The following is a 72089-nucleotide window of genomic DNA, read 5'->3' on the forward strand; positions in this document are numbered from 1 at the left end:
TGTTCTATAAATAACGTTCACATTTGAAATAGAAAAACCCTACAAGCTGTGTGTCTGGATCTTAAGTGTTTTACAGTGGTGGAAGGACAAACCAAATGACATTTATAGAATCGTTTGGCCTTTATAAACTACTAGTTGGTTTCTACTTTCCTTCATACCACTAGGGAAAGAAACCTAATTATGACACTAACGATCTGGTCAAAGTGGTTATAAAGTTGATCAGAAAGTTTAAAACAATGGAAGTTTATTTTGATGAAAAACTTGAGTTTACAATCATTTAGTAAATGAAGAACAAACACTTCATTTTGCTATCCCATAACTCTTCAAGGAAAATAAAAATTAGTAAATAAATACGTTAAGGATAAGGCAGACTGAATAAACCCTCTCTGAATGTTCATACTCCCTGCATGTGTACTCAAAGGGTGAAAATGGCACTGAGAAATAAGATATGGGTAGTTGAATCTTGTCATAAGCATTCAAATAAGCCCAATGACATTCACTTTTGCGCATCATGGGCAGCAAACTATACTTTTTACTGAAGGAGTACTTTGATAGCACTTTAGTTACATATTGTGCATCACAACTATAAAAATGGCTTCAACAATTCCATTTAACCACCATTCATAAAGTGCAACTAATATAATCTGCATTTTACCTGGGGTGTGACAAATACCTAGACTGAAAGTACCCCAGCTGCCAATTTCCACAATTTCTGAAAAGGTCTAGACATGTGAAAAAGGACTGTCCCCCATACAAAGACCCAATTTCACAAACCTACTGGTAAACAAATACATTTATATAATTGGAACCTCAGGATGCTAGAGTTGTACTCATTTAAAAAACCATTCAGCTACCTTTGGTCTTTAAAAAAGCCTACACTGCAACATCCTAAACATTGTTATGTGCATCTCACAATGAAAAGAGTGGCCTTGCAGTGCAGAATGAGGAGAGTGCAACGTCACCGTGAATAGTAGCATGCTATGGTTTCAAGAAACATCATCACAGCATTGGATTCTGTGCATCAGGATCAAGGTCATTGCTGCCAGAAGGGGGATGAATGGGGAGAATATCCAGCTCATCCACTTGTGGAGTCGGGTGCATGACTACCAGTTGGTCCTGGGGAATGTCTGCAGCAGCTGCTGCCAGGTTGGTGATGGATTTGCTCTTTACACACTGAAAGTCTACGTGTCGACTCTTTCCTTCTTCCTTTTCCCAGGACATTCGAATAAAAGGCCTTTGGACATAGTTGTAAATCACTTCTGGTCGGCCCCCAGGCCTTTTCTTTACTTTTTCTTTGTAGGTAGGATAACCTGAAGGAGAGAAAAGTTTTCACAACAGAATCCACACACTTTGCTCACCAATTTATATTAAAGAGGACTTTCCTGCTATAGCTCCTGAACAAAAGAAGGGAAATAGTCTACTCAATCAGTTCATCAACCACAACCTTAAATCTTACCGATGTAAGTCATATCCCCTTCCACCATCCTTTCGGCTACTTAATAATCCAACCACTAGAATAATATTAAGAGCATGCAGGGGATAGGTCCTGAATCTGGTGTACCTTGGTCTGTATCTATGAATCCTTATTATCCTTGATTATCTGGCCTCAAAGCCTGCAATTCACTGCCACAGTAGCCTACTTTCCGTAAGCCTACATCTCATCTTTATATTGCTCTGAGGTTTTTCTTTCCTTTTTATTTCAAATGCCCACTATAAAGCTCTCTAGCTTCAGTGGTTTTGCATCTAGGTCAGCAAAGCCAGTTTTAAATCCCTATCTTTTTTATCATTTTAATATTGTGACTACCAACAACCAAGCAATTCATTGAGACAATTCCACAGCAGCTTTCCCTGACTAATTATACCTACCTCCTCCTTTTGAATCAACATCACTGAAAAGTAACAACTAGTAAAGACAACTTAGTTTTAAAAATTTTTCATTCACCAGTAAGGTGATTTCTTTAGATTCCTAAGTCATGTTAGAAACTATTACAAGGCCTTTTCTCCTTCCTACTAGCAAGAATTGGCAATCATCTTGCTGTAAACTGCCATATAATAGATACTTCAAGGTTGCAGGCCCTATGATTTTTGCCACAACTATTCAATTATGCCATTGTAAAGAGAAACCAGCAACAGACAATATATAAATATATAAATGAGTATGTCTTTGTTCCAATAAACTTTATAAAAAGCAGGTATGGGCTTGATTTGGCCCATGGATCACAGACCACAGCAAAGATCAGAAAAATAGAAAGACCTCACATAGTAGGGACTCAGGTAATGATTATTGCATAAGAGGATGAATGTGGACATGGATAGCTAGTAAATTTTGCCATGGGTAGAGTACATGTATATGGTGGGGGCGGGGGGGCTGAGGTTCAGGGTAGCATAGGGCAAGCAGGATAAAAACTTTTTGAAAACCTTCTGCAGAATGTCTTCTTTGTTTCACACTTCCAGTCAATTACAACTAAAAGGACAATACTAGAGGTTAGACAGGTCTCCATTCTTAACCCCTTGTCACTGATTCCTCTTGGACAATTAGGAAGTCTAAAATTCCCATTGCATCATATTCTAATCTGTCCTCTATACAAAGTCACCACTGTATAAGTGTAGTCATACTACTGGGTTGTCGGAAAAGTCTGCATTTTTGCAAAGAAAAATATATGATGGCTTTTCTGACAACCCAGTACATCCTTGCTTAAACATTACCTATGGTTTCCTCATGCTTAAAAGAGGTCAGTACTCCTTAGCATAATACATAAGGCTTTCTTTTTTACAACTGGTTCCACCCTACATACGTCCCTCTAATCTATTAGAGCTTGCAATTGTATTGGCCATATTAAACTTTTCACTTCTATTCTGCTTCACCAAAGCACTAATAATCTGTTTTGGTGCTTTTACATACACAGTCCTGCTGCCTGTTTCCCATTCCCTCCTTTCATCCCTGTAGCTCTTTTCTCCCTAGCAAAATCACTGAGTCTCTCCCCATCCCCCTCTGCCCTGAGTTAATCACTTCCTAAGCTCCACTGAATTCCTATTTTAACAATATTTACAGCACTAAGTTGCAATTCTCTGTATCTAATTTTTGGTACCTCTAACTCTCACCTAAATAGTGCATTCTTACATGGTCAGTGTCTTTATCTCTGCAACCCCAGTGCCTAGCATATGCCTGTACATTATAGGCATAAGTAAGTACTTAGACAAAGCGTGACCGAACTATGAGAATATATCAGTTACAAGTGATAACTTCCTGGATATCCACCTACCTGAAGAGAATGATTATTCCTTTAAAAAAATGATAAAGTAAATGAAGTCTATCTCTGGCTTCCAAATTTACCAGTTTATTCTTTCAACAAGTAATAATTTAGCAGCTATTGTATCAAACAATTATAATATCCAGATACTGCCTTAAAGGGGTTTCTGGTCACCTAAAGATGATGAAATTGTTTATAAAATCAAAGACCAACTAAAACAAAGTATACAACATAAAAGCATGAGGACAATGGTGAAGGTGTAAAGAATTCAGAAGAGGAATGAGATCTATTGGGCTAAAATAGAAAAAAGTTTCCTGAAGGCCTCCTTTGTGCTGGATCTTAATGGATGAGCAAGGTTGAGATAGGCAGAAACAAGGGGCGGGCAATGCCCCTTGAGAGAATATCATTCACAGACAAAATGGCATAAGCTAAGCTATAGAGGCTGGAACATATGGCTGGTTAGGAGACCCTGAGATGTGTCTGGTTAAAGCAGAGGGTATGTACTGGGAAACAGTGGGAAGTAACATTAGAAATAGGTTTGGATCAACAGGGAGAACCTCAAGTAAATTATACCTTAAAAAAAAAAATGGAGCGGGTCAGAAAGCAAACTAGGCACTTACTCAAAGGAGACATACAGGTGACCAATAGGCAGATAAAAAATTGTTCATCATCGCTTATCATTAGGAAAATGCAAATCAAAGCCACAATGACATATCACTTCACAGCAGTGGAAATAACCCATATCAAAATGACCAGATATAACAAGTGCTGGAGAAAAAAGGGACCCTTTCACATGGTTGGTGGGAATGTAGACTGGTCCAGTCCCTATGGAAAGCCGGGTGGAGGTTTCTCAAAACACTAAAAATGGATTGGCCAAACAACCCAGCAATTCCATTCCTACGTATCTACACAAAAAAATACAAAAACACTAATCCAAAAGGAAATCTGCACTCCTTTGTTCATAGCAACACTATAACAGCATATGGAAACCAACCTAAGTGCCCAAAAGCTGATGAGCAGATCAAGAAGATGTGCTACACACAGTAGAATACTACTCAGCAATCAAAGACAAACTCATGCCATTTGCAGTAACATGGATAGAGCTGGAAAGGGTTATGCTACGTGAAATAAGCCAGAAGGAGAAAGACAAACACCAAACAGTGCCATTTATATGTGGAGTATAGAAAAACTAAGCATAGTTAGACAAAGGCAAACTTTAAAACCAACCAATGAAAGCAGACCATAGATCTTTTGGGGAAGGGGTGAGGAACTGGGGATGAAGAGGAGGGAAGAGCACTATGGACTACAGTGGAGGACAATGGGTGTTTCAGTGGTGGAAGTGCTACAGTAAATACACCAGAGAGGAAATCCTATATTGTCAAAACACTAGCAAGGGGGCCCCCCTGGTGGCACAAGGGGTTAAGATGCAGCCTATTAAGCTATCCACAGCCACCGCAGCATGAGTTCGATTCCTAGCCAGGGAGCTGCCCACATGATGCAGCAGACCTCTCCTGGCTTGCCTGCTGCTCCCCTCAGCAGTGTGTTTCAGTCAGTCTGCCTGCTTTGTTCCCTGATCTGTCTCTGGTGAATCCTCTCGCCCCTCACACTCCTTGCTTATACCCCATAAATAAATCTTAAAAAAAAAAAAAAAAAAGCAAAACACTAGTAAGGATGGTAAATAATGACACTTCAATAAAAATAATAAAAGTATTTTCATATGTAGTCACGATGAAATAACACTTGCAATTTGTAATTAATTTGTAAATAAGCTATTATCATACCTTAAGACACAAGCTGCCAGTATGACTTTTATATGAATCTTCAGAAAGTAGTTTTTAATTCTGTTGGGCTTTGAGGAGCTCCAACAGTCTTTAGGCAAAGACTTCTGTCAATCTCACGGGAATATACACACATGCCCACACATACTACATGAACTTTGCCAAAAATGAATTAGGGAGGGGGGCCTCCCTGGTGGCTCAAGGGGTTAAGCGTCATCCCTATGAAGCAATCTACAGCTACTGCAGCAAGAGTTTGATCCCTGGCCAGGGAGGTGACTCACATGGCACAGCAGACCTCTCCTGTCTCGCCAGTGGCTCCCCTCAGCAGTGTGTTTCAGTCAATACACCTATTCTGCTCCCCACTCTGTCTCTGGTGAGTCCTCTCACCCCCCACCACCTCTGGCCTGTACCCCAGCTCTTGCATGCATAAATAAATCTTTATAAGAATGAATTAGGGTGAACTATAGAAGAAAAGACAAATTCACATGTCTATACTACAGAGTAATCTTACAAAATAAATCATTTCTAATAACCTATTTTCTCAGATAAAGGAAACGGATTTTTATCATTTATTTGTCTACTACCTATGCATTCAGTAATCATTTGCCTGAATAGTTCTGGCAATGTACTTAAAATAAATTCTAAGTGGGATCCAATTTTTAACCTTGTTTTTTCAAAAGAAATTGAAATAATGAAAATGTCTTACCTTCTATTCCCAATCTTATCTTCTTAAGACCCCTCTCTTTCAAAACTGATTTGGCCACATCTCTGTTTTCAATGTACTTGAAAAATCTATATAACTTTGTGCTATAAATAACTGGAAACAAAAAGAAAAATATTTTATTAAAATCAGTACTTGAAGATGAACTTAAAAAAGTTATCCTGATTATCAAAGGGCACTGACAACCCTAAAAGCCCAAATAATGGATGCAGTGGATGCCAAAGGATGACTAGCCGACACGACAAATTCAGTACAGTTAATGTATAAGCAAAGATCTACTTAGATTGAAAGAAAAAAAAGCTTTAATAACCAATCATGGAACCCAATCCATACGAAAAATCTCCTTCTGATAGGTCATATACAAACTTATTAGAGAATGGGATCTGCCCCAATTTCTTCAAATAAGATAGCCAAAGGAAGCTATCAATATAACATTTTCAAGCAGGCAAGGTAGACTTTGCTATGTCGCCTACAAAGCCCTTATCTGGTGAGAAATAAACTGCATTGTTGGACAGCACAAAATGGATACATCTTGCATTTCATGGATTGAGCAACTATTAATAACTCCCCAAAAAAGGCAAAGACCCTCCCCACAAACTGTTTTCCATTCAGGCGAACAGCCCCACTTTTAATACTGATGTTAAATATGGCAGATTCGAGCATGTTCTGCCTAGGTTAGTCTGTTTAGAGCAAACTGGCTTTGCAAAGGACAGACATTCCACTGACAACATGTTGAGTCTTCCAAATATGCTGGGAACTTCAGGGAGTTAGACTGATGGACCTTCCTCGCCTTCTCTCTTTCAGGTGGAGTTATCTCCCTTAAAAGGTGAACTGCAAAGGTTTTTTCAAAAAAAGAAAAACACACTCACAAACCAAACATGCTGGTTTAAGAGCCAATAAAAGGAAAATACGTATACAGATGTTACTTGTGGGGTGAATTTGTGATTATTACTATATACTTATGATTACTAATATTTTAAAATAAAAATCTGTTAATATTTCTTAATGGTTGCTGTCATAATGTCATAAGTAGGAAAATCGGGTTGAAGAGTCTATTGCCTCAAATAAATCTTTAGGTTCGGTCATTTTGGCACAAAATCAAACATGCTTAGACGAAGTAATGTTTTCAGTCCCTACTTGAAGCTTGAAAGTTAAAATAAAAAAGACAAACTAAAAAATATTGAAATGGAAAGCTGAAAAGGAAAATCTAGGTCTAGAATAGTTCTGGTATCATGTTAAGTCATTTAGCTATACTCGAGTCAAACTTTTTAAAAACTAAAATAAAATGAAAATTATAGTTTATTCCTCTTCCTTAATGGGAAAAAAATCTGGTGCATTTCTTTTGAATTCTGCTAATCTTATTTTTCCTGAATTTCTATTCATAATATAGAAAATCATTATCAACAGTGTAGGAATGAGGAAATGGCAATAGAAATGTTTATTTCTATAATTGTCCACAAAAGTATGATGATACTCATTTAAGTGGAAACATCTCAATGTGAATCTTAAAAGGAACTACCTTAGGGCCTCCCCGTGGTGGTGCAGCGGTAGAGCACTGGGCTGCAAAGCTGCCCGCAGCATCTGCAGTGCAGGTTCGATCCCTGGCCACCAGGGAAGGTCCCACATGGCGCAGCAGACCTCTCCTGTCTCGCCTGCTGCTCCCCTCAGCGGTGTGTTTCGTCAGTCTGCCTGTTCTGTTCCCCATTCTGTCTATGGTGAATCCTCTCACCCTCCCGCACATCTGGCCTGTACCCCGGTTCTTGTATAAAATAAATAAATCTTTAAAAAAAAAAAAAAACTACCATAATTTTTTTGAAAATACTAAATACTAAAAATTATAAATCAAAAAGACTACTACATGGAGTGTGCCTTGTTATGATTTGAGGAAAGGCTAACAGAAAAATCAGAAATTAAAGAGTTTTGGTATTTTCTATAATCTTACATTTTTTACTTAAATTCTAATTCTTATCAAGTGAATAAAGACAAGTACAGAACAAGGTATCAGGCTATTTTACATGATTCTTGAAATCATTCTTATAACTCTTCTCAATCTATAAAAGTGGTCATAAGTATTATACTGGGTTCATCAAGAACAATGAGAAAAATTTCCCAACAAAAACATCAAAAGGATATTCAGAAAATGTTTTGAAGGACAATTTAAAAAAATTAGTCATTACTGCCCAAGATAAACTGTTTTGATCAGAAATACCTACAGGTCACTGTTTCTCCAGGACCATGTGATATTAAAAAGAAACACCTCCAAACTTAAAAGTCACCCTTAAAATCAATGATTTAATGCCATATAAAAAAAAAAAATCTGTTTTTCATAATCTACTTCAGGTTCTACTTCTCTAGGATGGTTCTAAAGTCAAAGAAAACAGCTATCAAGATCCATATATTCAACAAAGAGCAAACCATTTCTGTGCATGACAGGTGGGCACACTTTTTCTATCAGCGGCCAAATAGTACTTTGGGCTTTGCGAGCCATGCGGTCTTTGTTGCAAACTACTCAACTGTGCCACTGTAGCATAAAAGCAATCATAGACAATACATAAAACTTTATTTATGAAAACAGGCAATGGGCTGGATTTGGCCCACAGGCAACAGTTTGCTAACTCCTGGTAAGGTAAGAGTTCAATGTACTAAATAAAAACCGTCCTTTGCTTGGTGTAAGAGAATCTGTGATGACTTAAGAAAGAGAAAACATGCCACAATACTTACTCTGTGAATACTCTTCTCCCATCTGCGGTGGATACTCTTCATCCCAATCAACCACATCATCGTCTGTAAGCACCACTATGTGGCATTCTCGTTCCCCACTCTGGGCACTAGCTACCATAAGAGGCAGGATCATTTCTTCCAGATAAAATTCAAACTGTCTACGAGCACCATCATTTGATAACTCATGCATTAGGGCACCTGAAATGAAACCCACAAAAACATCTTGATGTTTTTGGATGACTAATAAGAGGAGCAGAAGCAACACAGAAACAAAATGCTGAATTAACTCAGCCCCTATTTGAGACTACTAGAGACAGTATTCTTGTTTATACTTTCGTTATCAAAATTTTTCCTATGAAGAGTTTGCATGGAATTGTAGAATCTTAAAGCAAGATGGGACAAGTAAAAAGCCATTTAACACTACCCCTCCCCTCCTTACACATCATGAAATAATTTGCATAAAGTTACAAAATTACTTGGCAGACTCAGAATAAAACATCCCCCCTGCTTAGCCCAGGGTATTTTTTATTGTACAAGTTGTCTTCAATCAATACATGGAATTACACCAAAGTACATTTTAAGAATACTATTCAACAGCTACCATATTCCATTTCCCACATTTTCTTTCTCAGAAAAATGTTCACAAACAGCATTAACACTTCAGTGTAGGGCCTCCCCTGGTGGCGCAGCGGTTGAGCACTGGGCCACAAACCCCAGCGACAGACCTCTCCTGTCGCTCCCGCTGCTCCCCTCAGCAGTGTACTTCATCAGTCTGCCTGTTCTGTTCCCCGCTCTGGTGAATTCTCTCACCCTCCCGCGCTTCTGACTGTACCCAGTACTTGTATAAATAAATAAATAAATTTAACAAACAAACAAACAAACAAAAACTTCAGTGTAGTGAGAAGGATGAGGTGAGATGGGTCAACTAGCTTTTGGATAGGGAATGCTAAAAGTGAAATAAAGTATGGAACAGGAACTAAACAATAGATCTATCATGAGAATTGAGAGGTGGGGGGAAAAGATATATATAAAGACATACTTCTCTTTACCCTCCTAAGTATACAACTTCAACCTCCCAAGTATAAAGCCACAAACAAACCTCCATTGACCTTTTTTTTTTCCTTTTATTCCAATTTCAATGGCAATGGCTAATATCCTACTTAAGACAAAGATATCAGGAACTACAAGGATGATCAAAATCTAGTCTCCCAAAAGAGTTCCCTCTCCTGCCTGTAATACTAATTACATAAAACATAACATAAATGATTAAATAATAATCTTTAATCATCATTTAGTAATCTCTTTCTACAGACTGGCAATTTCCCCAAATAACTGTTAGTTCCCTCTACAAACCCCTAGATGTTATCAATATACTCACTTTCCCCTAACTTCTAAACCAATTCCAATCTGGAGTCCATGCTCTTGCTGTGGTATCCAAATGACCTTTAGCAAGGACAATGAACAACTTTTGATCCTGATGGTATCTCCTTTTTCAGCTGAATCTTTCTCCCTTTGGTACTGTATTTTAACTTGTTTAGGTAACATGGTTTACAGCACTATGTATGATTCTAAGGTATTTGTTCACAACGCCTTGGATCTGTTTCCATACCCACTACCATAGCACCACTCACAGTTCTTTAGTGAAGTCCACTGGGATCCTTTCTCCCTTTGCTGCTATCACCCCCCTCCTCCTAGTCTAAATTCTGTGGTCATATTTCTAGGGTTTGTTTTGGTTTAGTTTTGTCTGTTCGGTTTAGTTTTGTTTCTTTATATTCCACATGAGTGAAATCATCCAATATTTGTCTTTCCCCTTCTGACTTATTTTACTTAGCATTATGCCCTCCAGTTCCATCCATGATGTCACAAGTGGCAAGATTTCATAGTTTTCTTTTTATATCTGAGTAGTATTCCACTGTGTGTGTGTATAGATGTGTGTGTGTATAGATGTGTGTGTGTATACTTATATTCTCTTACCTTCACACACACACTCGCGCACACACACATGTATCTTAAACCACTCATCTGTTGCTGGGCACTTAAGACTGTTTCCATAGGGCCTCCCTGGTGGCGCAGGCAGTTGAGCGCCGCACTGTGAAGCTGTCCGCAGCTTCTACAGTGCGGGTTCAATCCTGGCCGGCCAGCGAGAATCCCACATGGTGCAGCAGACCTCTCCTGTCTCGCGCACTGCTCCCCTCAGCAGTGTATTTTGTCAGTCTGCCCGTTCTGTTCCCTGCTCAGTCTCTGGTGAATCCTCTCACCCTCCCGCACCTCTGGCCTGTACCCTGGTTCTTGTATAAATAAATTTTTAAAAAAAAAGACTGCTTCCATAGATTGGCTATTGTAAAAAGTACTACAATAAACACATGAATGCATACCTTCCTTTGAATTAGGCTTTTGCTTTCCTCAGATAGATACCTATAAGTGAAACTGCTGAGTCATGTGGTAGATCTATTTTAGTATTTTGAGAAACCTCTATCATTTTCCATAGGGAGTAGACCTGTCCACATTCCCACCAACAGTGTACCATGGTTCCTTTATGCCAACATCCTCACATCCCCCAAACTGAAAAAAATTATCAGTATTTGCAGATGACATGATAATACACACAGAAAACCTTAAAGACTACACTAAAAAAGAGTCTCCCCTGATGGCTCAGCGGTTGAGCACTGGGCTGCGAGGCTGCCCACAGCCTCTGCAGCGCCGGTTCATTCCCGGGCCGCCAGCCAGGGTCCCACCAAAAAAAAAAAAAAAGACTACACTAAAAAATATTTGAAAAAATCAGTAAAGTAACAGGCTACAAAATCAATGCACAAAAACCAGTTCAGTTCAGTTCAGTTCTGATCCTATTTATAATTGCATCAAAAAGAATTAAATACCTAGGAGTAAACTTAAAGGAGGTGGAAGACCTGTACAATGAAAACTATAAGACCTTGTTAAAGAATGTCTTTAAGAAATAGAAGACACAGGGCCTCCCTGGTGGCGAAAGGGGATAAGATGCATCACTAGGAAGCTATCCGCAGCCACTGCAGCACAAGTTCAATCCCTGGCCAGGGAGGTGACCCACATGGCTCAGCAGACCTCTCCTGACTCGCCTGCTGCTCCCCTCAGCAGTGTATTTCAGTCAGTCTGCTTGTTCTGCTCCCCACTCTCTCTCTGGTGAATCATCTCACCCCCACACCTCTGGCCTGTACCCCAGTTCTTGTATGCATGAATAAATAAATCTTTAAAAAAAAAAGACACAAAGAAATGTAAAGACAGTCCCTGCTCATGAATTGTTAAAATGGCCATCTTATCCAAAGCAAAATACAGATTCAGTACAATCGCTATCAAAGTTTCAATGACATTCTCATAGAACAAACATTATTAAAACTTATATGAAACCACGAAAAAGCCCATATAGCCAAAGCAATTCTGACAAACAAGACCACACTCCCAGATGTCAAAACTATTAGTAATAAAAACAATATGGTCTTGGAATAAAAAGACACAAAGACCAATGGAATAGAGAGAGAACCCAGAAATAAACCCACACTTACATGAATAGTTAATCTATGCCAAAGGAACCAAAAGTATACAGTGGTGAAAGGAAAGTCACTTTAACAAACAATGCTGGGGAAACTGGACAGCCATTTGTAGAAAAATGAAACTAGATCACTGACTTGCACACTGCAAAAAAATTTAAAAAATGGATTACTTAGAGAAGTAGGGCCTCCCCGGTGGCGCAGCGGTTGAGCGCTGGGCTGCGAAGCTGCCTGCAGCCTCTGCAGCGCCGGTTCGATCCCTGACTGCCGGCGAGGGTCCCACATGGTGTGCAGACCTCTCCTGCCGCGCCCACTGCTCCCCCCAGCAGTGTACTTAAGTCCTTCTGCCTGTTCGGCTCCCTGCTCTGGCTCCGGTGAATTCTCTCACCCTCCCACTCTTCTGACTGTACCCAGTGCTTGTATAAATAAATAAATTAAAAAAAAAAAAAAAAAGACGACGACGACTTAGAGATGTAAAACCATAAAATACTTAATAAGAAAACACAGGCAAAATACCCTGCAAAATTGACTTCAGGATGTCTTTGGAACCTCAACTCCAACCGCAAGGGAAACAAAAGCAAAAGAGAACAAATGTAACTACATCAAACTAAAGGCTTCTGCACACTGATAAAAATTATTAAAATGAAAAAACACCACACTGAATGGGAAAAATATTTGCACATCACACATCAAACAGCATTAATATCTAAGATCTATAAAGAACTCATACTACTCAACAAGAAAATAACCCAATCAAAAAATAGGCAAAGTAGCTAGACAGACATTTCTCCAAAGAGGTACAGATGGCACACAGGCACATGAAAAAATGTTCATCATCACTTCTTATCAGTATCTCTGATACCATTATCCTTGTTTTTTCTTTCACCTCTCTAAATATTCTACTTCAGTCACCTTTGCCAATTCTCTTCTACCTAGTAAATATTGGTATTTCTCAGGACAATTTGAAATTCATCTCTTAAGCTGACAGTTTCCAAATTCATTGTACTTAAATTTGCCTTCTATTATACTAAATTATTATACTAAACTACCTTCTGAAAATCTCTATTTGACTGCCACCTCACACTCAATAAATCCAAAATTGTACTTAATCATCTCTCTCTCTCTCTGCTGTATTTCCCAATCTGAAAAGGACATCACCATTCACTCAAGTTCTCAGAACCACCATCCTAGAAGAGTAACGGGCACTTAAACATTTGTTGAATAAATTAATGAATCCTTGATTTTCTCCTACATCTCCTAATTCAATCATTCCCCAATTCCTATCAAGGTCTTATCTTAAACAGATCTTAAACAAGTGAGTCATTTCCTTCTGTGGAAGATGCTTTTTTCCCAAAGTTAGCTACAAAAATTTTTAAGTCACATGCTTCTCTGTAATGTGACTTCCACATCTCCTCCTAAGAGGTGCAGTCTAATTCCCATCCCCCTTTTTTTTCTTTCTTTCTTTTTTTTTTTTTTTTTAATAGAGGCATGTTTTTCTTTATTTGTTTGCTTGTTTGTTTTTGTTTTGTTTATACATGCACTGGGTACAGTCAGAGGCGCGGGAGGGTGAGAGAATTCACCAGAGCCAGAGCGGGGAGCAGAGCAGGCAGAAGGACCGAAGGACACTGCTGAGGGGAGCAGCGGGCGGCAGGAGAGGTCTGCGCACCATGTGGGACCCTCCTCCGGTGGCCGGGGAGCAGCCGGGGATTGAACCGGCGCCGCAGAGGCCGCGGGCAGCTTCGCAACCCAGCGCTCTACCGCTGCGCCACCGGGGAGGCCCCCCATCCCCTTTTATCTTGAGTGCTCATCCTAACTTGCTTGTAACCAGATTTCCAGAATTATGACAGAGATTCATGATTTGGGAGGCTAAGTCAGGAAAAACCTTGTGCATTGGTATTAAGGAATGCTTGCTCTACAAATGCTTCCTCTTTGAAACCAACTTCCAGACTTGAAGAAGCCCAAGCCACATGAAGAAGTCACGTGTACTTCTTCATGTGGCTTGGGCCACATGGTACTCTGTTTGACTGTACAAACAGGTACTCTGTTTGACTGTCCATGTTGAATCCAGCCTTTTGAGTCACCGAATCTAGACAGCAGATAGTGAGTGATGAAACTTTGAGTCTTCAGTCACCTGAACCTTTCAATTCTTCATGAGACCTTAGACATTGCAAAGCAGACAAAAGCCACTCATGTTGTACCCTGTCTGAATTTTTGACTCGTAGAATAAAAATGATTATAGTTTATGCCAATAAACCTGGAATGTCTTGTTAAAAAATGCAATAACCAGAAATGCTCCATCCTCATTGCCCCCACTATTGTGTAATTAAATCTCACTCAAACTACTACAATACTTTCTAATTATATTCCCCTAGCATTTGTTTTTGTGCCTCTATAATTCATTTTCCCCACAACAGCCAAATCTAATTACTTATTTCCTCCGGCTTAAACTTTTCATGGCTTATACTATGCTAAAAAAAAAAAAAAAAAATCCCACATCCTCAACTTAGTCTATAAAGTTCTGTTATATGAAAAAAGGAGGTTTTAAGGCCTCTCCGGTGGTGAAGCGGGTTGAGTACAGCGCTGTGAAGCTCTCCATCAGCCTCTGCAGTGCTGGTTCTATCCCGGCCGGCCGACAAGAATCCCATATGGTGCAGCAGACCTCTCCTGTTGCGCCCACTGCTCCCTTCAGCAGTGTATTTCCATCCTTCTGGCTGTTCTGCTCCCTGCTCTGTCTCTGGTAAATCCTCTCACTCTCCCGCGCCTCTGGCCTATACCCCAGCTCTTGTATAAAAATAAATCTTTTTTTTTTTTTAAAGGAGGTTTTAGATCAGTGTGTACAGTCCTTTAAAATATTTTTTCTTAATACTGGATGGTCTCACTCATAGCAGGAATTTAGAAAACTTAAATAAGAGACCAGGAAAAAAGACTAATCAATACAAAATCAAAATCAACAAGCAACTATAAACCAGAGACACTCTAACGGGGGTCGGGAGGTGGGGGGGAGGAATAGAGTCAAAATAAGGAGGGGGTGCAATTGTATGGGGAATATAACCATAATGAAATGCATACATTGTGCAAAGATGAAAAATTATGTAATAATTATATAAAATATTTTTTAAAAAAATAAATATTTTTTCTTTAAATATTATTCATAGATTGATTCTCTTTCTCTCTCTCTCTCTCACACACACATGCGTCACATTTCTTTCCTGAACTTTAGATATGTATACCCAATGTTCCACTCAACATTTCTGCTTGATGCCAAAATGGAATTTCAAACATTACATATCCAAAATCAAGCTTCTAAATTTCAGCTCCCCATGAAGTCTCCCCCATCACGTCAATTAATGCAACTCTATACTTCCAGCTAACTAAAGTTCTCTTCTCTTTTCCACCCCAGATTCAGGTATTAAGCAAATACCAACTTATCTACCACCCAATAAAGCCAGAATCTGACCACTTATCACTGATTCCACCCTGATTTAAGCCATTACCATCTTTTATGTGAATTATGGCAACATCTTCCTTATTACCTGTTTCTAACCTTAATTCCCCTTCCAGTCCATTTCTAACACAAGAGTCAAGAATGAATTGTTTAAAGCTTAAGTCAGATCAGGCCTATAGTACTATACAACTCTATACTGAATTCTATGTGAACAGAATCCCCATGAAATAGTAAAACCTGGTAAATATCATATGACCAACTCTGTTCAAAACCCTCCAATGGATTCCTCTCTCAGGGGAAAAGTCAAAAGAAAAAGGTCCTATGTGACCCCAGCTCCCCTCGTGATCTCATCTCTAACTAGTGACACTCTCTATTCTAGCATCTTTTCTGCTCATAAACATGTTAGGCAAGCTGTTTCAACAACTGTAGTCATGCTTAATCTCTGCTTGGAAGGATCTTCCTCTCCAATGAAGGCTTCTCTCACTACTCTAGGTCCCTTACTTCCCTTTTTTCCCTTCTTAGCTCTAACATATCCTATGTTGTTTGTTTACCTTACTTATTGTCTGTCTTTCCCTCTAAAAGAGTAAATTCATTGGAACAGGATATTTGTTCATGCTACAACCCAGAACTTTGAATAGTGCTCAATACAGAATGGACAGTCACTGAAAATTAATAAATTTTGTTTTTTCCCACTTCTCCCAACTTATACCTTACTATTCACACTATTTCCTTCTATTCTAACCACACTTCCCTTCTTTCAGTTCCATAAGTAAATCACATTCGTTCCAACAAGAGTTTCTGCAAATAACCACTTTTGCTGCCTGGTCTAATCAACTTCTTAGTCTTTGCCATTCCTTTAGCTCGCAGTCATATCTCTACCAAACACAGATAATGATTTTCCACAGCCCCTTTATCAAAGACTTCTCATAACATCTCATTTCTTCACTGCATCTTTCATAGCTTTTAATTACTTCTTTTAATATCTGTCTTTCCCACTAGACTGTGAACTCCATAAAGGTAGGGACAATGTCTTATTCATTAAGACATCAAGTTGCATGAAATTCATAAAAAGTCTGATAACAAAGAGAAAAAAAAAGAAATTGCAAGTAAAATGATAAACTAAAACTATAAAGATGGTACTTAGGAATTAAGGGTAAAAAGTTAAAAATCCACAGTGTTTGGTAATTTCTGAAGCTACAGTAGAGACTACCATCACTTAGAATAAGTGAATAGATTCTGAAAGACAAAAGGTAGCTAAGACAGCATAAGCAGGCAATGAATGCAATCAAGGGATGAAGGATTAGGGAGCAAATGAGAGAACAATAAGCAGAAGACCTAGAAGAAGGGTATGAAAAAGCCAACAGAAGTGACAATCAAGAATAAATGGGTAACTTAAATCTAAAAGGAAATGCTTTTTTTAAAAAAAAATTATTTTTGCATAGAAGAACTGAGGAGTAGGCCAGTGATGTGGGGGCGGGAGGCCAGGAGGATTCACTAGAGACAAAGTGGGGAGCAGAACAGACTACTGAAATACACTGCTAAGGGGGGCAAAAGGCGAGACAGGAGAGGCCTGCTGTGCCATGTGGTTTAGCTCCCTAGCTGGGACTTGAACTCAGGCTGTGGCGGTGGGCCACTGCAGTTGTAGCACTGAGACTTAACCCCTAGGTCACCAAGGCGGCCCTATTTTTTTTCTTTATAACAAAACAGGCAGATTTATTGGAATGGCAGACAAAAGAAGTATGCCGCCAAAGGAAGTGCTTTTAAAGACAAATGACAGAATTACCACTAAAATTAATATCATTCAAAATATTCTAGTAAATTCAATAATAAATAAGATCTAAAACATATTTACAACAGTCAAATATCCACTAAAAATATGAGAACCATCTAAAAAACTAATAGAAAAAAAATTGCTAGGTAGCTAAGTACAAATGTACAAAATTCACTAATTTTCTTATGTATTAACAGAAAATTTAAACATATTCTATACAGAACAACAACAAAATGTCAAAGAATAAACTTAACCAGACTAGGACAGAAAAAAATGAAAACATAAAAGAAACATGAATAAGCCTAAAGATGTAGCATTTGGAGGAGTTGGTATAGTAAAAACGCTAATTCTTCTAAAAAAGTAACCTCAAAGAATTTCAATGAACAGCTCAAAATAGCATGTACACTATGATCATTTTCTCTTGTAATTTATCTTTATTCTGTAATTTTGTTAACTTCTTAAAGCAAATCTTTATTTAATACCATGTGTCAAGCACTATATTTAACCAGCACTACAACCACTCACTAGAGATGAGTGATACTGTCTTCATTTTAAAGATGAAGGCACTAAAACAGGTTTTAAGTAACTTGCCAAAAAACACAGAATTACTCTCTACTCTAATCATGTATTACTTGTATAGTTCCTTTCAAAGTTAAGAGACAAACTTAAGAAACTGTAGTGTAAAATGCCATTCTAATACTAAATAAAATCATATTTGTAGAAAAATATTCATCGTTAGATTTAAATCTACACTTATGTATCCTTTCATATTTTTTACAAGACCAGTTCAATCTCTTCCAATTCTATAGTTTTAATAAAGTCTATGAGAATTTCAAATATTTAGTAACACATAAATAATCCACAAACAAAAGTATTATTTAAAAGCAAAAGCCTAGGGGCCTCCCGGGTGGCGCAGTGGTTGAGCGCTGGGTTCCGAAGCTGCCCGCAGCCTCTGCAGCGCCGGTTCGATACTCAGCTGCTCCCCGGCCACCAGAGGAGGTCCCACATGGCGCGCAGACCTCTCCTGCCACCCGCTGCTCCCCTCAGCAGTATACTTTGGTCCTTCTGCCTGTTCTGCTCTGTGCTCTGGCTGTGGTGAGTTCTCTCACCCTCCCGCGCTTCTGACCGTACCCAGTGCTTGTATAAATAAATAAATCTTAAAAAAAAAAAAATCAAAAGCCTAAGAGAACAATATTTACGTGTATTTTACATAAATCTTACCTTGAATTCCATAATAAATAAATGATACTTAACAGTGATGACAAGGTAAACTATGTTCAAAGGATTGCTAAACTAAAATCCATACCATCATTAAGAAACTAGTATTTTTTTAATCTGACAGTCATCAAAATTCAACATATAAATTACATGAAGTTAAACTAATTCATGATCCCATGAATTAAAAAAAAACTTGAAGGATCTATAATTATAATAATTAATGTTCAAGGTTTTAACTAAAGAAATATTTAAGATATAAAAAAATAGCGACTTCTTTCAAATATTCTTTTGTTTGCTCCGGGTGTCCAACTATTTGAATTTAAAATTTTAAATACCATTTAGAGAAAAGTGGATTCAGAGATAGACCATCCACTTCTTTTGTTTTGCCTTGATATTTTATGGGGACTTTAAGAATGCTCAGCAAAAATAAACTGGGTACTTAAGGACAGACTTACTAAGGCCACTCATTTTCAAGGAGGTAAGTCATAACTAAGTCTGATGGATAGCCATATTTAAGTACATACTAGGTGCCTTTAAATTTTAGTAATATTTCCCATTCAGTTTCTAACACACCAATCTTTGAGAAGATACAATTCTGCCAAGCTAGTGTTGAACTTAGGTAATGAAATAAAATTAACAGTATACCTGCAGCTAAGGTATACCTGGGGCTAAGTTTCATGTGTCAGAAACTTAAAATGGCTCCCCACTACATTAGGATAAAATGTAGAAATATTAGTTTTGATTGAAGACCAATCATAATCTGGTCCACCTACTTATTCCCATTTCCTCTTGGTCATGGTACAAAGTCTCAACTCCAACTAAGTTATTTTCAAAGTATATCTTTTGCATCTTTACTCCACATACCTCAGCTTGTTAGAATGACTTCACTACTCTACTCTTTCTAAATCATTTCTATTCATTCTCTAGCTCACATTACCTCTCCCTTCTGAACTTCTCCAACCACTTAATAGTCCAAAACAACACTTAATTCTTATATGCTATTTTTGCTTTTCTGTGTATAATTACCTTTTTTTTTTCAGGCTTGGCAAAACAGTGCTGGGAAGTGGTTAAGAGGAGGATATCAACCAAAGAGTTAAGATTCCAAAGTTCTAGACCCTATTTGGAGACTGTTTGGAAGTTGTTAGATGAAGTCACTTAACCTTTTGCACAAAATGATAGCTAGATATTCACTTCAAGATCTTTAATACCAAGTATTATTTTTGAAAATTATCTGATTCCCCTATATCAGCTTAAGATATTATCTTACATGATAAAAAACAAAAAAATTATACTTTTTTTATTTATAATTGATGCTGATGTGATATGAGGAATGAAGCTAATACCACATTTGACCAAAACCAGAGCTTCTAAACTAGAGATGTATGGACTGCAACCAATGATAAAGATCATAGCTAAGGAGGAAATCTGGGAGGGTTTATCAAAATAAAAATAAAAAATGTTGCAGTTATTAAAGTAAAAAAAAAAAATGTGCACAAGTTGTTTATGAACATCTCTGTAGTCTTCCATAAATAATCTTCACAGTAACTAAAATGCATTATGATTCAAGAAAATATTTGAAGTCTAGGTAAGCAGCACTATTTCAGGCTTTTTCTTCCAAGAAACTATAACTCTACAAACCACTCACATACAAAACTCATAGATTATACTTACTGAGATCTCTACATTTAATAGTACTATATTCAAAGGAGATACAAAGATAGTCACATGCTTCTCTCAATTCAGGAATAGATATTCCATCAGGACAACGAATTATTCCTGTCTTATAGTAATCCTGGAGGAAAAAAAATACAGAATGCAGAAAACATCTGGAGCATGAGGTAGTCAATAATTAAGGCTGAGCTGCTAGCATTTGTAATAGTAGAGCTCTGACATTTTTCAGTTGTAGAATTTTAAATTAGATGGGACCTTTGTTCACCCAACCACCTTTTCATTTTACCAAAAAGAAAAATTTAGGCACAAGTAGCTTCACTGACTTAAACAAGTCATACAATTACTTAACAGCAGAGTTAAAATTAGAATTCAGGTTTCCCCATTAACTTTTTAATTTCTTCTCTCTCTTCATGCTAATTCATATGTATTCCCCTCTAAAGTTATTTTTCTACATAACTAAAATGTTTAAAACTTTTTTTAAAAAGAAGTTGAGTGACATATTTTAAGTTACCTTAAGGAACACCTATAGAAAACTTAAAAATTTTAAGGATTTTAGTAAAACATAAACCAAAAAATTCAAAGGCACGTGCAGGCGCTAAAAAAAATATACAACAGAATGCACAGATATTCTTCTTCCAAACACCATCCTTTGGCATTTCCTATATTACTACAAACAATAAATAGTAATTATCCTCAAAATCTACTTAAAAAAAAAAAAACTGTTAGGGGCCTCCCCGGTGGTGCAGCGGGTTGAGTCATGCACTGTGAAGCTGTCACACAGCCTCTGCAGCATGAGTTCGATTCCCGGCCGGCCAGGGAGAAACCCACATGGCACGGCAGACCTCTCCTGCCTTGCCCACTGCTCCCCTCAGCAGTGTCTTTGGTCCATCTGCCTGTTCTGCTCCCTGCTCTATCTCTAGTGAATTCTCTCACCCTCCCGCGCCTCTGACTGTACCCCAGTTCTTAAATAAATCTTTTTTTTAAAAATTAAGTAAATAAACTGTTAGGCCTAGAACTACAGATAAGTTACTCAATAGATGAGTCATAAAATTTTTTCTTGTGGGGGGTGTGGAAGGAGTAGGAGCAAAACAAGAGGGGGTGGGAATTGTATGGGGACTACAACCAAGATGAAAATGCATACATTGTGCAAAAGTGAAAAATTTAAAAAATATAATAAAATTAAAAAAATAAAATATATATATATGAAAGATTCAAAGGTGAATAGAAAGAAAAATTTTTTTCTTGTCAACTCCTTTGGTGATCATATGAAAGTATGGGCAGCTGAAAAAGTACTTCCAAAAAATTAAAGCCTGAGTCAAGTTTCTTGAGGTTCAGAGCCACAGTAATATAACAAATACTAAAGCTGATGCATTAATGGGAGTAAAACATCTTTTGATATTTGTCTATATACTAACAACTTGATCAACTACTTTTCCTGTCTTATGTGTAAGGATCCTCCCTTCCCTCTCTCCCCAAAACATTTGAAGAAACTATATTTTCATGATGTGGAATGAACTGTCCTACACTATAATCTTTATCACTAATTTGAATTGCAAGTACAGACTCTACAATACTGATTCAAATATTCCTCAATACAAAAGATAAAATCTCAAATAAAAAGGCTTACCCAAATACAGTAACAAATACATTTTAGGGATGACCTTAAAATGTTCTAAGTGTCTATATTGCTGATTATTTGCCAAAATACATTACAATTCAAGTAGCCATATTCATTTTAAGGTAGCAAAATATGATCAATTATATTTAGGAAAATTAAAGAATGGGGTGTAATGTGACTACAGAAATGTTACTGCCAATGCAGACCTAAGAGATGAATTACACCTATATCTATCTTTGCAAAGGTCATAAAATTCATTTATGTATATATTATCTTTATGTACTAAAATAAGGATGAATTAAAATGGTATTTTCTTTATCTTGCATACCTCCCCACAGAAGTATTAAAATAGAGAACTGCCTCCAATACAAGTACCTACCAAGAAGGTGTGATATAATTATGTCAATACATATATGAAAAAAGTACTCACCAGAATAGCTCGAAATACAGTGGAACCAATTCCTTCTGCCACCTCATATTCTCCCTTCTCATTAGGACGTGTGAAGTTATGTTCTCTGCCAGATCCAAACATCCTATGAAAACAAATAATCAAGAAATATATTAATAGGATATTTCCATCAAAGGAAAACTGATTTCACTTACAGAAAATAAAAAATTATAATTTAAGTATCAAATTATATCATTAAATTAGTTCAAGAATTTTTTTCAGAAATTTACTGTGGACTATTAAAAATACTTCCTTTGTGATGAAAGGGTATAAATTCCCTACAATGAAATGAACTGATAAAATTCAGAAGCTAAAGTTTCCAACTCCTTTTCCTCAGAAAAATCAATTATCTAGGTAAAAAGGTGATTTTTACACTAACTTATCAGAAAGGGAAAAAAAAAGAGAAACCGTGTTATATCTATATCTTTTCCCTAAAACTGCTATCTTCATTGCAAAGTTTATGCTATAATGCAGCATATACAGTAATCTATACTAGTAAAAAAATAAGATAGTAGACAGGTTGTTTTATTTTTCACAACCTTGACTATGAAAGTAGGAAACTGCTCAATATTCTTACACATGCATCAAAACACTGAAAAAACAATCAAATGCTGTGGTATAGAGGAATGAAAAAGAAAATCAAACATTGAAATAAATGAATAAAAGACTCTGATGTTCATTTTTATATAAATAAAACACAAATGGATTTTTTAAGTCATGTTGTTGGCCTTTTAAGAGTAATGATTTAGAAAAGGGGCAATTTATAAAATGTCATTCAAAATGAAAAATAATTTAGTGCATTACTCCCAGGAAAAATTTTAAATTGTGATTAAAAGAAGTTGAACCCTTAATTTGGTCATTCCACCATTCCTAAATATAAATGATCTAAATATTCTATTCAGCAATCTCCCAACTTAAATGATTGACGCTTTTGTTATAACACAGGAAACCTACAAAGAACAAAGATTTTTCTCAAAGTTTCCAAAGGAATGCCAACTGCTTTTCACAATTCACATGAATATTAATTTTTATCCCCAAAGATATGCTTTAGTCAACTGACATGAAAAGAAGCCTTCACTGATTTAAAAAAAGAAAAACAAAAACAAAAGTGACAGTTGTCAGGAACCAAATGTCATGCAATCTTCTCAAATTCTTAACTTTTTACGAAAGAAGAAAGCGATACTTTCCAGATCAACAGGGATATATACACACACACACACACACACACACACACAATTCGGGACTTTTGTTTATACAAAATATAACATAAGAGCTACAGCAAAATTTTAAATACCTACTTTTTACTGTGTTTCTTTAAACATCTAGATAAAACTATAAAGTACTAACAGTGTCAAGTCATCCCCAATAGCTCTTCCATCAATAATCTTGCCCTATGACTAAAAATTCATGTAACCTAGAAAACATAAATTTTTTCTTCATATAAACTATTTCATCTAATATTCACCTTCATTTTATATGTAAAAAGACATTGCTTTGACAATTAAAAGGTATTTGATCTTAGTTTCAGACATGTTGAAAATCAAGTAAATATTGTCTATAGCCTTCTTACATTGCAGTTCACCTAACTACAAACTGTATTATTAACCTGTTACTTCGGACCAGTGTAGTTTAGAAGATGACTATTATCTCTCCTTAATTCTACTACTACTTTTCATTCTACTAACAGCATTCCTTTTCTTAAGTATCTACATGAAATTGACAACTTTGCCTTTTCAGCTAACCAATTGTTCAGTTTTCTTTCTGCTGATACCTAATGTATTTGGTTGTTGAATTTGGGAGCCCCAAGTGAGGCAAACAGTATTACTATAAAATTTACCTTGTTAGATATAATCTTTAATTTCAATATGTAGAGATCTTTTAGTGTTCCATCTTCATTAACTAATGTATTTTTTATTCCTACCAGTACTACAAATACTTAGCAGTAAAAGCAAATTCAGACTTGGCTATATCACTTTCTAGTTGTAGTAAAGCAAGTTGTTTAACATCCAAAGCTAAGTTCTTTCATCTGTGTAATAGGAACACTATATTTCAACAGAGAATTATTGTAAAACAAACTAAATAAAATGTGAAAGTGCTCTATATTAAATACCAAGAATTGCAATAATACAAACCTTCCCAACATTGTATTTGGTTGTGCAGTAAAAATGGATGGATCTACAACAAATCTAGTGTTATCCACTATTAATGTGACTCGTTCTGATGTTCTTACATTCCGAGATCCTTCTTTTGCATTTTCATATACAAACACCATCTCCCCAGAAGTCTTACAACTACCATCTGAACTTGACTGACTACTGTTTCTGCTGCTGTTCCCAGCACTGCTACTGGAACCATTTGGAGATACTTTTTGAGGACGAGGACTGCTTGGACGAGAGGAACTATGATCTTTTTCTCGTTCTGAAATAAGAATGTAACAATTATTAAATTACCCTTTAAAATTCAAGATTCACATATAGCTTTCAAAAACATTTGATTAAAAAAGTTTTAAATCACAGTATTTCTGCTTTATTATTTCAAACAACATTTTTACAGAACATAACAAATATTTACTTACCAGGAATAAAACTTAAAATATCAACAGTTTTCTAAAATAATTAATCTTAGCAAATTTCAAGCGTATCTGACTAATGTTGAGCCAAACTACATTCAAAACTAAGTCAAATTTTACGTTATTACTCCACTTAAAAGTAAATAGAAACCTGTGGAATAGAATATGGTCACAAGCTAATAAGCACAGCAAGTTAATGAAAGACTACTAATATAAATTTTAACTATGTTAAATACTAACAGTATTAATATTATTCTGAGAACACAAAGTAAAACTCTGTTAACCTCACTATGATAGTATGGACATTATCAGACCTGCAATTATCTCATAAAAGGAAGGTCCCAAAGGAAGGAAATAAAAATTCACCAAGAATAGGTTAGCAAGAAGTATTTATTTTTCAAATGACTTAGTATGTACCAAATAAAGTTAGATTCAGTAACTGATAACATGCTGCTTTCTTTTTATTCTCACTTTTGTTGAATAAAAGCACTGCTACAAATTTTATAGGAGCTGATAATTACTAAATTTTAATAAGTAAAAATATTGTAAAAGTTCATAATTTCTTTAGATGTTTCAATATTTTACAAATGGATACAAAAACTGATTCTGCAATAAGTTTCCTTTAGAAAACAGATCACTAAACTTTAAAGGTGACTCTGTTTCATCAGCTTTTGCCAAATTCCTCCATGACTCAGACTACTCAGAACACACTGTACAGTTTTATAATTAGGCTTGCTGTATCTCCAGAGATACTCTGACACTTCCCTTTTATTGTCTGTTTCCACAAAGCTGATAGCATTCCAAAATCACAATTTGATAAAATAATTTATTATATACTCCTATTCTCTTCCCAGATACTGACTTTGCATATGACAAACTGTCAACTCATATATTCGTTGTTTTTTGGCTTATCAGTACTAGTCTACTTTAAAAACCTATTTAGATTTTGACAACTTCTATGCATAATTACACCCTAATATAAATGATATCTATTTATAATAGATACTAAAGTAGAAACTACCTCAACTGATGCTGAGGTCTAGGGAAAAATGAAAATCAACAAATTCATACTGCTTACATACTTTAGCTTCAGTCTGCTGCTTTATAATCACACAATGTATTTACCTGAGATAATGTTAATTTATACTAATGAGTAGGAGAGAAAAAATTCTAAGTTAATTGCCAAGAAAGCTAAACACTTCACATCTCTCCTTTCATTTTCTATTTTTACTATTAAATTTGAAATAGAAATCAAAATGAGTAACTCCATGATAGTTTATTCTAGCTTTCACTTTGTTAGCATGATTAACCAAGGATTCTAATCAATAATTTACTATGAACTACTTTAAAACAAACCACTACTGTGTATCTCATAATATAAAAATCAATTTTAGGGTCTCCCTGGTGGCACAAGGCGTTAAGGCGCAGCACTATGAAGCCATCACAGCCACTGCAACATGAGTGTGATCCCAGGCCAGGGAGCTAACCCACAAGATGCAGCAGACCTCTCCTGTCTAGCCCACTGCTCCCCTAAGCAGTGTATTTCAGCAGATCTGCTTATTCTGCTCTCCACTCTGTTTGGTGATTTCTCTCACCTCCCACACCTCTGGCCTGCACTCCAGTTCTTGTATGCATAAATAAATACATCTTTTTTAAAAAAAAAATCAACTTCAAAGATTTCTAAAACTACATATCACAGCTTTTTTTTTTTTTAAGATTTATTTATTTATCTATGCAAGAACCGGGGTACAGGCCAGAGTTTTTTTGGGGGGTGAGAGGATTCAACAGAGTAGAGAACAGAACAGGCAAATCGACTGAAATACACTGCTGAGGGGAGCAGCAGGAGAGTCAGGAGAGGTCTGCTGTGCCATGTGGGTCACCTCTCTGGCCCAGGATCGAACTTGTGCTATAATGGCTGCGGTGAACTTCATAGGTTGCGTCTTAACCCCTTGCGCCACCAGGAAGGCCCCCATAGCATAGCTTTAAAGGCTTCTCAACTTCTGTAAGATTGTCTTAGACTCTAAAAAATTCACCTTTAATTTGCATTTAAAAAGCTGTTTTTTACAGAAAGAACCAAAGCAATAATAGAAGCAATTAAAGAGAAGTTAGTTTTTATTCTAAAGTATTAGCATGATTCATTGTCATTACTACTTTTAAAAAGGTAAATGCATGCTTTTAAAAACAGCTGGAAGGTTAGTTGATTTTACATACCAATGTGGTGTTGTCGTGTTGGAGAAGTAACATTTCTAATACAAGGAGTGAGTTGAGATTCTGTTCTTTCATGTGATGAATCTCGTGATCTGTCACTTGACCTTCGTCTATCTCTTGATCGTTCATGTCCCCCACTAGCACCATGCAGGCTCATTTTGGTGTGGTCAACAACTCCTTTAGCAAAACGTGAGGGAGTACTAGTAAGTCAGAAAAGAAAATTAACCATGAAAGTAAAATATAAGATCACAATCGTTTTTAAAGAAATAACCATTAACATAAAACTACTAATATTTTGAAGTGAAAATTCAAATGCTACTATACAATTCTGAAACCTAACTTACAGGTATGGGACAAAGTAACTGGCCTACCTGCTAAATAAAATAAGTTCACCTGCTAACTTCACTCAACTCATTTTGATTTTGATTGAACTCTTCAAATTTTTTTAAAAATATGGTGTAAGATCACAGAATTAAAAATTTTAGAACATCATATGTACAATAAATTTGCCCATGAGAAAGAAATAACTGAAAATGATTAAAACAGTCTAGTTGACAGAATTTATTCACCCAATTATTTGTTACATGTAGTATGTGCAGCGTTGTGTTAAATACCAGTAGCAATGTTTCCTCAAACAGATTATGATCTAAGCATAGTAAAAATACATGAACCTTAGAAACTTCAAGTTATTCCAAATTTCAAATATAAAATGATTAAATATATCTCTAATATGTAACTAATAAAAAAGGAATAGATAATAAATGCATTAAGATCTCAGAAGACATCACCCTGGAGATTAGGAATAGTCACTAGTAAACCAATTGCGGACAAATATGTAAGATTTTAAAATCAGAATACATTGTAAGTAGAAAAACTGATGGAAACAAAAATGTGAGAACCAAGCCAAAAGGCAGTTTGAAAATTTACCATCTTAGTATATACCTATTATGATTTTGAAACACTAAAATGTTTTTAGAGATAGAAAAAACAGAAATAGAACTTCATGGCTTTACAGTAATAAAGACCTAGAATTAAGCAATCCTGAAACATGTTGACTGCTACTTAACATTTTGGAACCTAGATTCCTCACCTGTAAAATGTAGATTCTATTTATTTTAAACAATTAATGAAAAATAAGTGAGGCTGATCATCAATGTACCTGACACAATAAAATCACCCATTAAATATTAGTTCATTTAGTCATGACAAATGAAGATATCCAAGTTCAAAATCACAAGACTTCTCAGTCACATAGGATTTAGTGAATATGCTAATAACACTGTAACCAAAATCTTTTGATTCATTCTAGTGCCCCCTCCATAATATTACCTTTCTCTCCATCACCAAAACCATTATCAGTTGAAATTACAGAAATAAAAGCAACCTGTCAGTTTTTAATCAGTCACCTGTCTCTCATAAACCTACAGAAGAAAAATCTACTCCCACCTACTTTCTATTGAAAAAGACCAGAGGAGGAAACATCCATGGGAGATAAATCTTTTTCTTCATAAAAAATAAATCAAAAGAGCCTACTGCATATATGTTAAAAACTTTAGTGTAGAAATACTGGAATTTCTGCTTTATGTGGTAAAGTAGGAAAAAGAAAAGAATCCATACTAATAGTATAAGAATAATGTATTAAAAAAATAACTGCTCATATTATTTCGTGAAGTTTTAAATGAACCAAGCACATTTTCTAAATACGAATTTAATGGGCCGGAACAAACACAACTATGACTAAAGCAAATGCAAGATACATGCTCAGTTTGAGTAAAGGCCAAACAGACTGATTAATTGCAAAAAGTGCTTCCACCAGACACCTCTATAGCTGAAAGATTTTTACTACTATGTGTTCTGCTGAAATATTTGCTTCATTTCTGAACTGTTTAGTTTTCAAATGAATGCAAAAGGTGTCATAATACATGTCCATATTTTCTTTTCATTCCCAAATGGGATGTATTTTGAATCAGTCCTTCAAAATGAGATGTGGTGAAAACTAATTATGTCTTACTCTATTTAATTAAATAATTATAGAACTGAAAAGCACTATGGACAAAAATATATGCAAATGAAAATGAAGACAAGCAATTTCAGAGAGGATAACTGCTTCATATCGTACTTGAAAGAACTGAGATTACATAAATTGAGGACAGGTAAGGAGATGAAGAAAGAATGAGCCTCAACATCTGCTTCTAGCCAAGACAGAGTTAATAAAGGACTAAATTTAATTTTCTGTTTCAAACATCCCCCATAAAATATATCAAACACTGATTTGCAAGACACACTACATCAGGCAATGAAAGAGAGTAATTCCTGAAAGATGTAAAACAAATAGGCTCAATAACTTTTTAAATTACTACCTTAAAGTTTCCAAAGTAAACACAAGGAGGAGAAACCCCAGACTCTTGAGTTAAGGACATGGAACTGTGAAGCTGGGGACAAGAGGTAGCTAGAGTTCTCAGGAAAGAGTACCAGGGAAGGAAAAAAACTATAAATGTACATCCCTCAGAACATAGATACAAAAATAATAAACAAAATTTTCACAATTCAAATCTAGAAATATATAAAAATATCAATAAACCATAATTTAAAAGACTGGCTGAATATTTTAAAAAATCAATGCAATTCACCATTTTAACAAATTAATGAAGACAAACTGTACCATAAATATACACAATACACAAATGGATATTATGATACAATGTACAAATGCGTAATAATATACATTTCACAAAACTGGAAATCCATTCCTGATTCAAAAAGAAAAAAATCCTGGGCAAGTAAAAATACAGTGGAATTTCATCAGGTGAATAAAAGATATTTAGGGAAAACCTACAGCCAGCATCAACAAACCAAATGTCCATCTGTTATAGGACAGGGAGAAGGGCCTATTACACATCTAAGATTAGGAAATAAGACAATGTCTACTCTCACCAGGTCTATTCACCAATGGTACTAAGGATTCTAGTCAGAGCAATATGACAAGAAAAAGGTATAGAAGAAATCCAGATAGAAAAAAAATTAAAACTGTACTTATCTGCATACAACAAAATTGCCCATTTGTAGTAATAAAAAGTTACTAGAACTAATGAGTTTAACAAAGCCACAGAATATAAGATAAATATTTCAAAAGAAATTGTATTTCTATTACCAACAATGTAGAATCAAAAATTGATTTTTTTTAAATTAAAACATTTAAGGATAAATCTGACACATATGTGGGAGACCTGATGCTGAAAATTACTAACTGCTGAAAACAATTAAAGATGACCTAAATAAAGAAATTTACCATGTTCTTAAGACTTAATACGGCAAACATTTCAATTCTCCACAGCTGATCTACAAATACAGCATAATTCTAATAATAGAAAATCAGATTTGTCAAAAGTAACAAACTGATTCTAAAATTTATATGGGAATGCAAAGGTCCCAAAACTGCCTAATTTCAAGGCTTAATAAACAGGAAAAGAAACAGCATGCTGTTGGCAAGGCAGACAAGTAGATCAACTGATTAAAACAGAGACTTCAGAAAAGAACACATTTATATGGAGAACTCATTTGCAAAGAAGTTTTAAAGTCAATTAGCGAGTACTTTGCATCAAATGGTTCTTAAACAATGGATAAAATATGGTTATTCCACTTCAATCACCCTTAGGAGACAAACTCATTTAAAGTTTGCAACCTATACAAACAAAAACTCAAAATGCACAAACGTGAACTCAAAATGCATCACAAACTTAAATCTGAAACATGTAACTCAAAAATTTCTAGAGGAAGTAGCACAATTAAAATTAAAGAACGGACTACATAAAAATGTTGAATTTTTGCATTCCAAATGACACTGTTAATAGAATGAAATTGTGCATCTGATAAAGGACCTGTAGATAGCATATATATATATATATATAAAGAACTCTCAAAGTACCAGGCAAAAGATTTGAGATAAACAGATAAAAAAATATGTACATGAAAGTATGCTGAATATCATTATTAAAGAAATGCAAAATAAAACCAAAATATGGTATCATTTCACATCTATTGGAACAGCTAAATAAAAAGACTGGCCATTACCAGGTGTTGGTGACATGTATATGAAATGGAACTCTCATACACTCCTAGTGGTAATGTATAATGGTACCACCAATTTGGAAATTGTTTGCAAAAAGCTTTCTGACAGTTTAAGTAACTAAATATACACCACCCATATGATTCACCCATCTCTCTTCTTATTTACCTGACAGAAATGAAGCATGTGTCTATAAAAAGACACATGTTGTTCATAAGCTTTCTCTGTAAAAGCTCCAAACTGGAAACAACCTAAAAGACTATGAACAGATGACTGCATAAACAATTTGTGGTATGTATCCAAACAATGGAATACTACTCAACTACTAATAAAAAAAATTACAATATGGATGAATTTTAAAAAAATTATGCTGAATGAAAGAAGTCAGACTCCCCACACGCACACCAAAAAAAAAAGTATACATTCAAATTAATTATATAAAATACTAACAAAATTAATTATATATAATTAATTAATTATATATAATCAAAATTAATTATATGTAATCAAATTAATTATATAAAATACTAATGGACAGTGTCATAAAACAGACTGGTGGTTATCTGGATATAAGGGTTGGAAGGGACAGAAGCTTACAAAGCACCCGGAGGAAATTTTGAGTGTGATGGACACAGATTCATTATCCTGATTATGGAGAGGTTTTATAAGTACATACATATGTCAAAAGTTATCAAATAGTGTATCTCAATTGGCCTCTTGGCCAAAATACATGTTTGAGGCTACCCTCCCAGGCAGTTGCAACTTAGAAACTTGTAACATAGTTCATGCTCTCATGAAACCAAAAGCATTTCTATAAACAGGTTAACAACAGCTACCAACTCCAACTGATCACCAATGGAGAACCTCACTGATCAACATTTATTATCCAGTGGTTATTACAGAAACCCAAATCAGAATCCTTAAACACAAATCCTCTAACTCCTTGGTGGCACATGGGGTTAAGCACAGCACGGTGAAGCTATCTGCAGCCTCTGCAGCGTGAGTTTGATCCCCTGACGGCCAGGGAGCTACCCACATGACGCAGCAGATCTCTCCTGTCTCGCCCTTTGCTCCCCTCAGCAGAGTATTTCAGTCAGTCTGCCTGTTCTGTTCCCCACTCTGTCTCTGGTGAATCATCTTACCCCCTGCACTACTGGCCTACACCCCAGTTCTTATATGTATAAATAAATAAATCTACGAAAAACACACACACACACTCTAAAATCACAATTTTTTTAAAGATTTATTTATTTATGCATACAAGAACTGGGGTATAGGGCCTCCCTGGTGGCGCAAGGGGTTAATTAAGGACCGCACTATGAAGCAATCCGCAGCCTCTGCAGCACGAGTTCAATCCCCGGCTGGCCAGCGAGAAACCCACATGGCAAAGCAGACCTCTTCTCTCTTGCCTGCTGCTCCCCTCAGTGGTGTATTTCAGTCCATCTGCCTGTTCTGCTCCCCGCTTTGTCTCTGGTAAATCCTCTCACCACCACCCCTGCATCTATGACCTGTACCCCAGCTCTTGTATGCATAAATAAATCTTAAAAAAAAAGAACTGGGGTACAGGTCAGAGGTGCAGGGGTTAAGAGGATTCACCAGAGACAGGGTAGGGAACAGAACAGGCAGATCAACTGAGATACACTGCTGAGGGGAGCAGCGGGCAAGTCAGGAGAGGTCTGCTGTGCTATGTGGGTAGATCCCTGGTCGGGGATCGAACTTGTGCTGCACTGGCTCTGGATAGCTTCAAAAGTTGTGTCTTGACCCCTTGCAACACCAGGGAGGCCCATAAAATCACAAATTTCAACAATATTTATGAGGTTATGTAAACAAATCTACCTTAAACGGCATTGCTAAAAGAAAATACTTCCATTTAAAAATTTTGAAACGTCACAAGCTTATAATGCTGTTTTATCTTACACCAACTTTTCACTTAACTTTTAAAATCATGCACTGAAGCATAAGGAAATCAACAGGCAGTATAAATTTCACCAAAAAAAATTTAAAATCTACTAAAATGGTCACTCAGAGGAAAACATCTATTTTTAATCAAACCTTGACTATTAACTATGCATGAATTTCTGCATATGACTTTGCTGCCTAATTTGTCTTTAAAAATTCTAATTATAGCTTTCAATAGACAGGAAGATCACATAAGGACTGAAGAGGAATTTAAAGGTTTCTATCATTTTGTTCAGTGAAACTATATACTCTAACCAGATGAAAGAGAGTTTTAGACTAAAGTAATATGTATTAAAAACCCAACAGTAAAGCAAAATAATAAAAACCACACCACTCTCTGAATGGATAAATTATGTTATATCCATATAAATTAATATTACTAAGAAAAAAATGCTGATATAACATGATTTATATAGATTTGCAGATATATACACACACACACACATATATATAAAGTTTAACTGAATCTCAAGGAATTATGCTGAATGAAAAACCTAAACCCAAAAAGTTACATAGTGTGTGAAAATAAAATGACAAAATGACTGTGATGGAGAACAAATCAGGGTTTGCCAGTGGTTGGGGTTAGGGAAATGGTATGATTGTAAGGGTAGTATAGTATGGGGCTTCCCTGGAGGCACCAGGGTTAAAGTCAGCGCTATCTATCACCAGCCACTGTGGCATGAGTTCAATCCCCAGTCAGGGAGCTACCCACATGGTGCAGCAGACCTCTCCTGACTGACCCACTACTGCCCTTCAGCAGTGTATTTCAGTCAATCTGCCTGTTCTTTTCCCCACTTTGTCTCTGGTGAATCCTCTCACACCCCACACCTTTGACCTATTCCCCAGTTCTTGCATGGTTTAAATGGTACTTAAATCCCCAACTGCCCCACAAAAGACAACTTTAGCAAGAAATAAAGCCCAAAAAAGTTTTAACATTCACACCAAATCCTGAAATGAATCTTCTTCCTAAAATCCCACTATCAGATATGACAGCAAATAGTGAGGTAGAAGCAAAAGTAACAGCAAAAAAGTTTTGGATAAACTTGTTTTATGACTGCTCAAAAAGCATCTTTTTCTTTACTTTTTTTTTTTTTTTTTTTAAAGATTTAGTTATTTTTTATACAAGAGCTGGGGTAGAGGCTAGAGGAGTAGGAGGGTGAGAGGATTCACCAGAGACCGGGCAGGGAACAGAACAGGCAGACGACAGAAATACAGTGCTGATGGGAGCAGCGGGCGCGACAGGAGAGGTCTGCCACACCATGTGGGATTCTCACTGGCCGGGATCAAATCCGCACTGAAGAGGCTGCGGACAGCTTCACAGTGCGGCGCCCAACCCGCTGCGCCACTGGGGAGGCCCTAAAAGCATCTTTTCTTCAACTGAAATCAAATGAAGACAGATGCAGTAAGTTTTGACAGAGAAGTACCCCTTAGTGATCAAATTTTAACATTTTACTATCAAGGTAAGTTTTCCTAGCTGGTAAAAATGAAGTGCATGTAAATGGTGAGTTAGAAGTTTCGTTTGCTTTTAAAATGTCCATTACCTTTCTTCTGGCTTTTGAACTAGTTTTTCTAAATAAATGAAGTTGCTAAACAAGCAGCTCTCCAAACTGAGGAGTCTCTGAACTTTCCTTTATAGTATAGTTATAGTATTTAAATGTTATAATGCTATTTTTTTTTTAGTTCTACCATTACTTTAATTCGCCCTAGATATCAGGTAGTTGCAACATACAATGACAATTAAACCCTACAATAACTGAAAGTATTCTTAATCTCTCACCTAGCAATTCTTTTAGTCTTATCATGTGTTCCCTCTATTCACTGAGAACCTATCTTATGCTACACTATTCTAGCCCTGGTAAATATAGGTGAGAAAGTCTCTGCCCTCAAAAGTAATATATCCTAAAGGAAATAAATAGACTGCATTCAAATAAATATATTAAGTAGTATATGGTAACAAATACGATGAAGAAAAATACAGCAGGGAAAAGAAGTCATTATTTTGAAGTGGGAGGCTCTATTCTGTAAGTGGCCAAGAAAGGGCTCTTTGAGATATCTAATCGACCTAAGGGAGTGAGAAATAGTTATGATAATGTGAGAAATAGTTATATAATGTATACAGGCGGGACCCTGTCACAAGAGTAATCCTTAGCTTTTCACAGCACTCACAAAGGCCAGGATAGGTGAAGCACAAAAATTAAGAAGTTAAAAGTTGAACTCAGAAAGTCATGAATAAAACCATTTGAGGAGACTCAAATGTTTTCAAGTGTTTTTGCTTTTTGCCTGAGTGAAATGGGTACCACTGAAATGTTAATTGTATGATCTGATTTATGTTAGATCAACATAAATCAAATAGGCAATGGAAGAAAAGGTACTAAGGTAGAAACAAGTAACCATTTCAGAAGCTATTGCAAATAATTCAGGCGAGAGCGAAAGTATTTGGGCAAGGTTGTTGCAATGCACATAATAAATGGACTATAAATTTTGTAGAATTAAACTTCTGAATTCAATAAATGAAAAGGTGGGAGAGGTAAGAGGAGTCAAGAATGATTAAGACTTTACTTTGACCAAGTAGATTGGAAGATCCACTTACTGAATGAGAACAAATGACAAGATTAGGTATGGAAAGTAGGTTTATCTTTAGACATGTAAGAGTAAGATGTTTATAAGACATCCAAGTGCATATATTATATAGGACTTTAGATACAGAAGTCTAAAGTTCATGGAAAAGGTGCAGGTTAGAGAAAAAAATTGGAGAGCTAAAAATCACTGTATGTCTTAGCATTTTCTCAAACAACTCCCTACTATAGAAAATTAAAGTATTTCTAATAGCTGACCACTATTACTAATTGTGCAATAAATTTATTGTCAGACATTTTGTTTCCACTGAATAGTCACTGATATAATAAATACTAAGTAAATTACTATTTTCTGCCAGGTACTATTCCAGGTGCTGTTCATGATTGAGAATATAATAATGCACAACTGAGCATTTTAAAAGGTGATTTTAAAAATTGTAATTATTTAAAAAAAATCATTTGGAACATCCTTTGTACCTATTACCAAAGGGCCAAAATAAATAAGTCCAGTGGAAAAAGACACGAAGCACAAATACGTATCAAGTGACTGTAAATATCCTAACATATGTCCTTCACAAAACAGGCTTCCAGAGAGAAATTATTGCAATTTCATCATCGCATGTACTCCCAAATAGCCTTTTGAAAACATGAAATGACTAGTTCCATTAGATTTCCTCCTCTATACCTCACATTAAAATTTTAAGCATTAAAAGAATTAAAATTGAAAATCTAAACCTCAATTATATTGCAATTAATTGATAAAATTAATAAGAGAAAATTCATCAGAGGCCCTTTGATTTTGATCATTCAATATACCTATCAATCAAATAAACAAACCAACCCACAGAAACATAGAATCTAAGTTTAGGGAAAAGACTTTTTAGATAAATCTAGTCAAAACATCCAATTCCTGAATCTTATTTACAAAGCTCCCTTGAATCAGCTGACTATTGTTGCTAATGACAGGAAAAGGTAATTTGTGTTTCTGTTTAACAGTTTTGTGCTATCTTTTGAAAGTTCTGACTCTAAAGTAGCTTTTCCTTAACATTAGAGTTTAATTAAACCTTTTTATCTACACCGAGTTCAGGGTTCTGGGCTAGTTAATTCTTTTTGTGGGGAGCTGTCCTGTGCATTGTAGAACATTTAGTTGCAACCCTCACCTTCACATTCATTAAATGTTAATTGCACTCTCCACCTCAGTCTTATCAAAAATTTCTTCAAACATTTCCAAATGCCCAATGAGGATCAAATCATTCCTCTAGAGTTTAGAACCACTGCCTAGTTCTCCATTATGACCAAATAACAACAACACTAACATTTGAATATTTAGTATATACAAGTCACAATATTAAATATGTCACGTGTTTTTTCAAAACCATCCTCATTTTACAGTTGAGAGAACATGTCTAATTGGCAGATCTGAAATGTGGATTGTTTAAAAAACATAACAGATCCAAAATGTAGACACTTATGCTAAGCCCCACAGCATCAAACTAAGACATAGTAAGTTTCAGTTCTTCCTGAAATACAATCTAAAAACAGTCGTTGGGAATGGCTGAATAAACACTAGTTAGTAACCTGCCTGACAGATTCCTGCAATGCCCTCAAGAAAAATAACCTTGTAATGACCAACCTGTCTTTGGTCTAATATAACTTCCCAGTTCCCTTTATGCATATGAAAGTCATTCATTTCATGCAGTGTCTGAGTCCCTTTCCATCTACTAGATTTATGTGGTCCAATTTGATTTCTGCTCAAATAAACTCTTAAAATTTTTTAATATGCCTCAGTTAATTTTATTAACAGACCTGACGAGTTCAATTTCAGAGTTCTTTTAACTTCAAGCAAGTCTGACTTAAACCGAGCCTAATTTCTTTCCCAAAGGACATATATGAAGACAGTTCCTAGTATAAGATTCTGTAATATCCACCAGAGCTGCCCTACCTCCAAGACCACTAAATTCTCAATACCTTAAGCTGGCAAGGTTTCCACAGACTTCCTTTTGAATTCAGACAGAACTAAACACAAAGTCTTCTTTTCCATTAATTAGTGTTTTTTTTTTTTTTTTAAGGAGGCGAGGGAGAGATGGGATGATGGCAGTCCCACTATACTTTTGTTTATATCAAGGTTACTGCCAACAACCACCCTAAGGTCTTTTCCATATGTGATGTTGTAAAGTCATGCTGCCACAATGTATATTAGTGTTTTTCAGGCCTTATGTCTACTGCTAAAAAGTCTGTTTAAATTTAGTCCAACAACTCATACTCAGATCATTTTGGATCACTTAGTATGTTATTTACTATACTTATAAATCTGTCACAAATGTGATTAATTTGTCTACTCCAGATTCATGATAAGACAAAGTAAACAAACTCACTGTGTAGATCAATAACCTTTGAATAGGGTCATTCAAAATCAAAACTGTTGATTAACATAATCAACAAACAACTCACCTTTCCTTCACCTTACACTCATAAATCCAAATAAATTTTATTGCTATTAGTCTACCAACTATATCAGAGAAAAATCAAAAGTGCATTGTTAATTTTAGCCAACTCATTCTGGATAATTTTAACCTGTTTTTGTTCAAGTTAGTCATAAACAATGCTTTTTAATGTTTATTCTAAAATCTACCCTTTTTCACAACAAAGCAAAAACAGACAATTATAAATCAGAGACATACTGCAGGGAAGAAGGAGGGAGAGGCATCAGAGGGAGGGATGGAGGAGCACAGGGGACTGAGGTGATGGCACACGGGTGCATTGGTAAAGGAAACTATGGGGAATATACCTGAGGGGGTGGGAGGAAACAAATATTGTTTAAAAATGAACAATGATGTTAAAAATTAAAAAATTAAAAAAATAAAATCTACCCTTTTTCAAAATCAGGTCTAGAATCCCCTATCTTTTAGCACTTCCTGTACACTGCAAAAATGTTAAGATTTTATAAGAAGTTCCTTGAAGATGTCTCAACTGGCCCAGAAGACAAGTCATTAACTAGATTCATTCCTAACTTCTATACTCATTGTTTTTTTTTGTCCTTCTACTAAGGTATGCTGCATCATCATCATCATCATCATCATCATCATCATCATCATCATCACTGATAATGTTAGTAGTTTGCTCTTCTACTTTAACAAAGAAGCTGCTAATAAGAGTGCAGGGATTTTTTTCTTCCTTCATGGCCATGAATTATCATTACAATTTCCTTGATTACACCTTTTAAAATAGAACATAAGAAACCCTTTGGTTGGTCAGAGCAGTTTTTTTCAAAGTCTCAGTTCCTCTGAGCTCTTTTTCCCCCCGATTTTTAAAAAGACTTATTTTCCATTTTTATGGAAAACTTAACCATTTCCTTTGTTTTAAACTAATGTGCCTATCTTTAAATAATTCATTGTGTTACCATACTAAGAAACTTTTTCTGTCCCCAAAATATCAAAATTTCATTTTTACTTGTGAAATCCTGATCTTGTGATCAAGAAAATCAGAAATCTGTGAAATTACAAAATATACATTAAACAGTTTTTAAGAATTATGCTACAGAAGACTATTTCATGACAGAGGTCTTTTTTTTTCAAGGGATGGGTTATATAGTAGTATATACATAATATACCCAAATCATTTTATGTTTATGTATATGATTTTATATTGGTACATACACAGAATAACCTTTTTTCTTCTATGTGCCTTTCAGTATTTATCCAATTATGTATTGAATATATATGACTTTTAAAATAACACAGCAGAAGCAAAAAAAAAAATTCTATGAAACATAAAACAAAAAGATCTAGCTTGAGAATTCTACTTTCATAAACTATTACTAAGACAAGCTTAGAAAATCATTTCTGAACACTAAATCACAAAAAAAGCTAATACAAGATACCACTCATTAATCCATAGAAGTCAAGCCAGCCATCAAGATGATCAAATTTTTAGAGATTAAACGGAGAAAATCACAACTTCCTCACTTTTGAAGGAAAGAATGCTATCAACTATTTAAATACATTAAAAATAAAATAATTTTTAAATGTATATTCCCCAAAATCCTTTCCAAATGAAAGACCAGCAAGACTCATCTTTCACAAAGGATAGAAGAAATAGCCATGAGACAAAATGTTTAAAACTGTGGTAAATTTACTAATAAAGAAAGCAATATCACCTGTTAATATTTAAAGCCTCATACAAGAACAATTATTTTTATTTAGAAATTCAGACTGGATGAAAATCAATTTGCAATTATCCAAAAACTTGACTTGTTTGCTATTTCAGAGGCACTATGTAAATCATCTATTCAGAGTCTATGTACTAAAAAACTAGAAGGTCACTTTAATCAATTAAAATTTTATCAAATATATTTGGTTCTGTGAAATATTACTACATACTATATGTGGTTCAACTAATCCTTTATTCATCCAAAGTAAAAATACATTCACCTTTTCTTTAGAAAACAATTTCAATTATTTCATTTCTCTATCTTGAATTTTATTTTCAAATATATCAAAAATATTTCTAAATTAATCTTTTCTTAAATTTTCTGATATTCATAAAAAATACCAAATATAAAGCATTCTCAAGTTACATGAAGATTTTAATGACCTAAAAGAAATAAAAACAGCATTAAAACCCATGAAAACAACATAACAAACTCCATTTATTTTAGATAACTTGCCATTATACTGACAATCAAGACATGATCTTTCACATCCAAAATGTAAATGATCATAATGAAACAAAGGTCAAACATATCTTTCTCAATTTCTTATATTTATATATGTATATAAGTATAACCCAGCAATATCATGTAATAAATGAATACACACCTTCCTTTGGTATATGCCAAAGAAGACACACAAAAGCAAGAAAAAAATTTTGCAATCAGAGTATGAAGGGACTCTGCTTTTTCAAACAATGCAGCACTGAAAGCCAGGTCAGCATCCTTGGGCATTACTAGGAAACTTTAGCACATCTGATATTTCCATCATCTTCAACCCTCCTCTGAACAATCAGAAATTTTCCCAGTCTCCCTCTACCTCACCTGTCCAGATTTCCTTTAGCTTTCCTCTCTCTATTGTGTAATAACGCTGTTGCAGTTATTTAGGCTTTAAATGTTCAGAGATACAACCCCCTCTCTACATATTAATTCAGTTCATTTTCTCACAGACACTGACTCAGCCGTGGGTTGTGCAGCACTGACGTTTCTAACCAAACAGCATCGTGTGAGCTGCGATCGTCCCATTTCTCCATCTCTGTGCAGTGATTGGATATTGTAGCTGATAGACAGGCTGAAGAAAACTCAGGAGAGGACGGCTTTGAGATATGTAGATATGTTGCCAAATGCCATCTGTAAAGCTAATTCTAGCTCTGCCAGCTTGCCAAGGTTTTAAAAAACTAGGATGCAGCTAACTTTCTTTTTTCCTTTTAATATTTTATTATTTACCCATTCTGAGCAGTAAAGATTCTTTTTTAAACTAAAGGGAAAATATTATTTATACTTTAAGAATTCACTCAAGGAGTACTCTTTAAAGCAACCCAACTTTTCATTTCTAAACTGCTACTGGGACTGATAAGTGACTTAAAAGGGAAACTAGAAAGCTCAATCTTCACAGTCTCAGAAAAAAATGAGCATGCGTACTTCTGTGGGAATGAAACCTTGCGGCAAAGTCTGCTATTGAATGTATGATGCATTTATCTTTAGTAACCTGAGCAGACTGCAGATCTGAGTTTTAAATAGTTGTATTCAACTCAATTCAAATATTCAAGAGCTTTTATTTAGCATGTTGCCAATCTAGGCATTTTAATATAAGATATAGAAAAGGTGCTTTTTTCCTACCTTAACTAGAAAAAAACTCCTCTAACCTATAAAAAAAGTTGTCACAATTCCGGTTAAATAAACCAACTGAAATGAGCTTTATCCTCTCAGCAAACTACCATACCCTTCTATATGTATTAATATACTACACAATTACTCAGAAAAAGAACTACACAATTACTCAGAAAAAACAAAGTTCAGTAATTTCTGTCTCATCTTTTAGATCATTTCAAAACTACATTCAAAAGAAAGTACCTTAAAGTTGTATCAGATGGATGAGAAATCATTATGCAATGCCTATCAACCCCTCAAACCTCAAAGATAAGCACACATACAGCAGTAAATATTGTTACTTTTATATTTCAAGACATTTATCTTTATCCTTGTCAATAAAGGCAGTGGGGGGTGGGGGTCAGTAAAAAGAAAAAGACTGAAAAAAGCAGGCTATTCTAAAATGCAAACAGAAAAAACAAATTTAAACTTTTTATATTATCTGCAAAAGTTGAATCAAAGTATACTTATTTCTATACTGCTTTTTGTGTCTTCCTCTCAAATTCACATGGTGAAATATATTTCACCAATGTAATGGTATCTGAATGTGAGAAAGTGATTAGATCACGACACTAGAGCCTTTATGAGACCCGAGAACTACCAAGTTCTTTCTACCATATGGGGACACAACAAGAGGATTATGTGAACCAGGAAGACAGTGCTCATCATACACTAAAACATGCTACCCACCTTTATCATGGACATCCCAGCCTCCAGAACCATGGGAAACTTCTGTTGTTCACAAACCACCCTGTCTATGGTATTCTGTTACAGCAGCCTAAAGAGACTAAGATATTTACTTTCTATACATTTAAATACATCAATTCTGTTTGAGGTGGCAATGTGCCCACCTATATTTCTTAGCCTTCCTAATCCGGAGATGACCATATGATATAGTCCTAGCCAATGATTCTAAGCAGATACCTGCTGGAAATTCCTCAGATATTTAATTTCCTGATATAAATGAAGCCTTTTCCCAATGTTCCCTTCTCTCTTCCTCCTCCTCCTTGGCTGGAAGGTGGACAAGGTGACTGGAGTCACAGTAGCCATCTTACGACCATGAGGAAAAAGTGAGAAATTGAGAGGTTTTTGACCCTAACATCTTGAACTCACTAAATACACATCAGGCATTCTTATATGTACAAGAAATAATAAACCCCTAACTAAAGCCAGTAATTAATCTGATTTTCTTTTACTTAAACGTCACTAAATACACAAGATTCAAAAACAGGATGAGAGTATGTAGAAGCACAGATGAAACAAAAGCAGCCATAAGTTGGTAACGTGAAGCTGGGAGATGGGTATATAAAGGTTCGTTATATGCGTTCTATTTACAAGTACTATAAGTTATTTAAAATTATTCAAATAAAAAGAATGAGAAACTTGTTTATAAATCCCAGCTCAGGCATTTACAAGTTGGATAGACTGGGCAGATTTATTAAGCTTGTTTTTTTTTTTGTTTCATCTGCCAAATGGGGAAGGTAAAGCAATCTACTCAACTCTACTAGACAAGGTAATCCAGACAAGATAATCTCTCCAGAAGGCACCTGGTAGGGATGTCCCCATATACCTAATCATCCAAGGATTAGTTCCAGTCCAATTTTCATCTATTCAAGTTGATACTGATTCCTCCCCTGCACTCTTATTTTACTACAACTCACTATCACAGTGTAGTGCCCTACCTACAAAGCATTACAAAGTATTAAAGCATTCCATTATGGTACTGACACACTTCTGAATCTCTCCTAAACTGAGTGCAGGATATCTCAAGAATACTTACTGATTGATAGCAAATTAACTGGGAGACTTTTTAAAACTATCAATTCAAAAATTATCATTAAAAAAAATAAACTATTTTTTAAAGTATTGTAAGTTATATGCTCCTAAATATATAGGAACAAGAGGTCCCTAAAAATAGCTGTTTTTCTTTGATGTTAAAGTCAACTCAAAGGATTCCATGGTATTTCCATTAAAAGAAAATTGTATATACATGTATGTGTATATGTTCACACATACCTGAATGTATTACTATTTATTTTCTATCTTTAATGTTTTTCACTTAAACAACCAATACTGCTGCAGTCTACCTGAAAACATCATCCAAAAGTTACAAGAACAGCTATGGTATTTGCCATTGAAATGAAATACCAGTAATGAAGAAGTACCGTTAATTTTATAAAATACACAATAGCTTGTTTTTACCCTGTCAACACATAAAGCAGTATTGCATATCAGCAGAAAAACATTAAGAGCTAGAAAGGATAACATATAATTTGCCTGGAAAAAAAGCATACAGCACAGCAGATATCTAGTCCCATTCAATATCTCTCTAATCTCAAAGATGAAATAATTATTCATATAAATAGGATGGAAAAAAAGAACTAGAGCATCAGTTGAACACACATGTACACCAAAAATTTAAAAAAATCAAAAAGCATTCATATCAAACAAATTAATAAAGTCAAGTTCAACGTTTTCCTCACCATATTAAGTCTTCAAAAAAGGCATACATCTTATCAGGAAACTTGAAAAGTACCAGTCACTCGTTTTTGCTAACTATAGCATATGGTTTTAAAATGCCTGATTTATTTCTTTAAAATTAAAATTTCACAAAGGACTTTAATATCATGGCCTGTTTTTATGCTTTTTCAAGAAAGCTAGTATTAGTTATCAGTGATCAGGAGAATTGTATATTCGAGTAAATTAAATGCTCAATCAATAATAACCCATAAATATTCAAAAGCACAATACTCTATAAATAAACATGCTTACATACCTGTAATATGTGATTTATGAATTGTCAATCAATACCTTAAAATATCAGATCATAAAGTATTCTAAATGAGACGTGCCACAATAAGTCACATGGCACAAAATAAAAACTTTAAAAATAATAAACAGGATGAAACTTTTGAAGTTAATTTCATTTTATGCATTAGAATTTAAATGAACCAGTAGAGCCATTACACAAAAACTGATTTTCCTATTAAGATGAGGATGACAGCACAAATACAAAAATTCACAAAGTTAAAAATGTATAAAGGCAAAGACTGACATTAGGCTGCAAATTATCATGTATACCTACACATACAATGTATTCAAGAGCATAAAATAAATTCTTCCTCTTTAAGGTTTTAAACACAAAAGAATTAATCTGTCTTGCCAGACTTCCCAATTAAATTAAATACAGCATTTATTCATGGAGTCAACTAAGGAGATTTTAATATTATTTAGATATAAAATTACAAATTAAAAGGAAAGAGATATTTCTCTAGAAGTCATTTAAACAGATATACAAACATTTTTAACCTGCCCCCACATTCTGACAGGACTTGCCACAACCCAATGCAGTTTGACACTTAATATAAATCATTTTACGTGAAATACGTATTTTTCTACCTACCTTGAATGTTTATAAAGTTTACGAGGTCTACTATGCAATTTCCGATCCCAATTCTCTGGATCACTGGAGTTACTGTCATAGGGATGAGGCCGTCCTGCCATGCCACTTCAAGCTTCCTCACACTACTGCTCTGTAAGCACATGTAGCACCCATAACCTACATAAAAGAGTAGTGTTGACCTTTAAATCTATTCCATGTAGAATAAAACAGTCACAGAATTTTACATACTTTCTGGTAATATTGTGGCATTTTTTTAAGTGACTAAAACAGGATCATAAAATATTGACATACAAAAGGTCACAAGGCAGATTAAAATAAAACAAAGGCTAATTCAAATTCCTAAGAAGTCTTTTTAAGCACTTTTCATTTGATTCATCTAAATTTGCTACCCCAGTGGAACAACTCATTAATGTGACATTTATATTTAGTAAACACACTTAACTGCCATCTGGGTACCTCATGTTTCCAAACATCAAGATAGTACCAAAAAAGACAAAAACAGTTCCACAGACTGGTTCTTTCAGACAAAATTTCACTTACATTTCCTAATTTCTAAAAGTTTAAGATGCTTAACAAAGTATCCAATAAGATTAAGAATGTTATTTCTTTAACCAAGTTAGAGATCCTGAATTGAAATTTAGTATTTGCTCAAAAATAAAAATATATAAAACATCCTGGTAGTCCCTGCCCTGTAACATAGTTACCACAAAAATAGCTTATCAATGATTCACATACTTTGTGCCTTTTCATATGTGAGTTCTGTGATTTATTTCTACTACTCATGAAATTAAAGAAAACTCCCTAACAAAACAGCTTTATAGAATACCTGAAAATAAACACTTTATATTCACTTTCCAACTTAATGTTCCCAATCACCTTACAAAGTAGACATAATCCCCATAGAATTAAAAAATCTCAGTTTAGTAATTTTGCCAAAAATCATAATGCTGGTAAATGTCAGGATTTTGAAGAACAATGAGAATTAACTATGTGAAATAAAATCCTTGATCTTAAAAAAAAAAAAAGCTCAGATTGGCATATTCTGTTGGGATTGTCAGACACTAAATGTTAGACTAAACAATATGAACAAGTTATATAAATTGGACCAGAACCCAGGTTTCCTGACACCTACTCTCCTATATGTTTTCTACGTATGTGTCCAAGCTGGATGTGATAAAGGGAAGTAAGGGAGAGCTGTGCTTAAAAGTCAAAAGGAATTCAGAATTGCGTAAAGACTATATCTTCCCGCACTTGATAATGTATGGTAGTACAATTTCACAAAAGAACAAAAAAAAAAAAAAAAACTCAACAAAGTCACCGAAATTGTGAGTCTATGTTAGAACTCAGAAGAAACACTTCCATTTTAGAGAAATTTTCCTGTTTTTTCCTCCCAGTCACTTAGTACTTTCTTTCCATAAACTGTTGAACATCTTACAATAAACACTTTAACGTAATAAATAATTAGGTAGATCAATGAGTGAAATAAAAATAATGAAAGGGAATGTGGAGAACTGCACAAAGGCTAATTCAAATTCCTAAGCAAATGCCGCACAGTTTACTTGCTGAAAGTGTTATAGAGCAACCCCGATATTAAACGGGTTCCTGGCTGTGGGTCCTCACCCGCGTGCTTTAAAGGGACTTATGAATACTCTACTACAGACACACGCAAAAGGGTTAATAAAAGGTTTATTTACAAGAGAAAAAGAAATAAGGAAAATGTACAACTCAGGGAGAAAATAGGGAAATAAAGTCTTTAATGCGTCCTACCCGATCCGAGGACCTGGAAACCCAAAGTCACCCTCAGAGCTGGCCAGACGCTCCGAGCTGGCTGAGAGCCCAAAAATGGAGAGCCCCCAAAGCCCACGTGTCTGCCTTTTGTATCCACCTGGCTGCTTAACCCCACCCTCAGGTCCCAGCCACCTTCCCTTTGGTGGTGATGGGATTTGGAGTTCCCAGTGTCTTTGGCTTTGACCTGGGGTGGGGGTGGAGTCCACAAAGCCTATATGGAATTTGCTTTGGGACATCCTTTTCCCCCTAACAATTGCTCCTGAAAAAGGAAACCTATTTACTTAATCACTGAAGAACTGAAAATCAATCGGGTATTACACGAACATAAAAACCATAACCTTACCTTGAAAATAAAAAACCTCAATCTCATTTGAGTTTTTAATTATAAAAATGAAAACAGATTTACTGAAAAAACTTACTAAAACTTCAGTTTAAAATTACAGCTAGTCATCTCTACAGAGGAGATGAAAAGGAAGAGAAAGGATGAGGAAAAAATCAGACACACAAAGGAGTAAGTCAAACAGGAAAATGTAGTCATGTAACAGGGTGGTCCCCAGGAAAGGGGGAGGTTCCCTGCCCCACCCAAGGGGGGCTGGAGCTGAGCAGGAAGAGGAGAAGCTGCAGAAGAGACTGAGGAAGGCAGCAGGATGGAGCCAGGAGACATGTGAAGAAACTGCGCTTGTCTTTTGGTCATGGACTGGGTGACACAGATGTGGGTGAGACCCATGGGGAGGTGACAATGGCAGCTTTTATCTTGATGTTGATTTTGCTCTTTTCCTTCCGGGATTGTCTGGTTGTTTCTGACCCTTTGCTGTGGGTCCCCACTGGAAGATGCTTTAGACTTGTGGCAGGCTTTGGGGCCTTGTTCTGCGCCATTCCCATATGGATGGACTTTTACCCACGAGGGGATGGGTAACTTTGGGTGCTTCATTTAGAAACTAGACTCTTTGTCTTACCTGTATTGTTTCCTAGTTTTATTAAAGTTCCTTCCCATTAAAGTCTCCTATGTTTTGTGTTGATGCGGCGGATGGCAGAACCCATTTAGAATAGGCAGGTTTGCGGGGTTTGGGCTGCCCCTCTCCCTGTCCTTTAACAGTCACAGAGCAACAGACACACAAAGGGTAAAACTGGTATTAAGAGAAAAACTGATAAAGTGGGAAAGGAAAGGCCCAACAGGTTCTGTAGAATGAGATTTAGAGCATTTTCTCCTTAATGTCTATGCTGTCCAGTTGATGGAAGCTTAGAGTAGAAAAATTTAGATGGAAAGTCTCACAAGGACAAGAATCAGAAACAGGAATTTTGATTAACCAGTTGTTAAACCAGCTATGGAATTTTCCAGGAATCTGAGATAGGGTTAGAAAAGATTATCACTTAGAGAAAACCAACCCAACCTGATCCCAAAGAGATAAAATTCCACAAAGGAATGAATCTCCCCCCAACCCCCAAGGAGACTATAAAAGAAAACCCTTTGCTCTGACAAAAAGCAGCTCAGCTGCCTAGTCTATGCAGGTGCTGCTCTCCCCCCAACCCCTTTCTCTTTTTCCTAAAAAAAAAAAAAAACAAACAACAACAACAACAAAAAAAACCCTACAAAATGCAGCTTTGCCTATTTGTGTCTATGCAAGTGTCATTTTCCTTAATAAACTGCTGGTGTGCCACTGAAAGAGAAACTGTCAAAATTATTCTTAGAGGGAGCCAAGAACCCCACACACCAAAACCCAACACCTGAACCCTAACACAGTAAGTGGTTTCAGGCCTTAATATTTTTTATAAGAGCATTTTATGTCCTTCTTACCCTTTATTATAAAGCTTAATCCCCTCTGGCTAAAACAGCAACATGTCCACCAAGGAGAAAAAGATCCTAAACCATGGGAAGCAAAGACCAAAAACACCACATAACCTACCAGGAATGGATGACATAAATTCAATTCATATTTTCCAACATTTTACAGTGGGTATCATGTCTCTAGTGGGAGGAAATTCCATTATGTTTTCCCAAGCAATCCTGCTGAAATTAACAAGGTTGTATTTTACAGCCAGCCACAAGAAAGTAAAGAATGTTCAGATGGTTAACAATTAAGTCAATTGGAAAATCACATTTATATCAATACAACTTGAGGATCACCATGTGAAAGTTTTCTTCCCACTCCTTACCCCTAATAGAGATACCAGCATGAAATATTTGGAAAAATATGCCTGTACTTGTTTACATTTACTGGCATATTTCTTAAAGTTATCAATAAGCTATAGAGACACCTATACATAGATAAAAGAAATGACACATTTTATTCTATTTTGAAATGTCTATTGATCTCTTTCACTTTTTTTTTTTAAGATTTATTTATTTATTTATACAAGCACTGGGTACAGTCAGAAGCAAGGGAGGGTGAGAGAATTCACTAGAGCCAGAGCAGGGAACAGAACAGGCAGACTGACAAAATACACTGCTTAGGGGAGCAGTGGGCGCAGCAGGAGAGGTCTGTTGCACCATGTGGGACCCTCACTGGCGGCCGGGGATCGAACCAGTGCTGCAGAGGCTGTGGGCAGCTTCGCAGCCCAGCGCTCAACCGCTGCTCCACCAGGGGAGGCCCTGATCTCTTTCACTTCTATCTCTACACCATACTTGGTGACATTATATTTATATTTCATTTACTCATGCATGTATCTATTCAAGCCTTTACTGAACACATACTACAATATGCCAATCAATTTATAAGATGCTAAAGCAAATTAGACATTTTTCCTGTGCTCAAAAAAACCTCACCCTAGTGAAGGAAAAGAGACTCCACTAATGGCTCCTTAGGTCACGCCTGCATCTCTCTCCAACCTAATCCTTGAACTTTTACCCCACCCCTCAACCATTAAATCTCAAATGTTCTTTAGGATTTTACCTTCAACTCTCTTCTTTGCTTGCTGGATACAGACACGGGGGGAAAAAAACCAAGCTGGGATCAAACCCTTGAGAACACCAAGATTTACATACTACATACACGCTATTTTCATTATCTCTATCTGAATTCTTTATAAATACCCCAAATTCATTCTTGGCCTCCCACCATCAGCTAGTATCATCTCTATTCACTAAGTGAAAAACATTTTTAAATCATCCTTGATGCCTCATTTTCCTACACCAAGTGTACTTCAAAGTTCTCTTCTAATCCCTTCTTTCCCATTTCATTCATTCTATCCAAAAGCTGAACATTACTATGAAAACCAAAAATGATGTAATGGAAAAATTTACCATTAATGTGAAAAAAAATTTTTACACATCCCCAGACACCCCCCCCAAAAGGTATCAAATCACACTAACACATAAAACCTAAAGTAACATTAACATATAGTAAAAGTAGGAATAATATGATAAATATACAGCCTGCATAAAGTAGCTTGGTGGTACCTTAAGTCTAAGGTAGGGGGGGACATCTGATTTGTAGCCAATTGTCATCTGAAATGCAGGGTGGTTCAGGAAGAGTAAGTCCTTTACCTGGGGAATCTGATGCAATCTTTGGGTATACAGTGTTAGAATTGAGCTGAATTCTCAGACACCCTGAGAATTGTTTGTTGCTGCGGGGAAGCCTCCATGCACAGTCATAATTGAAATCATGGCTGATCCACCTCATCAGGAACAGTTGGGTGTGGTTAACTATCTTTGAGTTGGTCTTCAGAGAAGCAACAGATGATGCCAGGTCTGAGTCATACATGCACAGAAGTAAATGACCTTAAACTAAACGCCTACTGACATGGAACCAAGAAGACAGAAAGAAGGACCACCTGGATGGTATTCTAGAAATGAGAGCTCTATCCACTAGGAAGATACAGTCATTTGAAAAAGACTTCTCCCTGGGCCTCCCTGGTGGCGCAGTGGTTGAATGCTGGGTTGTGAAGCTGCCCGCAGCCTCTGAGGCGCCGATTCATTCCCCGGCCGCAGGGCGAGGGTCCCACATGGCGCGCATACCTCTCCTGCCGCCTGCTGCTCCCCTCAGCAGTGTATTTCGTCTGTCTGCCTGTTCTGCTCCTTGCTCTGGTGAATTCTCTCGTGCTTCTGACTGTACCCAGTGCTTGTGTAAATAAATAAATAAATCTTTAAAAAAAAAAAAAGACATCTCCCTATATGAATCAACTTGTAACTATCCAACCTATATTCTTTTACCTGCAGCCAGTTATGCTTTGCAAAATGTGATGTAAGACCAGTTCTCTGGCCATTTGGAAAGGTAGATCTGAGTCGGCTCCTGACCTGTCTCTGCATTAATAAGTCCTTTCTTGGGCCTCCCAGGTGGCACAGGGGTTAAAATACAACCTATGAAGCAATCCGCAGCCACTGCAGCACAAGTTTGATTCCCAGCCGGCCAGGGAAAAACCCACATGGTGGGACAGACCTCTCCTGACTCACCCACTGCTCCCCTCAGCAGTGTACTTCGGTCTGCCTGTTCTGTTCCCCGCTCTGTCTCTGGTGAATCCTCTCACGCCCTCCCCACTTCTGGCCTGTACCCCATTCTTGTATAAAAATAAATCTTTAAAAAAAATTTTTTTTTAAAGAAAGTCCTTTCTTTTCCCAAACCCTGGCTGCATATTTTTGGTACATATGCTCATCAGGTAGAATTTCTCGCTATCAGAATGGGGTTGGGAACACCAAAGCACAAGGTTAATATCTGTGCTTCCGACCAACTAGTTATAAATCAGAAGTTCTCAGGTTCAGTTAATTTGCTAGAATGGCTCACAGAACTCAGGAAACCTATTTACTCTATAGATCACCAATTTATTACAAAGGATGTAACTCAGAACAGTCAGATGAAAGAGATTCATAACTCAGGGTATGGGAAAAGGCATGGAGCTTCCATATCCTCTTCAATTGCAGCCACTCTCCTCAAATCTCTACATTTTCATCAACCTGAAAGTGCCCTGAAGCCCCTCCTTTGCGGTTTCATGAAGGTTTCATGACATAGGCATAACTGATCAAAGATAGCTCCTGTAACAATCAGCCCCATCCAAGTGTTTTTCAAGTTACCTTCATTAAAATAACAAGATACCTTTAGTGCTACCAACATTTAGGAAATTCCAAGTCTTTTGGGAGCTAGAACTGTGGATAAAGACCAAATATATGTAACATGTATGTTGAGCATCTGAATGACAAAATTAAGTATTTTTTATAAATCACAGATGTTTATCTTTCTCAGACTCTGCAAAGTATTTCAAGCGTCATGGAAACTAAAAAGATCTAATTGCTAAGAGTAAAAAGAGTGAAGAACAGAGTCACATAATGACACCACAGCCAGGAAATCAAGGATTACCTTCAGCTGCATAGAAAGTTGAATTAGTCAAGGGTGGGGATGGTAGATAAAGATCAAGATGCAGCTAAGAAGGCACTGAGATAACAAAATGTTCTAAGGTAACTTTTCCCATGTGGAAGAGATCTACCTTGACAGAGCAAATGAATCAGTTGAGATCTGCAAACTAAAAAGCAAACACCTGAATATTCACACTTTTGATTCTCTACTAGCTAAATAGAAGGCCTTCAAACAGTGTAAATGAAGACTTTCTAAAACACCAGAATCTTGAAGGGTCATTTGATAAGCAGCTCTCCTTAATAAAAGGCTGAAAACCCAAAAAAGCACAAAATATGATAGGTTTGAAAAAGTTCTAGAATGTTTTTATAATTTCCCAACAATTGAAAGTTTAAATTCTTAAACTGATAAGAACTAGTCATTTTTAGCTACATCAAGAACTAGAGAGGCTAAAGAGACTGAATACTAAACCACAGATAATTATGGGGGGGAAAAAAAGAATTTAAGAAAAAAAAAAACAAAAACAGGTGGAAATGAATTTTAAAATGAAAAGGAAACCAGAGAGTGAAAAGGAATCTACAAACAATGCCAAGAGAAGTGATCATGTAAGCCTCCTGCAGATCATTATTTAAATCCGGATAAAATATTTTAAAAACAAGTATTTAAAAGCACTGGAAAGTGTTGCAAATGATATAGTAGTGAAAGAAGAGCTTGCTCTTGAAAAAGTACACCTGGAAGAGAACAGAATCATGGTTCAGTGTGACATTTTTATGTTAAATGCCATCCTCACCTGCTACAATATGGAGAAAGAACACAGGCGGGCACACAGCTCAAAGTAATAGAGAAAATAGTTTAGGCTGGAAGTGTAGCTAGAAATTAAAGGCAGACATACTGGGAATGACAGAACTACACAGACATGAGACCCAAAATATGGGCATAAACTGCTCAGCTAAGTTGCAAATGCATTAGGGAGATGCCAGGAATCCTCTAATGGTAGACTATACAAGAATTTACCCTTGAAAGATGCATGATGTTACGATCTATGAGTTTGAAATTTTTTTAACTGAGTTAATTCAATTATACAGAGCCAAGAGCAGAAGGCAGAAGTCTTTATTGGCCTTGGGAGTTAGAGGAAAGAGAACATCACTGACAGATGAGTTAGATATTAGGAGGGAACCCCCAGAAGTAGAGGAACCACAGAGGGCAAGGTCCAAAATCTCTGCCCAAAGGTTTGGCTGGCCACCAAATTACTCAGGTGCAGGTGCCATACCCTTCCCTATACAATGCCCCAGAACACCAAGCTAAAAAAACATGTAGCTAGAAGAACAAATAAGTAAGCACAGGTAATCAGATGCTACACGCTTCAGAGAAAGTTTGCAATTTGAGATCAGCTAAGGTAATGGTCCACATAAAAACACAATGTCTAGATTTGAACTAAAATTATGAAAGATGTGAAGAAGCAAGATACACAGTAAAAGGTAAACAGAAACCAACTCCAAGTGGGTCCAAATGTTGGACTTAGGAAAGACTTCAAAGCACATGTTTTATCCAGATAACTAAAGTATATACAAAACTAAATTACCAAAATAGTCTTGATGAATAGCAGAAAGGGAATCCTAACAGAGAGGTGAAAAGTATCAAAAAAAAAAAAGGAAATTCAGCTGTTGCTGAAAAGAGCTAAAATAAAAAAATTCATTAAATGGGTGCAACAGCAGATGGAATGATTTAAAATCAGGGAACTTGAAAATAGATCAATATAAATTACCCAATCCATTGAATAGAAAGACTGAAGGAAAATGACAGATCTGCAGACACAGGTGAGACAGCATGTAATGACACATCTTAAGTAATTACAGTAACTATTGATCATATAATAAAAGGAATCTCAAAAACATAGTAAGTGAAGGAAGCCAGACTCAAAAGTTCTATATAATCCCATTTCTATGATATTCTCAGAAAGGTAATATTGTAAGGCAACCCAGAGGTAGGCCTAGTAAGTACTCACAAGGACAGTATACGGTAATTTGGAGGATGATGAAGCTATTCTGTATCGAGATTGTGGTGGTTTTAGTTACAAAATTGTATGCCTTTGTCAAAATCCATACAACTGTACACCAGAAAGAATATTAATACATGTAAACTTAAAAAGAAAAAAAAAATCAGCAGGGAAGTTTAATATTTATCAGCATCAAACACATTACCATGACATAATTAAAACTTTTTGATCAAAAACCCAAAATACACTCCTAACCATCCCAAATGCACTTAATAGCTATCTTCCCATTGCCATAAACTTTCTTTTTTTTTTTTTTTTTTTTTTTTTATAGAGGCATGCTTTATTTACTTGTTTGCTGGTTTGTTTGTTTTGTTTATACATGCACTGGGTACAGTCAGAAGCGCGGGAGGGTGAAAGAATTCACCAGATCCAGAGCGGGGAGCAGAGCAGGCAGAAAGGACCGAAGTACACTGCTGAGGGGAGCAGCGGGCGGCAGGAGAGGTCTGCGCGCCATGTGGGACCCTCCTCCAGTGGCCGGGGAGCAGCCGGGGATCGAACCGGTGCCGCAGAGGCCGCGGGCAGCTTCGCAACCCAGCGCTCAACCGCTGTGCCACCGGGGAGGCCCCCATTGCCATAAACTTTCAATAATGAAAACTGTTGAGAATTTTTCTACTTCTACCACAACAGTGAGTGACTAACAGAAAAAGTTTTGGACTCAGATAAAACTACTTATATGACTTTGTAAAAGCTTCCTAGTCCTCAAGAACGCAACTTCCTTCAATAGAAAAGAATATAATTCTCATTACCATTATTTTATCTATTAGTACTATACCTGTCATTCAAATGTAAAGAGTGAGACAAAACACCTCATATAATACAATGCTGGACACACTACTAATAGACTACCATATGCAAACTTCACATATTTCATTCATTCATTCATAATTTCCTATTTGTCTTTGAGATCACAGAAAACAAAATTTCTAGACAGTTCCTTGATATTTACTGACCACCTATAAAGTGCGAGATGACTGGAATAAAAAGATAAATATGATATCATCCATGTTCTGCACATGCTATTTCTCAAATTCCTTTAGTTTAAAATACTCATAGGCCAAGGTGTCATATTGTGGGGTAGCATGTCTGAACTCCATCATTATGCACTGGGATAGTGTTTCTGTTACATGTTCCCCACCAAATAAAAAGACCCTTGGGGGCAAGATTTGTATTATTTTTGTTCCCACAGCTTAGTAAAAAATTGTGAGTTTTTACAAAGCTTTAATAAAGATGAAAGAAACGAAAGGACATATCATTCAACACAATCCACTAGTGGAGAGGAAACACAAGTTATGAATATTTATAGGAAGTCTTTTAACTTTTCTCAAAAAGGAATATAATTATACCCATATTTTAGTTATGGTAAAAGCACTGATCATGTGAATCTCACCCTCAACTGAACAAAAATTGTTAAAAATTCAATTTCTAATACCAATATATGCCCTCAGGAAGTAAACTAAGAAAGTGGAGTTAAAGGAAGTATAACAGTATCTCCGAAAGCATTTTTATTTTTTCTTATTTATTTATACATACAAGAAGTGGGGTACAGGCCAGAGGTGTGGGGGTGATAGGATTCACCAGAGACAGAGCAGGGAACAGAACAGGCAGACTGACTGAAATACACTGCTGAGGGGAGCAATGGGAGAAGTCTGCTGCGCCATGTGGGTAGCTCCCTAGCTGCCCGGGGATCGAACTCGTGCTGCAGAGGCTGCGGAGAGCTTCATGGTGCTGTGCTCAACCTCTTGCACCAACAGGGAGGCCCTCTGAAAGCATTTTTAAAGATATTATCAAATGGCCCTAAGTTTCCCCAAAATATTCCACAAAAACTGTCTATTTAAATCTCACAAAAGCCCTTCCAATTGTCAAGGTTTATTCTTTTCTGATTTGTTGCAGCTAAAATAAAGAAAACTGGGAACTTTAGGATATTTTTATACTAGATTATATGTGACTAGATTTTATGTAACTGGTTTCATAATAGCAAATTCAATTGATTTATTCTTTCATTCAAATCTACTGATTGAGTTCTTAGCATATTTTCAGGCATTTTGCTAACCACTAGAGACACTCTAACAATCAGATTTAACAAATTGTAAGAAATGTCCACTTAGGGCCTCCCCGGTGGCGCAGCGGTTGAGCGCTGGGTTAGTGAAGCTGCCCGCAGCCTCTGAGGCGCCGATTCATTCCCCGGCCGCAGGGCGAGGGTCCCACATGGCACACAGACCTCTCCTGCTGCCCGCCGTTCCCCTCAGCAGTGTACTTCGGTCCTTCTGCCTGCTCTGCTCCCCGCTCTGGCTCTGGTGAATTCTCTCACCCTCCTGTGCTTCTGACTGTACCCAGTGCTTGCATAAATAAATAAATAAATCTTTAAAAAAAAAAAAAAAAAAGAAATGTCCATTTAAAGCAAGAAGGGTGGGCCTCCCTGGTGGCGCAAGGGGTGAAGTCTCAGCACTATGAAGCTATCCCAGCCACCACAGCATGAGTTCCATCCCTGGCCAGAGAGCTAACCCACATGGCACAGCAGGCCTCTCCTCAGCCCACTGCTCCCCTCAGTAGATCTGCTTGTTCTGTTTCCCACTCTGTCTCTGTTGAATCTTCTCACCTGGCACCACTGGCCTACACCCCAGTTCTTGTATGCATAATTTAAAAAACTAAAATCTCTAAAATAAAAAAAAAGGAAGGAAAATATTTTGTCTATTTGAAGAACTATCTAATCCATCAAAATGTAAGACTTCCAAAGTCAACTCACATTCAATTCTGGATCTCCCAGAAGTAATCTGTAGATAAAATCTATGTTAATTGATCTTATCAACACTCATAAACTGTCTATTCAAATTTCCTTAGCTCCTTATTTAAGGCAGTAACTTTAGTTTTTCCCATCTTAAATAGATTAATAAATGTTTTAAGCATTTTCTAAGTACCTACAATACATGATTAGTACTATAAAGAAAAAGTTTATTGATTTTCCATTCATTTATAGGAATATAAAAGTTTGGTAGTGCAACTTCACACCTCACCATGTGAACATGCCCTTCACCAAATCTCCAGGGCCAAAAGTGCTAGATTCTTAAAACTCAATAAAAGGCATATATGCTTTCTCTCTAATGTTCTAAAAATACGCTTAATGTTTTCTCTATGCATTTGTTCTATTCTTCCTTTACTACTATCACTAAATAGTATTGCCTTCAAAACAAGAAACAACTTAACTGAAGTAAATCACCTTGACATAAAATTCAATAAAGGCAAATCTCCTATAAACTGATAAAGTGTCTAAATCAAAGGCGATTACACTCAACTCCAAGGAACCAGCAGTCTTTAAACAAACTCAGACTTTTAAACAATGTTTTCTTTTTTCCCCCTCAGTGAGGCTATTTTTGTAAGCTATATATTTTTTCAAATAACCTTTACTTTGCTGTTTCATTTTGACTCATCATTATTCCCATTACCTTACATCCTTTTCAGATTTTTGCTCTGTTTATCTATCATTAACTCAATAGACCAGAAAAGCCTTAAGTACGATTCAAGTTCTAGACTACAGAACTATGTATGGTAACGGATATGGTCTACATCTGCCCTGATCAAAAAGTAGTTACCAGCCAACCATATGTAACTACTTAGTACTTTAAATGTTACAACTGAGGAAATCAATTTTTAATTTTCCATTTTAATTAATTTAGATTTAAAATTAGTCTGGCAACTACCGTACTTGCCAGCAGTTACAGGCAAAATATTAGAATCTTCTCTACCAAAAAGTTTTTTGTCCTCTAAAAGCTTCATTATCGGTAGTGTTCCATTTTAATAAAATAATTTTTTCTTATAGTTAAAAAGACATTAAGGCTGATTTCAAAAACAAAAAGTCATGGTACTGGGGGCCTCCCCTGGTGGAGCAGCGGTTGAGCGCTGGGCTGCGAGGCTGCTCGCAGCACCGGTTCGTTCCCTAGCCGCTGGTGAGGGTCCCACCAAAAAAAAAAAAAGAAAGAAAGAAGTCATGGTACTGGTACATGAATAAACAAATGACCAAGAGAAGAGAATAAAAGGTCCAGAAATAGAGTCCTAAAACAATGAAATTTGACATATGATAAAGCAGTTTTACAAATCACCTGAGGAAAAGACAGATACTAATAAATAGTATTACCACAACAAGATAAACATTTAGGAAAACATAACATTAAATCTATACCTTACACATATACTAGGATAAACACTAAATGGATCAGCTAGCTAAATGTAAAAATTTAAATCATACAAATACCGGGGGGAAACGGGTGATTTCCTTCATAATCTGGAAGAAAGAAAAGCTTTTCTTATTTCACAATATAAAAATAAACACCTTTGCACTGCAAAAACAAAAGTTAAACAGTTTTGCCTTATATTACAATGAGCTAAACCATACTATACTTTTTTTTAAAGATTTATTTATTTATGCATACAAGAACTGGGATACAGGCCAGAGGTGTGGGGGGGTGAGAGGATTCACCAGAGACAGAGTGGGGAGCAAAACAGGCAGACTGACTGAAATATACTCCTGAGGGGAGCAGTGTGTGAATCAGGAGAGGTCTGCTGCGCCATGTGGGTAGCTCCCTGGCCAGCTGGGGATCGAACTTGTGCTGCAGAGGCTACGAATAGCTTCATAGGTTGCGTCTTAACCCCTGGCACCACCAGGAAGGCCCCGTACTATATACTCTTAAAGGTTAAAAAAAAAGAAAAAGAAAAAGAAAATCCCCACCCCACAACAACAATTAAAAAAAAGCATGCAGGAACTGCATGGGGAATTCTCGGAAATGGCCTTAAAAACTTGAAAATATGCTCAAGCTACCTCATTAGAAATGCAAACTAACACCTCCAATTTCGGTGAGACTAGAAAGATGTTCTCATACACTGCTAATGAAAAACAAAAATGATGTAACTCCTAAAGAGAGGAATTTTGCTATATCTAACAAAATTACAAACAGTACCCCCAGGACTCAGATATGCATCTAAGAAATCTATCCCGAAGACAAAACTCCAAAATTACTAGAGACTAAAAAATATGTTTATTCTGGCATTATTTGTAATAGCAAGAGACCAAAAATAATCTGAATTGCATCAAAAGAAGTAAACTGAATAAATTATGGTACACAATGAAATTCTATGCATCTATAAAAAATAAGGAATGTCTCCCCTCCTGTTTTGGACTAATACAGATTAATATCCTAAACAGAAAGAAAAGAAAAAAAAACCTGGTGCAGAGCAAGTAACTATCTTTTATATATCTTTTGTGAAATAAAGGCAAAATCAAATATTCACATACTCATAAACACAAATATACTTAATTTGCTTATTTTTGCAGAAAGAACTGCCATACAATAAAAAAGATACTAAAAGAAATACTTTTTTTTAAAGATTTATTTATGCATACAAGAACTGAGGTACAGGCCAGATGTGCGCAGGGTGAGAGGATTCACCAGAGACAGTGTGGGGAACAGAACTGCAGACTGACTGAAATACACTGCTGAGGGGAGCAGCCAGAATGAGAGGTGTCGCAGAGGTTTGCTGCGCCATGTGGGTTAGCTCTCTGGCCAGTTGGGGATCCAGATCGAACTCATGCTGCAGAGGCTACAGACAGTTTCATGGTGCTCTGCTTAATCCCTTCCACCACTGGAGAGGCCCCAAAGAAATATTTTCAGGGGCAGTGTAAGAATCGGTGAAAGTAATAAAGATACAAGCAAAATTTTTAGTATTCTTTTTATACAGTTCTGATACTGAAACTATATATTAATATATTCTAAATAAACAATAAAAGTCTATTACCATGTTCTAAACTGAACATTTTATGGCTCTTTGTGTTTGCTTAAATGAAGTAAACAATAGGGGCCTCCCTGGTGGCACAGGGAGTAAGTACCAGAGCTATCAAGTTATTGCCAGCCACTGTGGCATGAGTTTGATCCCAGGTCAGGGAGCTAACCCACATGGCACATGGTGCAGCAGACTTCTCCTGTCTTGCGTCTCGCCCACTGCTCCCTTCAGCAGTGTATTTCAGTGGATCTGCCTGTTCTGCTCCCCACTCTGTCTCTAGTGAATCCGCTCCCCCCACCACACACCTCTGGCCTATACCCCAGTTCTTGTATTCATAAATAAATAAATCTTTTTTAAAAAATGAAGGAAACAATACACTATTACATGTAACTGCAAATTAGTAACACAGGGTTTCCTCAACACTCAAATTCATTCAGATCTTCTAAAATACTTCCATCTAGAAAGAATGACCAGGGCCTCCCCGGTGGCTCAGCGGTAGAGCGCTGGGTTGCGAAGCTGCCAGCGGCCTCTGTGGCACCGGTTCAATCCCCGGCTGCTCCCAGGCACCGGAGGAGGGTCCCACATGGCACGCAGACCTCTCCTGCCGCCCGCTGCTCCCCTCAGCAGTGTACTTCAGTCCTTCTGCCTGCTCTGCTCCCCGCTCTGGCTCTGGTGAATTCTCTCACCCTCCCGCGCTTCTGGCTGTACCCAGTGCATGTATAAACAAAACAAACAAGCAAACAAATAAATAAATAAACATGCCTCTATTAAAAAAAAAAAATCTTTAAAAAAAAAAAATGTTGTTCCTGTTAGAAAGAATGACCAGTATGTATGAGGCCAAGAATAAGCTCAAGCCATCCTCCACTGGGAAGGTTACCAGACTGGTAGATTAGATATGCATGAGCACTAAGTAAATTATAGCAAAATATTTTGTAAGATTTTTCAAGCAAAATGGAAGCACAGGTTCTAGATGCTAGCATCTAATTTAAGGTGCTGGAAAATTAATTGGTTTTTCATGTATACTTTCTGTGTCAACCCATAAATCAAATCTATGAGACAAGAGGGGTCTTTTATTCTATAAAGGTGATCCCTTTCTAAAAATTAAGAAAGGGGGCCTCCCCAGCGGCGCAGCAGTTGAGCGCTGGGTTGCGAAACTGCCCGCGGCCTCTGCAGCACCAGTTTGATCCCCGGCTGCTCCCCGACCACCGGAGGAGGGTACCACATGGTGCGCAGGCCTTCCCTGCCGCCCGCTGCTCCCCTCAGCAGTGTACTTCAGTCCTTCTGCCTGCTCTGCTCCCCGCTCTGGCTCTGGTGAATCCTCTCACCCTCCCACGCTTCTGACTGTACCCAGTGCTTGTATAAATAAATAAATAAATCTTTTTTTTTAATAAATAAATAAAAATTAAGAAAGGGCCTCCCCGGTAGTGTAGCGGGTGAGCACCATGCTGTGAAGCTGTCTGCAGTGCGGGTTCATTTCTGGCCAGCCAGGGAGATAACCACATAGCACGGCAGACCTCTCCTGCCTCGCCCGCTGCTCTCCTCAGCAGTGTCTTGGGTCCATCTGCCTGTTCTGCTCTGTGCTCTGTCTCTAGTGAATTCTCTCACCCTCCCGTGCCTCTGACTGTACTCCAGTTCTTATAAATAAATAAATCTTTAAAAAAAATAATAAACAAAAATTAAGAAAGTAGCTTAGAGGGAATTCATTGGCCTAGCAGCACCTAGATAATAAGTCAGCAGTCAGATACTCATCTCTACAGTCCAATTAAATATTTTTTCTACCATACTATATTGTTTCTCAAAGTTAACACATAACCTATCAAAATTCTATACTCACAAAATAAAAATTGTTAGTGGTAGGCTTTTAAATCACTAAGAGATAGATTCAAAGTAAGGCAGATAGGTTCTACTAAATTTATAGGCTATCTGAGAAATCTTTTCCTTCTTCATTTTATCCTCCCCAAATTCCACATTACTAAAAAATTCAAGGTAGAACATAAAACCACAAGAAAATGTAAGTAAAAAGAAAACGTATTTATCTGACTCTCAGAGAAATTTCTAAGTCTCAAAGAAAACTGGCATTAAGCTAAAGACAGCTAGTGTGAGAAACAGGAATGTGCAGCAAGTCCTTTATGTTAACATTCTCAACAAGGACTAGTGAAAGTTTCTTCAGGGATTAAAACTAGAACTGCAAACCTGCTTTCAAGAAGCATTAGATTTGATTAAATAAAAAAAACTATAAAAGAAATTAAAAACTTTACCATATAAAACAAAAGATTAAAATCTTAAATGTAAGATCTTCTATTTAAATCCATATTAAAATAATCTGAACATTAAGATAGAAAAAGGGAAAAAAAGATAGAAAAAGGGGCAAAGTTAATGTACCGTCAATTTACAAAAACAGGTATGTTAGTTCATAAGAATACAAATCAAAAAAGGGAAAAAAAAATTCAACCTCACTAGCAATACAAGAAACCCAAATTGAATCTGGGATGTTTAAGCTATCAAATTGTCAAAAGTTTGTTGGTTTTTTGTTTTAATGATAGCTGAAGTAAAGGGAAATGACTACTCAACTTGTGGAAGTTCTGTTCCCCGCTCTGTCTCTGGTGAATCCTCTCACCCTTCACACCTCTGGCCTGTACCCCAGATCTTGTATGCATAAATGGATAAATCTTTGAAAAATAAATATTTCTGGGAAGAATTTAAGTCATTATATATAGAATGATGCCAATTTTGTGTTTGTATATTTGGGTCATGGGATTATGGTGCAATTCTCTTCTTTGTTGAACATCTCAAATTACAAGCAATGCAGAAAGAAATAACTCCCTAAAAAATCTATTACGTAACTTTTCAAAATACTCACTGTAAAACAATTCCCAAATCAACAAGTGTTCAAGACTACTGTTGAATAGTATCCTTCATAGGGAAGCAAAGATGATCAAAGAAACCATACCACTTTTCTTTTAAAAATGACACTCTGCTTTTGTATCATTTTGAGTTGAATTAAGTAGAACAGCTGCATGTATCTATGCATATATATAATGCACATATACTGTCACACCAGTACTAAAATATGTACAAGTACACAAAAAGTAGAAATGAAAAAAGGAACAGAATAAATATTCAGGGGATTTCTATTGTTTTCTTCATACACAAGAACAAATTTTCCACTGCCAAAAGAACATGCAACCCACTAGGAGATCACTGGAATAAACCAGACAAAAGGAAAAAAAGCTTAGATACAGTAATTCTTCATATAAGAGAATGGTCAATAGGGGTGCTATACTAGTCCCATTACTTCTGTGTATTATTTGAAATTATCCATAAATCTTTTTAACTATTACAAAACACAAAATTCTCTGAGAAAGGAATATGGCTTGAACATGAGAAACTTAAACTCCTTACAACTATGTTCTATCCCCATGAAAGAAAAACCAGAAAGGTTAAGTATCTTTTATGTCACAAACATAACAGTTGGATCTAAATGATCCCCAAAAAACCAGTATTCCAAGCAGAAAAGTACATTTACAATTTTAAATGACCATAGAAAACTGTTATAGTTTCTAATCAAGTACTTCAATCAGTAACTCACTATGACAGACTTACCACCAATCAAATGTTAATTTCAACTACAAACTACAAAATTTCAACTACAAAGATAAAAGTACTCAGTAATTAGATATCTTACATTTTTAATAAGAAAATATAATTAAACTATTAAGTAAAAAAAGATGCTTTTATTAACAGCAATATCTCTTAGCATCCTACAAACCTTCAGAAATCTAAAACATAAGGCCACATATCTAGTATAAAGTCTTTTCTCATATATGCTCAAATTTCTATTATTTCAAGTACTCAGCTGATTGTGTTACTATTGCCTACCTCTAACAATTTACCTTCTATCTCTGAGTTCTAGATAGCTAACTGCTTAGCCAGGGTGCTCTATTTTATTTTTTATTTTTTTTTTTTTTAGATAATAAATTTTATTGTTATATTCCCCATACAATTGCAGCCCCCCCATTCTGGCCCCAATCCCTCCCCTCCCGCCCCCGCCCCCCTAAAAGTGTCTCTGGTTCATAGTTTTTTGTTGATTTTGATTTTCACTTTCTTATAGTTATTCATTTTCCTGGTCCCTTATTTAAGTTTTCTAGATTCCTGCTATGAGTGAGACCATCGGTATTTTTCTTTTTCTTTTTGGCTTATTTCGCTGAGCATGATCCCTTCCAGCGCCATCCATGTTGCTGCAAATTGCATGTGTTTATCTTTTTTGAATGCTGAGTAATATTCCATGGTATATATGTACCACATCTTCTTGATCCAGTCATCTATTTTTGGGCATTTGGGTTGTTTCCAAAGCTTAGCTATTGTAAACAGTGCTGCTATAAACATAGGGGTGCAGGTGTTCTTTGGAATTGATGTTTCTGTGTCCTTTGGGTAAATACCTAGGAGTGGAATTGCTGGATCATATGGAAGCTCTATGTTTAGTAGGTCCAGAAATCTCCACACAGCTTTCCACAGTGGTTGGACCGGTTTGCACTCCCACCAACAGTGCAGAAGAGTTCCTTTTTCTCCACACCCTCGCCAACATTTGTTGTTGCTAGTTTTTTTAATATGTGCCATTCTCACTGGTGTAAGATGGTATCTCATGGTCAGGGTGCTCTATTTTAAAGGATGCCAAATCAGAGCAAGTCATATGAGGGGAAATGCAACATTAGCTTGAACGCTTGTAAACTTCTATTCACAAAGAAAAAAAAAATGTAGTGTTTTCTCCATTAATGAACATTTATAACTACACTCCTTCCTCCCTGGTTGTTCATAACCAACAAACAAAATAAGGGAGTCAGACATATGACGATAAAAATATAGCTAAAGTCAGATAAAAATACAGCTAAACTTTCTACCACTTCAACTGTAAATTAAACTTACTCAGAGCTGTGAATGCTCTAGTTCCTTCTCCTCCACAGCCTGCTCAGATAAATTTACGGTACAGGTGCAACAGAGAAAATAGATCCTAAGAATTGAGAGCTGTAAAAACAGAACCAGAAGGCACTGAGAAAAATCATACTCAGTCTCCTAGTCTTTTCCTAGTCTCACCTAATCCTCCCTTGGGAAGGCATTTTAGGGGGCAGGAAGATGGAAAGATGCTTCAGAAAGAGAACTTCCTACTTTACAAGTCATGGCAGAAACACAGGGAGAGGAAAATGATGGTTCCCCCTTCCACAAACATGACAGATTTTTTCAGAAAATTCTTAAAACACTCAAACAGGAACACCTCACAAACATCATACATATCTCCTCCCATTTCATCTCCCATTCCACAGAGGCAGACTTTAGACTAACTTAACCTGAGAAAACCAGGCTAAAAGAAAATTAAACCTGCAAACTCCCAAAATGGTGCTGAATAAAAACCAATATTCTATATAGTCTTTACACAAGTAAAAAGAAACTTAGTTATAAAAGACAGAGTTCTTTATAAAAGTGCACAGGAGACAAAAAGGTAACTTAACCATTTCACCGTCTTTTTCAAAACTCTCCCTCACCTAGTCTCCTCTCACATTGATATTATCCCCACCAAAGACCCTCACCTTGCTCGCTGTACCTAAGGTCTACTTTGTTAGGGCTGACCTATAAACTTCCATTCCCCATAGTCTAACTATGAACAAGCTTATACGATTAAAGTATTTCTCACTAATGGGTAAATATGGTTTAATCCACAGGATTCAATTCCATAAATATCATTAACCTCTATCATAATGCATTGTGTTTAATCAATCAGAGCCCAAATTCTTCTTAGCAAAAAGTCGTTAACCCAAATCAATTTTTTTTAATGGATAATACAAGGTAGTGCCTGCTTCACATCACACTCTCCCCATCCCATTTCTTTCCATACTGATTCTGCTTCCCCCATCCCATTTGCTAGGGAATAAAATCCTAGGAATCGATACTGCTTCCAGTAAAAGTAATGACTGGGAAGACAATGTAAGATGGGAGAGCAAACATTCAAAACCTAAAATGGATTATGACCTGTATTTAATTTTAGATATTAAATGCAAGCACAATAAAAAGGCTTCTCAAAAAATCAATTTCTTTACAAGACACCTAACAATCAGCTTTGCTCAGAACTCTTGAATTATTAAACTGTATATATTGAGAGGCCTTTTTTTTGGTCTTTAGTTATTGCCAGTTAAAATGTTAGTAAGGGCCTCCCCGGTGGCGCAGCGGTTGAGCGCTGGGTTACGAAGCTTCCCGCAGCCTCTGCAGCGCCGGTTCGATCCCCGGTTGCTCCCCGCCCACTGGAGGAGGGTCCCACATGGCGCGCAGACCTCTCCTGCTGCCCGCTGCTCCCCTCAGCAGTGTACTTCGGTCCTTCTGCCTGCTCTACTCCCCGCTCTGGCTCTGGTGAGTTCTCTCACCCTCCTGTGCTTCTGACTGTACCCACTGCTTGTATAAATAAATAGATGAATAAATGAATAAATAAAAATAAGTCTTTAAAAAAAAAAATAAAAAAATAAAATGTTAGTAAGCACCAGTTCAATACGTCCTACCATATGTAAAGGCTATTAAACTTATTTGTTTTCAATCAGACTTGGCATTTTCCCCAAGTTCTCCTAGGTATAAATTCCAAACTAATTGGCATACTTGCTTTAAATCTTCTTTATTCAGCTGTAAAAGAAGTTCTAAAATAGAGAACAGGATACAACTACCAATAGGTTTGGGTTTGGCTGGGCCACATGAAATTATTTTTGTTTTAATGAGTTGTCAATATTTTTAAAAGTCAAGAGATTGTAAGCAAAAAAAAAAAAAAAATCATCTAGATTTCCTGGGTTCTCTTGAGATGGCTAAGGACTAACTGCATGGCACTAATTAGGTGGACTTGAGAATTATCAACAGATGTCCCTTCTAGAAGAATCACTAAACTCTAGTGCATTGCAATCATTTTCATTACCTGCCTAGTACCTAAAAACATGTGAGGTTGCTCTTCATAATGTATTCCTTTAAAAGGTGCATTTCCACTCTTGACCAAATCACCTAAATGTAAAAAGTCACAAGGCAGATCATAGTGGTTGTTAACTTCATATTTTAATAATAAAATTTCACAAGGTTTATTGGTAAAGATGAGAAAGAAATTCACAATGATGGGAAGGATGGCATTCTGAAGTTTCTAAAAAGCCTATCTAAAAACATTTTTGGGAGGGCAAAGGAAGGTGAAGGAACTCAATAATACTGTTGAGACACTTGAAATTTTCCTGACTGAAAACTACATTACTCCATAGTTCCCTACCATATTCCATGCTTCAGAACTTCCGTTCTCTCTCTATATAAAACTTAATCTAAATAACAGGTCAGAAACTCAGGAACGTCAGAGAAATTTATAAACACAATTACAGCTTCAAAAATAATTCTGGCTTTTTGAACCATCTTAATCCACCATCAGTCTTTCCCAAGTACTTTCTACTGCATTCTGCTCTATATTCGAATGCTAACTGTAGTTCTTATTCTCAAGGCTTGAACTTCAGTCCTAATGAACTCTCAGAAACTCTTCTGGCCTTCTTGGTTACAGTTCCTTACCATCCCTCTTATTCCAATTTGTTCAAATAAAAATCACTATACTATGAGACTTCATTCAGACTGTTAATTTAAATAAAAAGCATGCACACTCTTAATGATTAAAAATGTTTTTAGAAGGTGTCTGCACAAACTGACAAACAGGTGCGGTTCGACCGAAAGCACGTCTGGACTAGTGACTTTTCATCATGGACTCAGAGACTGGGGGAAAAAAAAAAAAAAAAAAAACAGCACGAAATCTATGAGGTCCAGGGATAGTCACATTGCCCCCACACTAACAAATCCTAAGCGATGTCTCACTTCCCCGCACCCCACTGCTGAGGATAAAGGTTAGGTGATGTACCCTGAAGAAAAAGACAAGCTGTTTTTCTGTGCAGCTTTTGGTCAAACAAGAGCTTTCCCCGACGTGATACTGATACAGCAGCACCCACGCTGCACATTCTTCAAGTCTCACTCTTTTTCACCAAATGGTGCCCACCTGCCACCCTCCCCCCAAGGGATGCGCCCTCCCCAGGCCGTCGCCGCGAAAATCCGGGGTGACAGAGAAGGGGCGGGGCACCGGGTTACTCAGCCCTGGGAAGGAGGAACGGGGGTCCCGCTTACATCCCTGGGGAAAGGCCTCGGGACTTCCGACCCCAAAACAGCACCCTCCCGAAAACCAAATTCCGACCCCGACTCCCTGACTAGGAGCCCCCCGCGGCCCCCCGGCGGCTCCGGCAGCGCGGACCCCCCGCGGCAGGCCGGCTCCCGCGCCCTCCGCCCCCTTCTCCGCTCGCCCCCGCCAAGCCCAGCCTCCCGCGCCGCGGCCCCCGAGATCCCCGGCCGAGTCTAGTCACCCACGAACCTTAGTCCCCTTGGCGCGGCCACTGAGGACCTAGGCAAAGGCCAGGGCCGGCGACACCTCCGCTTCCTCCCCTACGGGATCCCCCCGGCGGCGTCTGTGGAGGCGGCCGCTCATGAGGCAGCGGCTACCGAAGCCGCCCGGCAGGTTGCAGGCCGGCTCCTAAGCCTCTTCTCGCGAGAGCCCGCAGTCCGAAGAGGCGAGGCGAGCTGCGTTCTCGCGAGAATTGTGACTCGCCGCCCGGGGTGGGCGGGGCCCCGAGAGAGAGGGCAGTTGAGGGATCGGCCCGCTGAGGTGGGCGTTCCGCCCCGGGCTGGCGCGGCGAGGGGAAGGCGTGCGTCTCCACAGGCGTCAGCTGAGGGTCACCTGGAGGCCACGAGCAGTTACCCCCGCCCCCCCGCGTTGAATCCCACGTTTCTCCTCCGCTGCTGTCCCCGTTATAAAGGAGCGGTGTCTCCTGCCCAGAACTGAAGCGCCGTCTGTTTGCTTAGGGAAGCCGTTGCCCGCGGCTCATCAAACGCCGCGGCGGGTGTTAGTCGGGAGGTTGACGAGGCGCGGGGGTTTGACGAGGCTCGGCCACAGCTGTTAGGTTTTAACTTTTTTTTTTTTTTGGTGGGACCCTCGCCGGCGGCCGGGGATCGAACCGGCGCTGCAGAGGCTGCCGGCAGCCTCCCAGCCCAGCGCTCAACCGCTGCGCCACCAGGGGAGGTCCCACAGCTGTCAGGTTTTAAACGCTGCTTGGCGGGAAGCGGCGTGCCCGCGGAAACTCGGTACTTGGGCGGCCTTTCAAACCTCGGGACTCACCTGGGTGCGATTGTTCCAGGTGGGGAGGTCAAGTGTCAGTTTCTCAACTTTTTTTTTTTTTTAAGATTTATTTATTTATGCGTACAAGAACTGGGGTACAGGCCAGAGATGGGGGTGAGAGGATTCACCAAAGACAAAGTGGGGAGCAGAACAGGCAGACTGACTGAAATACACTGCTGAGGGGAGCAGCGGGCAGGGCAGGAGAGGTCTGCCGCGCCATGTGGGTAGCTCCCTGGGTGGGGCTCAAACTCGTGCTGCAGTGGCTGCGGATTGCTTCATAGGTTGAATCTTAACCTGTTGGGCTCCCAGGGAGGCCCCGATTTCTCAGCGTTATTGGGCCTACCTGTACCAAATGCGGGGCTATCTAAACAGGGGGTGAAAACAAGATACTGCCTCTGCCCTTGATGCTCACACCCGGAGAACGAAACCCACCCGATGCTCGTCAGTTCAATAGACGCTGACACGAGCCAAGCTGCCGGCCTTGGGAGCTGAGGGAGGAACCGGCTCTGCCTGCCAAGTGGAAGCCTCCGCTAGGGAGTGCGAGTTGAGCGGAATCTTGAAGGATGAGTAAGAGTTGCAGGGTTTTGAAAAGGGTGGGAGGGGCGATGCAAGCCAAGGAAGCAAAGAGGAAGAAGACCTGGTTTGAGTAATTTGGTGTCATAACATTTTGCGGAAAGAAGTTTGTTGAAAAACTTTTGAATCACTCTGGTTCGGGAGAGAAAATTTCCTGGCCCCCATGTGTGATAAACAAAATGTTTTCCAAACCACTGTTTGGGCTTCGGAACTGCAACTGCAGGATCTTGAATCACATCCTCTGCCTCATCCAGGGACACTTTTATGTCAGCGACCTAAGGTGATTGCCATAGTAAGCCGAGTTATTGCCAATATTCTGGCAAATTAGAAAATTGCCAGAAAGCTTTGAAACTTTCTAACAAGAACATCCTAATGGGAATTTTGTAATTCAGGTAATCACCTGAATATTACCTCAGGCAACAAAACTGCCAAAACCTCACCAGTGTGGGCTTAGTATTATACTTTATTATTATTGCAGAAATTTTCTTCCATAAGCTAAGATGAAGGGAAGTGATTCTGTCATCCAAGTTAGGTTAGTGAGGTCTGTCAAATCATTCCCTATATCAGGACTCATTTCCTTAATAAAAATAGAAGCTATTTCCTGAAGAAAGACTTGTATTCTACTACAGAATTATTACTTTTCACTAATCTCCTTTTTGGACATTATTTTCATATTAGGAATATTTTATAATATGGTTCCATTTGGCTCACCCTGCCCTCCCTACAAAAAGCCCAACAATTTATAGAAAAAGATGAAAGGGTAGTTCTAATCCTGCTGTTGGCCAATTAGGGGCTCGGCTTACCATGTCCTTATCTATGGTCTAGTAATTTCCCAGCACCATTGGAAAAATTGTATCAGGAAAAGATTTCAAATGAAATTACATGGTGGAATCCAGTCAAACCATTTTACTCTGATTCAAGGGCTGGAGTTATTTCATTCTGTTATTTTTAAAAGAAAAGAAAGGAAATCAAAAATTCTAATGAAGTTCTCACTGTCATTTACTTAAAAAAAAAAACCTTTAAAATATTAATTCGGGAGCCCAATATCATTCATTAACCTGGTATCAGAGGACCCGTGTAGTACTATAAGAGGGTGTGGGGGAAAGGATCACATTTAATCAGGGCAGAAAATGGAAAAAAGTCATTTGAGATTATATGATCACCTGTATAGAAAATCAAAGGTATGGGCCTCCCCTGGGGGCGCAGGCAGTAGAGGGCTGCCCTGTGAAGCTGTCCACAACCTCTGCAGCACAAGTTTGATCCCTGGCCAGGGAGCTAACCCACATGGCACAGTAGACCTCTCCTGACTCGCCTGCTGCTCCTCTGAGCAGTGTACTTCAGTCAATCTGTCTGTTCTGTTCCCCACTCTGTCTCTGGTGAATCCTCTCACCCCGCACACCTCTGGCCTGTGCCCCAACTCTTGCATGCATAAAATGAAATAAATATTTTTTTTAAATGTTTAAAAAATAGATAAAACTCCATTATTTAAAAAAAGAAAGAAAATGTTTCAACTAATTAAAAGACATAAAAGCAGATCAGAACACATGGAAAGAGTGCAGTGATGAATAGGATGATATAATATAGATGACGGTTCTTGACACCATAACTTTAATACAATCCCAATTAAAATTGCAGCTGGATGCTTTTTAGAAGAGAATAAACTTACTCTAAAACTTGTATGGCAGAAAAATGATGTACAAAGAAAGGTATTGTATGTTTATGTGTGTGTACACTTTTTATTTCATGAACAGATAAAGACATAAGCTGAACAAAGTAAACAGAGCGCAAAAATAATGGTAGAATAGAAAGTCTTAGCCCTCATCCCCGCACAAAATACTGATATAGCAATGATATACAAAGCGAAATTCCTTTATGAGAACTCTCGAATCCTGTTAAGTTGCAGTACTTCAGAAAAGCACAAAATCAAAGTAGCCACATTGAAATGGTGGTCATGACCAAAAAACTCAGAAAAGAATCAACCTGTTCCATCTGTCTGAAGTATTTTCAAGTTTCCTATTTGATATTCTGCAAACATGACTTCTGCCTCACCTGATTCAGGCAGTCAGAGAGGGAGAATCAGTGTAAGGGCAGGAACAGGCCACAGTGCAGGTTTTCTGGGATCCCATGCAGAACAAGTAATGGAGGAGTCAGAGTCCTCAGTGGTTTTGCAGGTCTTTTATTGGGGTTCACCAGGCATATGGCAGGCAGGGGTGCTGGCTAGCAAGTCTTCACTCTATCTGGGCTCTCTGGCGTTCGTTCTGCTGCTTCTCGGCTTCTCTTTCGGCTTCTTGGCTTCTACTGGCGTCTCCGTGACGCCGCCCTTAAAAGCACAGTCTTAGCCCAGGTGAATCCCATCTACCTATGCCCGCACCCTATTCCAGGTGCCCGCCATCAGGCATGCATTCAGGACCTCAAGGATCCATCATCTCTCCTGATGGCGGGAGGGCAGAAAAGCCTGACATTTTTCCTTACCCTACAATCAGGATTGCCTTTTTACTTGTCCCCAGTGTGTTGACATCTCTTGGACCCAGAGGATCCAGAGTAACATGACCTGGGAGAAAACTGATGCCCCTATATGCCCATATACTTCTAACTTCTGAGATTCTATGTGA

General features: G+C 37.2%; 1 protein-coding gene across 2 annotated transcripts; it reads right to left on the minus strand.

Annotated features, from left to right (window-relative positions):
- Positions 1-999: 999 nt before the first annotated feature.
- BTBD10 (BTB domain containing 10) lies at positions 1000-44902 on the minus strand (the record flags this gene model as incomplete). Of its 2 annotated transcripts, none has more annotated exons than XM_084242279.1 (8): positions 1000-1310; positions 5736-5846; positions 8472-8669; positions 20098-20218; positions 22146-22248; positions 24296-24581; positions 26944-27140; positions 44802-44902. In XM_084242279.1, the coding sequence occupies 8 exons, from the start codon at positions 44900-44902 to the stop codon at positions 1000-1002; spliced, it is 1428 nt and encodes a 475-aa protein (XP_084098405.1). The 2 variants fall into 2 exon arrangements, with proteins under 2 accessions (XP_084098405.1, XP_084098404.1); XM_084242278.1 differs by lacking the exon at positions 44802-44902 and adding an exon at positions 40359-40483.
- Between the last annotated feature and the right edge of the window lie 27187 nt (positions 44903-72089).

This window comes from Talpa europaea, assembly GCF_964194135.1.
Source record: "Talpa europaea genome assembly, chromosome: 1".
NCBI lineage: Eukaryota > Metazoa > Chordata > Mammalia > Eulipotyphla > Talpidae > Talpa > Talpa europaea.